Source organism: Seriola aureovittata, chromosome 16 (assembly GCF_021018895.1).
Source record: "Seriola aureovittata isolate HTS-2021-v1 ecotype China chromosome 16, ASM2101889v1, whole genome shotgun sequence".
In the NCBI taxonomy this organism is placed as follows: Eukaryota; Metazoa; Chordata; class Actinopteri; order Carangiformes; family Carangidae; genus Seriola; species Seriola aureovittata.
Window position 1 is genome coordinate 7,762,955 of NC_079379.1, and position 70,787 is coordinate 7,833,741.

The following is a 70,787-nucleotide window of genomic DNA, read 5'->3' on the forward strand; positions in this document are numbered from 1 at the left end:
GCATCATAGGAAGGATTTCAGGGCAGTTTGACCTCCTCTGTCCTCTGTTTAAATTTGGTCTAAAATCAAACCTGAGAACCACAGCATGAGTCCAGGACTGACGGATCCAATGCTAACTGATGCTAATGTCCCCTGTGCTTCCATACCTGTTCAGTGAAACATCAGACAGCTCACCTGTGGCTAAAGCTAACAATCTGTAAAGGTCCAGAAGGGCTAGTAAGTAAGTAAGTAAAATGTATTCCTAACAACAGACAAAACCACAGTCACGATTCTTCACAAATATATAAAATTGCAAAGCAGTGAAATAAGACCAGAATTGCACGGAAAGGTCAAACACAGGAGATTTAAACTAACGAACTCAGTCAAGACAGTTAGCCTTTGTGTCCAGTTAGCTTAGACTTAATTTCTAAATTCGTTTAGCATAGAGCTATCAGGTTATACCTGGCAATGCTTATATTTATTAAACTGTAATCACATATCTGCTAGATGCAAGAAGCTAGCACTATCTAGTGAGCAACTGTGAGATTTAGCAGCTAAATGCTATAGTTTTGACGTAATTAAAGTAGTTCATGCTGCAAGCTATTAAGTGACAGTACAATGCTGAGGTGTTACAATAGGTTAACAAAAAAAAATATATTTTAAATTACCTTTAAATTTCAAAAAAATGTTTTTAATGCTAATCAGCCTGTGGTTACTGTTGGTTAGCTTTGGTTAGAGTTGTATGTTATGATGGAGCTACGTTAGCAGTTTTCAGGCATTGTGCTAAGTTGGATGTTTTAATAGCTTCTATAACATCAAGTAGTTGCAAACAGCTAGCATAATGTGGATTATGCTTCTAGTCTTTCTGCTAAGCTAGTCTAAACTCAACCTGGTATGAAATACTGTATGCAAGCTAGCACAATATGAGGTAGCTACAAAAGGCTGGGAAAATGTGAGATATGCTAATTAATTGCAACTGTTGCTATCTTTCAAAATAAACAAATTCCAACTGAAAACATATTGATTAACTATTTAAAGATACAGATGTTATTTTTGTCTGAAAATGCTGATCATGTTTAGCTTTCCTAATGAATTATATTTAATTCAATAAGATAAACTAGCTACCATAACTTTGACTAGCTGTGAACACATGTAACCTGGCCTCTTCCAGGCACACTAGCTAGCTGTTGCCATCTGATTCCAGCGTTTGTGCTAAGATGGAAGCACTGGATGTAGAATTAGCTTGTTGGCTAACATTAGCCTAAGATGCCCATTATTGATAATGGCCGTGCACTCATCTTTTCTTGTTCTTATGAACATGGAGTCAATGGAGCTTTACACATGAATAAATAATATTTTAATATGATTTAAGGGTTAAATCAGTAAGCTGTGATATATTTGTTTATTTTATATGGTATGCATGGTTTTAGGGGAATTGTAAATTTACCTAAATTGTACTTATTTTTTTAATTAGGGCTTTCTAAATTAATGTGTTGAACAGGTGTGGGGTTTCAGATTAAATGACTTCATACAATTTTATATATAATATTTTTATATTATTCTTTTAAAATGTTTATGTCTCAGTTTTTCTCTTTTTTTCATTTTTACTTTTTCTTTTCTGGCTTTTTTGTACCTTTTGTTTTTTCTCCTCCATTGTCTTTTTCTTTCACACATTTTCTTTCTCCTCTGGTTCTTCATTCTCTGTTTGTTGTATTGTGTTGAGAGGAAAAGCTCCAGTAGTCTCCAGATGGCTTTTGGTGGTTTTTACAGACAGGATGTTCACACACACACACACACACACACACACACACACACACACACACACACACACACACACACACCACACACACACCACACACACACACACATCCCTATGGCATGTGTGTGTGTGTTTTATTGTGATTTATGTTAAAAGTGTGTGTGAACCTTCAGTTTAGTGTCTTCATGTCTGAACCTGAAGGATTTTAATCAGAGGTTTTATCTGATGAATGGCTGTTTTTTTTTCTGCATCTGTTTCCCACGATACATTTTAACTTGTGCATTTAGTCTTTTCATGTCTTCACCACACAGAGTTCATTGACCTTCATCTGTAGGTTAACTGGAGGCACTGCTGTCCTCTGATTGGCTGGTTTCTCTGGGTTGATTGTCTGAGGCCTGAAGCTTTGTGTTAATGAAGCAGCTGTAAATGATGGACGGAGTATAACTGCTACAGGAGCAGGAGAGCCCTGGTTCTTCCTCTGCACTGACCCTGAAGTGTTTGGTGTTGTGCTCTTTTCATATGATGATCAGTTTGTTGTCAGTGATAAAGATCCTGAGCTTTTGGCTCACTGTTTTCTTCTTTTGGGAAAAGGTTTCATTGAACCTAACAGCAGTCTCCTTGAAGCTGTTTGAAGGTCTCAGTAAATGTAAAGACGTGTTTGTGTTATCTGTGCATAAAGCAAAGAGTTAATAAAGTTTATTGAAGAAAAAAGGAGGACAGACATGGGGGGGGCATCGGTTAAGGCTGTAATCTGGTGTGAGACCTGGATTAAAACAGATTAAACCAGCAGCCACTTTCTCAAACAGGTCAGGGGTTTGTTCAGATTAAACACAGACTGAGTGTTTCATTAGAGTCTGGATTAAACCAGATCCTGGATCAGGTCTGGAGGAGGCATGTGGGTGTTTTGGCATGAACCAGGACTGTGATTATGGGAGATTTGGGGCTTTATCTCAGTGAGTCAGCGGCAATTTAGAGATGTACAGAGGAGACAAGAGTCTCCACATGGTCACTGCTCATTTAGTTAATAAACAAGAATCTGGCTCAGTTTGAGACACAGTTTTGTTTCAGAGACTCAGTGAAGGAATAAAAGTACAAAGTGTATGAATAAGATTTAGTGAGTCTCCTGTTTATTTTACTGACAAGAACATGTTGTATTAACAATAATCACAGATCATCTCTGAGCCGCTCTTATCACACACACACACACACACACACACACACAAACTGTGTCTGTGCATCAGATGTTTTATGTTTTTAAGATAAATGTGCTACAGGAAAAGTTTAAAGCAGCAGGAAATGGTAAGACTGTGTGCGTGTGTGTGTCTCTCTCTGTCTGTCTTCAGATCAGTCAAGTGAAGTCCCCCTCAGTATATAACAGTATATAAACATGTAATATCTGGGGGTCAGGTATCAGATCTGTAGTTGTCCAATGATCATTTTCATTATTAATTGATGTCCCAGTTATTCCTTTTGATTTATTGAGTAATTGTTTTGTTTATAAGATGATGATGATGATCAAATTTCTACCAACAGTTCAAACCTGAGACATTCGGTTTATTGTCAGCAGATCTTCACGTCAGAATCTGAACAGTTAATATTAAGATTTGTGTTTGAGCAACTGAAGATAATTTAGGTAATTTAATGTAATAGATTACAGTTTGTTAGAGTTATATTAGTTTGTATCAGAGCAGATGTGAAGTTGCAGCTGTGAACGCAGCTCAGTCAGACCTGAGGTTAGTTCAGAATAAAAGCAGGAGGCGACAGTTTAATGAACCTTGAGCTCGGTCAGTCGACGCTTCTCTGATTCACATTAAAATTTCTGATGGTGGATTTCCTCCATCAAATGTCTCCGTTCACACTAACAGACGGCATGCTGGGAAGCCACTGGCTATGCTAATGCTAGTCAGAGGGATGCTAATGGTTGTTGTTATGGACAAAGTATCCAGCTGTGACAACACAGCTGCAGCTGTAGGTGGAGGAGGGAAACATTTACAACTGAGAACTGCTGCTGTTAACGGACTTGTACTGAAATAAAGTTTCATTCAAACGTGACATTCAACAAGCTGAAGCTTCAGGTGTCTGTATGGAGGTTTCCCACAAAGCTGTGGTCACTGACTGGTCCCAGTACTCCCAGTTCTCCCCTTAGTCACTAACTCATGAAAAGTCACTCACGTTTCCTCAGACTGATCATTGAAATGTCCATATTTGGTTGTCGCTGACATCACTGATGATGTCACATGAGGCCTATTTCCCTGTGAACTCTATTGTAGAGCAGTAGAGACTCAAAATAGAAACCAGACTCTATTGTTTAACATCCAGCTGTGATGCAGGAAACAAAAGGGGGGGGGGGGGGGGGGTTGCTGAACAGAACCTGCAGGGTCCGTGGTGTTGGTCTGCTGCAGCAGGACGATACCTGTCTGAGGAAAACACACCTGAGAGGGTCATACATCAGATTCAGATCAGGACCAGAGCCCGCACCGGTGAAACAAACTGACCAGGCGTGTCCACAGTTAGATCTGAATGGTCCTGGTCTCTCCTCTCAACCCCAACAGTTAGAGAGGTCAAAGGTCGTACACAGCTCGGACCTCACTGAGCAGCGACAGCATCGTTTACTGAAACCTCAGCCCCCTCTGTTTCATTACTTCCTCTCTTATTGGTTGTTTCAGATTTAGTATTGACTCTGAATGAATCTGTTCTGGCCTGGCCTCTTCATGACCTGAACCAGGTCTTTTTCCTGATGTGGGTCCAGAGATCTGGTTTCTGGTCACATGTGGTTAATAACATTTTAAATAAAATAACATGATGTAATTCGCTGTGCTGCAGTAACTCTCTCTCTCTCTCTCTCTTTCTCTCTTTCTCTCTCTCTCTCTCTCTCTCTCTCCCTCTCTCTCTCTGTATGTCTCTTTCCCGCTCTTTGTCTCTCTCAGCTCATGTTTGGCAAACTGGAATCTTGGCAGAAAACCAGAACAACCCCCACCACCCCCCACACCCCACCCACCCACCCCCTTTCCCCCTCACCTCCCTCCTCCTCCTCACTCTCTCTCCCCCCCTCCTACTCTCTCTGTCACACCTCCCTCCTCTCTCCCTCTCTCCTCCCCTTTTCTCTCTGTTCATTCAGAGCTCAGTTGATCAGGACATCACATCTCTGTCCTCTCTCTCTCTTTGTCCCAGTCTATGTCTCTGTCTCTCTATCACTCTCTCTCTCTGTGTATTTGAATCATGTCCAGTCTCAGTTTCCTCTCTGTTTATCTGAGTGGAGCCTCAGTGATCCTGCTGCTGACTGGTGAGTCTCAAACAGTGTGTGTGTGTGTGTGTGTGTGTTTGACATCTTCTTCATGTGATCAGTGCGTGTGTTGCAGCTGTTTAACTTCCTGTTCTCTCAGTGTTTGTGTGTGTGTGTGTGTGTGTGTGTGTGTGTGTGTGTGTGTGTGTGTGTGTGTGTGTGTGTGTGTGTGTGTGTGTGTGTGTGTGTGTGTGTGTGTGTGTGTGTGTGTGTGTGTGTGTGAATTTAACAGTTAGTCGTTATGGACACACATGTACCCTGCAGATCTGCACCAAGAAACATTTTTATTTCAAAGTGACAGAAAGAGACAAAGTAAAAGAGAAGAAGAAGAAACCATGCAGATCAGGAGACTCAGCTGTTGTGTAGTAAACTGTGAGTAAAGACGTGTTGTGCTGAACATGTTCTTCAGTTGTGTTGTTGAACAATTATTTTTTAGAAAAAAATTTTAAATGAAATCTTCTACTAATAACAAGCAACTGTTTGTGGCTGCAGATGTCCTACAGTCATGGACAGATATGAGGCAATGCCCCCCCCCCTCTACACAGGAGAAAGACCCCCAGATGTTTGTGGTGGTGTTGTATCCATTTGTGGTGGGGGTGTGACTGTTTGTGGTGGTTTGATTGACTTTCTAAAACGCTTCAGATACTGAAGGGGGGGGTTACAAGGGGGCTCTGCTACCTTGGTCACTGATCCCATTGAGTTCCGTTCAGTTATTTTATAGGTCTGTGATTTCTTAATAACCTAATGATATCAACTGGTAATAAGAAAATAGACATTATATTGATACTCAATACACAGCAGGTCAGCTGAACATTTCTGTCACAGTAATTCAACATACAGAAAAAAGTTTCCAATAATAAATGTATAATCAATTAACACTGACCTAGGTTTAAGTTGATCTTTTCTGTTAGAGAAATTATTTCTTCCCACATTGTTGTTTTCAGGAAACGTACAAATACAAAATTTATGAATGTAAATTTATTTATGTTTGACTGAAAAACAGGTTTGTTAGTGTCAGAATCAGCTCAGTTTGGACGGATGGTTTCAACAAACATGGCTTATCCTTCAGGTTCTGGTGAGAGTCCAGGTCCATGAAGAAACCATCAGACCGAAACACTCAGACTGGACTTTATGTCCTGAAGACAGATCCTCCAGTCTGTTACAGAGGTAGAGCTGGGTGTCACCAGCATAACGGTGAAACCAGACATTATGTTTTGACCTCACAGGAGAATGTTATCGTTCAACAGTAGAAAAATAGTTCACACTTTTTACAAAGTCATCTATCGGGAATGTGTTTGTACATGTCTCTGATTGGCCAACGCAGCACCTTGCCTGATGACGTGTTGTGCTGCTGAATTTTTAAAACTTCGTCCTGTGGTCTATATTTTTGTATTTAGCTCTCAGGTCCTGGGCCTTTTGGCAGGAAACACTGGTGCTTTAGCTTTTATTTTATTGTGTTGGAAATGTCCTGATCTTGTTCCTGCATGTAGAAAAATCAAACACACTTTGAGAAGATCGACACAACAATAAGAGTTGAGACCGTTATCTGTGAATACCTCAGCTTTATAGGAAACTCAGACAAAACGCTGACAGCTGCTGTTTAGTTTTGTGTTTTTATCCTTCTCTTAACTGTCACTACTTAGTCAGAGGAAGTCGAGGAGATGCTGTTCACTATACAAATACATGTATGTAAAACAGCCTCATACTTAATTTATTCATCATTTTTCTGTTCCTGATACAAACAGAAACAGTTGGTGTAGCTGCAGCTTTCAGGCTAGGTCGACATGAAGTCTTCTCATTGGTCAATGGGTTGTCCTCCTGCTGCCTTTATCCTCTCTCTGATTGGCTCTCCTCTTCTGAAGGTTCATTCACGCTCCCGGGGCTCAGTCATACATCAGCAATGAAACTAAACCAATGCTGACAGGATCTGTGGGAAATTACGGTCCCTGAACTCTACACTGCTTCAAATTTAGTGCATCTATAATTTCACTGTGTGTGTGTGTGTGTGTGTGTGTGTGTGTGTGTGTGTGTGTGTGTGTGTGTGTGTGTGTGTGTGTGTGTGTGTGTGTGTGTGTGTGTGTGTGTGTGTGTGTGTGTGTGTGTGTGTGTGTGTGTGTGTGTGTGTGTGTGTGTGTGTTGAACAGCTGGTTTTTGTAAAGTTTGCCTGGATCATGTGACTTTGCCAACAAACGGCCCCACACTGTCACTGACCCCCCCACTGCTTTCATTTTCTTAACTCCCCTTTACTCTCGTCTTCTTCTTTCCCTCCCTTCCTTTCCTCTTCTCCTCTCCTTCATTACTTTTTCTTTCCTTTATTCTATCTTGTCTGTCCTACCTCTATCTCCTTTTGCTTCCTTTCCTTTCTTTTTCTTCTTCTACCTCCAGAGAAGGAATTACCACAGTCCCGCCCACACAGTTTGATTGACAGGTGATCTCTGTGTGTGTGATTGTGTGTGTGTCACCTGGTTTTCATTTCCTCCTCTGATGTGATTGACATGCTGTTAGTGATGACACACTTCCTATTTGGTAACAATTAACTGCCCACCCCCTCAGTTCCCATCAGCCCTGTGTGTGTGTGTGTGTGTGTGTGTGTGTGTGTGTGTGTGTGTGTGTGTGTGTATATGTGTGTGTGTGTGTATGTGTGTGTATATTTGCTTGTGTGTGTGAGGTGTTAAAGGGTCAGTTCGATGTTGTACAGTTAAATTAATGTACACTACCAGAAACAGATTTTACAACAACACCCAAAGACTCATGCCAACATATATTTATTTGTGTGCGTGTGTGTGTGTGTGTGTGTGTGTGTGTGTGTGTGTGTGTGTGTGTGGTGTGTGTGTGTGTGTGTGTGTGTGTGTGTGTGTGTGTAAACAGGAAACAAAAGAAGCAGCAGCAGGAAGTTGTTTGCACCTGCAGATTATCATCTGGATTTATACTCTGTGTGTGAGTTAAATGTAAAACCAGATAAGGTGTGTGTGAAAAGTTGTCATGTAGAATCATGTTACACACATCATGTGAACGTGTTTAGTTTTAATGACTTCTCTTAAAGAGTCGACTGAGGGGGAAACAAACTGAAGTGACAAACACAATCTGCTCATGTAACAGGGACAGTTCACAGACCAGGTTCACGTACATTTCCCCTTTAAGCCTCATTTATACTGCACCGTCCATTTACTGGCAGACGCTCCAGAGAGATGATGATGAAGAGTGTCCCAGAGCCCCCATCCCCCTTGTCAGGCTAAAGGTGGCGGACAGAGAAGATAAACGTGAGCTTAGCGGCGTCAGTGCTGATGTGTTTACTCAGACTCTGTTTTCTCTGCTGGACTCTGACATGAAAGCTGAGAAACTTGACTGAAAACACACATGAGCTCTGCAGAGAAGCAGTAATTTAATCACATCCACACATCCAGACTGTGTGTACCTGCGGCCCCACCTCATCTCAGCACCAGGAAACATTCCTCCATCAAAGCTCTTCCCCTGTGCCTGAGACACACAGCATCAGCTTCTTCTTCTTCCCTCCATTATTTCACCCAGAACCCAATTTAAACGTTTAAACCCCGGTGAACATGAACCAGTCCCTGTGTTCTTACTGCATCAAAACGAAACAGTGGGATTTATGTGTCTGCTCCTCCACTGTTCAGCAGGTCAGGTGATTTACTTCCTGCAGGATTCCTGCAAAACAAACCAGCGTTTACATTCTTGTGGACTCTCTGTCATGTTAATACATGATGAGTCTACGTGCTTGTCTCTGAACTCCATGTTTTCTACATCAGGACGTTGAAAAAACAGCTTCCTGTTCCACTTAATCTGAGTCCAGCAGCTGAGGACAGTCAGGACGGACAGTTTTCCATCGATCAAAGATTCCCACTGTCACACAATCTCACTTCATTATTACTTTAATCCCATTTGGTCATTCTGTCAAACATCTGTTGCTTCTATAAAGAAGTTATTAAAAAACTGAAACTATGATGGACATTTATTAAACCAAAGATCAAGAGATTAACAGAAAAAAGAAGCAACAGATTAAAGGATGAAGTCATTAGTTACAGTTTAGTTTCCTTCTTTAAGGACTGTACAGTTCCAACACATGGGAAGCTGCACCTGCTGATGAAGATCATATGAAATGATGGAAAGCTCCAGAAGGCAGGGGATCTTGTGGTGAGATTGTTTTAACTGCTGTTCTCAAAGTGAAGAATGAACTTCAAAATAAAAGTGTTACAGAGACTTTAACTGTGGCCATGAGGTCCAGACTATTTTTCACAGAATCCTCAACAAGACATTTGAAGATCATGTAAAAATTTAAAGCATCTGTGATTTATGGAGGGGTAGTGTCACGTATGGGGGGGGGGGGGGGGGGGGGTACCCTGCCTGATAATACAGTCAAATTAATCACAGTGTAAAGGGAGGATGATGATCAGAGTAAGAACAGTGTCAGAGGGGAGTCAGGGAGGATGACGCTTGGAGTCGTTTGGTTTTAATCAACTTGAGTGTCAGTCTGAGCAGGAACTCACTGAGGACGGGACACACACTAAAACAAACTGAAACACACTGAAACAAACTGAAACACACTGAAACACACTAAAACAAACTGAAACACACTTACACACACTAAAACAAACTGAAACACACTTACACACACTAAAACAAACTGAAACACACTGAAACAAACTGAAACACACTTACACACACTAAAACAAACTGAAACACACTGAAACACACTAAAACAAACTGAAACACACTAAAACAAACTGAAACACACTGAAACAAACTGAAACACACTTACACACACTTACACACACACAGATGATGGATGCTGAAGGAGGAGGAAGGATATTTTCAGAGATCAGTTTCCCAGCAGTGTGTGTGTGTGTGTGTGTGTGTGTGTGTGTGTGTGTGTGTGTGTGTGTGTGTGTGTGTGTGTGTGTGTGTGTGTGTGTGTGTGTGTGTGTGAGAGAGAAGGTTTTTCTCATCAGTCTCTGAAGACGCCAGATGTGCCCGTTGTTAACATACTGTAATCTAATTTATGTCCAGCGTGTGTGCTGACAGTCAGACTGGACCTTGTATTTATTAATAACAGAGTCAGAGTTACTGTCGTTCTGCAGCTCAGGGACACTCAGCTGTTTATTGTAAATGTCTCTGTGGTGGTTTTGCGTGTCCTTGTTGTCTCTTTGGGGTCTCTGCCACCACTGGCTCTGTCCCTGACTAGTGTAATATTTAAGTTGTGGCATGTGTGTGACAGCCTCTGAGGTAAACCACAGTACACTTCAGTTGTGGACGTTTAACAGAACCTGTGATATGAGAGCAAATCAGTCTGATACTTCATCCTCAGGTCCTTCAAACACTGACGCCACCTGACGGTCACTGAAGTCACTTGAACTCATCTGACGGCCATGTGAGAGTCACAGAGGTGTCAGCTGATGTGGTGATGTGGTTCAGCTAATTGGCTGTGATTAATCAGACAGAAACTGTTTTTGCCGAGTTAAATCATGATGTGGCTGCTGGTGGAGAGTATCTAACTACATTTACTCAGGTACTCTACCTCAGTGTTTCCATTTTCTACTGCTTTTAACTCCACATTTTAGAGGCAAATATCGTACTTTTCGCTGCACTACATTTACATGGCAGATGTAATGTAGTTACTAGTTACTTTTCATATGAAGATTTTACAAATAAACATGTAATAAGTTGATCATACAACACATTATTTTTGACCTATAAAACATCACGACAAAGAAAAATGTTCAGCGTGACTTGAATGTCTCGTTTTGTCCAAAACCCAAAGAAATTCAGTTTATTGCTGTATTAAACTGAAAAGTCTCAGTAACGTCTGTGAGAATTGTATTTCTGTTTGAAACTTGACTTTTGGAAAACTGACTTAATTAATTATTACCATTTATTTATCTATCACTTGATCAATTTTGCTTTGAATTAAAATCTGTGTCTGTAAAGTAATGAGTAACCACAGCTGTTGACAAATGTAGTACATGTGAAGGAACAGTGTGTTTTCAGTGGGACTGGGTTTGTACCGTACTGTCCATTGTATGGGAGCAGCTAGTTTTAACCTCAACAACAATGAAGGGAAAACATGCAGAGAATCTGCTCTGAGGCCAGAACACTCCCAGACACCCACCAGCACACTCCTTTAAACACTCCTCACTGTCTGTATTGAAGGCAGATGGTGGCTGATGGAAAACTGACTTTCATGCAGAGGTGGAAAAACCCAAAATAAACTGAATACGAATCAGTGAACAGAAAGGTCCAACAATTGGGAAAAATCTAAGTTAGGATCAGTTTCCTCCCAAGACTCAGTAACATGTTGGATAACAAGCAACAAAAGAGTATCTCTATGTGTCAAGTACAGGTCCAGGACATGTTAGCCTAGCTTAGCACAAAGACTGGGAGCACTGGGAAACTGTTAGCCTAGCTTAGCACAAAGACTGGAAGCAGAGGGAAACTGTTAGCCTAGCTTAGCACAAAGCCTGGAAACCTTGCTCCGTTCAAAGAGAAAAGAAATGCGACTTTCTGTGATGTGACACAGAGATGATGGTTGGCTGTGTGAGTGTGTGTCCGCTGTATTGTTATGTACTGTACTTTCTGTTGTATGAACAGCAGTGTGTTGTGTTTTCAGTGTCTCAGGCTCAGGACTACGACTTCACACCAGCTCCAGATTACGACACCGACTACAACGCCACCTTCGATTACAGTTTCTACAGTAAGTCACATGTTAGCTCAGAAACCACAGACCTTTGACACAGATAAAAAATAATAATAATGGTATATATCATACCATCAGTATCATACCATATATAAATAAGAGTATTTTCTTTTTTTTGTCTTTTCAAACAAACACCACGAAAAATATATTTAATCTTGTTTTGTTAACTTTGTATGCTTTTAAACATTATGAATATATTAGATTGTTTTTCCTTACTCTTGCAGATTTAAAGATTTCACGCAAATAAAATATAATTTTTAAACATGAAACCACTGAATAAACAGTTTTTTAAAAATTGTTTCACTTGACGGATTTTTACAGGTGAGGTAAATCCTCAGGTGTAAAGGTTTCACAGGTGTTGCTGTTGATCTGTTACAGGTAACACCAGCAGTGAGGATCTGGAGAAGTTCAGTGAGCGATTCATCGACCAGGGTGAGGAGGAGGACACAGGAGGATGGCGGGAGGAAGAGGGAGTAACTGTTACCACGGCTACCACCCGAGTAACCACCGGGAGGGGCGATGTCGATGTTCATAATGCTACATCACTTCCTGTTACTCTGGTAAGAACAACCAATCTACTGAACAACCTGAGCTGTAGATACCTGACATAGTGAGATACAGTCACACCAGAGGTAAACCAGGTTTAATTAAACCTCAGTCAGACCAGAGTTTATTGTTCAGAGATCCTTGAGTCTCGCTGGGGTTAATATTCAAACAAAATACATAAAATCAGCAATGTTTGTATTCACACTTCATACAGTAAACAAGGTTTATGTTCAACCTCATATAAACTAAGGTTAAATTTCAGTTAAACCAGGATTGAGGTAAACCTGAGTTAAACCTGATTTACACCTCAGATAAACCAGGTCATAAACCAGAGGTCATACTATTATATCATGACGTCATCACTACTGAGAGCTGCAGAAATCCATGTCTCCACAGAGCTATGACTCAGCCTGGCTACAGAGCCGAACAGAAACCTGAGGTCGTTCTTATTTTCTTCTCTCAGTGATGAAGATTAGGAGGTTCTGCTGTAACTGAGGCTTTTTAATATGATAGCAGACCGTTTTTCTAGACCAGGCCAACTTCTTCTACTGGTGGAACACCACTTCCTTTCAAGCTTTCACATGAATCACATGAAACATGACACAAGAGTCAGAACCAGTCTGAGACCTGGACCTGAAGGACCTGAAGGACCTGATGATCTAAAGATGAAAGATGATTCTGGCTCATATTTGTTACAGCGATTATTTTAAAAACTGCTGATTCAACACGTTACAGCTGAGAGCAGATGGTTTCTATTAACACTGTGTGTGTGTGTGTGTGTGTGTGTGTGTGTGTGTGTGTGTGGTGTGTGTGTGTGTGTGTGTCCATCTGCTTTCTATAAATGTGAAGTTGATCTCTGCCAGCATCAACAAACACTCTCTTAATATCTTTAAATCAAACAGTTTCAACTGAAGTGTGTTGTAATACAGTATGTGAGAAAAGTCAAACCCGCGGTGGAAAATGAAAGCAATGCTCATGTGTGATTATTTATTTTATCATGTATTTTTATTTCTTACAGAGCAGAGCTGCTACACACATCAACACACATCAGATCATCAGAATCTGAATGAAAACAAATAGTTTGGCTCTAAAATGTAAAAGTGTGGATACACAGACTTCACACATGTTTAAACATGTTACTGTTGTAAATCAGCCACAGGACGAAGGACAGAGAGAAGCAGTTTGTGATTTAAAGTCTGTGTGGTTTAGTGGTTTAGTCGTCTGAGGACGGTTGTGATGTTTCCGAGGACGAGACATGTTGACCACAGATAAATGAGTGTCAGTGTTCAGTTACTCACAGAAGAAAAGTAAATCACACATTGTTCTTCTGCAGAGGAGGAATCAGAGTTCACGAGCCGAGAGAGCAGAGTCTTCTCTTTGTTTCAACTTCAGGACCTGTGAGGACAGTTTGTCCTCTGCACCTTCAGATCCCTGTTGTTGTTTCTGACACTTTTACAGTTTCAGGTCGACCCTGCGACGTCTGTAAGCTGGTCACGTCTTTATTGCCCTGGGTTTTGCCTCTCAGGCTACAGACGGTTGGTCTGTTCTGTGTTTATGCAGCTGATCAGGACTGGAAATGATTTTCAGTTAAAGACAAACATTTTACATATATTTTTACTCTTAGTTAACATTTCAAAGACAAAACTGAAGTGCGAAGTGACAGATGCAAATACTTTTAGTGTCCTGATCCTGGTAAGTGGTACTGAACCACTTTGTGATGAGGTTCCATTTATAAAGGATTCATAACAGTTTTTCTAACGGGTAATCAATCATTTACTGATGCTTTATAAGTCAGATACAAGACATTAATAAGAACAATGTTTTTCTCTCCAGTGGACTGACCCACTGATTTTCTGTAAAACAGCTGCAGAACATCTGTAACAAACTGATTATTAACATGTCCACCTGCAGAACTGATGGTTTATTTGAAACCCTGAGTTCTTGTTAATGTTTTACCAACAGGTCTGACTGAATTATTACTGAACAGAAATCAATTATTAAAACATCAGATTTAACCAGGACACAGTGATGCAGCAGAGTGTGTATCAACACAACAACAGAAACATCTTCATTTAAAATGGGTTGTTCTCTACAGTTGAACCAGTTTATGTTCCACACACAGAACAACAGTGACTCAGACTCTGTGTATAAGTTCATAATAAATAGTTCTATAATAATAAATCTGCACCTGTAAATGTTTGGTCCAGATGTTCTGCAGCTGGTCAGTCCACTGGACCGTCAGTAAAACATCGGTGTCAGTGTCTCTTCGGAAATGATGATGTGTTTTCTGTCTGCAGGAAATCAGGACGCTCGTCTGGACTCTGATGATCCTGATCAGTCTGAACCTGCAGCAGCTACAACACACACTATGAGAGCAGACACACACTCAGCAGGTCAGACACACACGTGACGGGCAAGTCCTGATGGTGGCAATTAATTATGATTAATTGTTATTATGGGATATCACAGATAAAATTCGATCCTTACGTGAGCAAGAGCACTTAGTTACTTTCCAGCTGTGTTGATGTTGAATTGTTGTGTAGATGTAGTTTGTTGTTTGTCCGACAGGGGGCGCTGTAGCGTCACTTATCTGATGCGTTGATGTTTGTGTGTTGATTTACGAAACACACACACACACACACACACACACACACACACACACACGTGTCACATGTATCAGGCTGAGGTGTGCGTGTCTTTAGTGAAGCTGCCACAGAAACACAAACTGTGCGTGTCAGCGGCCTGGAGCCGCAGGGTTTAAGACGTCAGCTGTTTGATCACATCGTCCTCTTCGCTTCTCATTCCTCATCTCTATCTGATAAAAACATTAAAACACCTGACGATTAAATATAATGTATAATATCTATAAACGACCATGTCTAGGTTTCAGATGCTGAGACCTGAGCTCAGTGTGAAACTGATCAACATAAGTTTGTTCACTATGAGACGTAAATTTATTCAGTTTGACACATTCAAAGGTCGAAACTTAAACCGAAACACGCAGAGAGAGTTCAGACGCCACATGATGATTATCCTGAATCAAACCTGCAGCTGCTGACATTTACCACAGAAACCATCGATAAAAACTGACTCAGTCTGTTCTGCTGAAAACTTAAAGATGATGAAACATATTGTTCCTCAGTAAAATCATGTATCATGATTTGTGTCAGAAACTGAACTTTAATGGTTCATTTATCAACATTAGAATGAAGCTGATTCACAGTGAAAAATAAAAACAAAGAGATAAATACATAAACTCACTTTAATACGATCAACAGTGTTTTAGTTTAATGAGTAAATTCACAAATATAAAACACTGTTTTCTTCCCACGATGGAAAAGACTGAGTTTATTTGCACAAGTTAAAATATACAAATATATTGAAATATACTGTAATATGTACAAATATAATTCGTGCACTTCACACTGTTGCTGCTCTGACTGTGTTTGTTTCTGCCTGTTGTCCAGATGTTGTTGGGTGTGTCTGATCCAGCAGAAACCAGCGAGGGTCACCTGATCCAAGGTGGGAGGGGTCGTAGCCTCCTCTGTGACCTTTGACCTCAGCAGAAAAGGACTCCTCCTGGACATACCTGTCTGTCACCTCAGCATGGGACCAGGTGGAACTCGGCCAATCACAAACCTTTATCAGCACCTCAGTTCTTCTAAATGTAAAAACTTTTTCACATATCAACGGGATGTTTTTCACAGTTTATCACTTTATTATTTGAACAATGGAGAAACAGAACAGATGCAAAATATTACTATTATTTTACATGGTGGGTCATCTATGTGAGTATGGGAGCTTATTGATGACAAAACTGTTGACTGAGAGCGAAGTAAAACCCGACCTGAGGGCTGCCGAGCACAGCCAGAACGAACAAGGATCATTAGACCAGATCCAGAATGTGTTCGACTTGAACAGAGAGAAAACAAACACCAGCAGCACGATGAGCAGCAATGTAACAATAATCATAATAATCAAATGTATATAAATCATTTAAAGTCATGTTTCCACCTCCTGCACCAACAATGAAACATTATGTTTTAGCTTCTTGAGCGACAGATCGACGTACGACGCTCCAAGCTGTTTCGTGTCTGTCAATCATTTCTTAAAAACTGTCATTTAACAGCAGAAATCAGATTTTCCTAAAATAAGCTCAACTTCGGTTTCCTCTCACCTGGAAAACACCTGACACACGCTCGGGTCCATTCAGGTCCTGGACACTCACTGACACACGGACCCCAGACCCACAGCAGAAACCCTCAGATGAACCGGTTAGCATCAGTTTAGAGAGTTATTCATCTGCAGGATTAACACTCTGATTAAATTCACAGCTCTGACTTTAAAATATCCGTTTCTCTCTTTGTTCTGATTTCTTGTTTCTTGTTTAGTTTTGTCATGAATGAGTCTCCGTACTTTAGGTGCTGTAACTGAGGAGGAAAATCATCTTCTGTTGTGTCAGTTTTTTAGTTTCATCTTCTCCGACTCATTAAGCTGTTTTCTCTCCACAAACATTTTCACATCAGTTTCACTGTGAATCATTGAGCAGCACTTTGGAAAAAAGCAGCACTTATCAGTTTATTTTATCATGTTTTTATTTGTTATAAATTGTTCTGAGTAAACGTGTACAAATAAGAATAAAGTCAAATATTTACATGAACCTTTGCTATGACAAACCAGTTTAGCTCATATTTTAAATTTTAAACCGTAAACTGAACTATTTGCTGCTCGGCCCTGTCAAATTAAAAGTCCTGAGAAATATTACTGCTTTTATCCTGAAAAACCTTTTGACTGTTTGTGTTACTGGAGTTTATTATTCAAATATTTGAATGTTGGAAACTGAACAAAAGCAGGAAGAAAATAAAAGTGTTGTTTCCGGAGCAGAAATGGAAAATATAAAAGTTTAAGTGTTTATAATGTTACAGTAAATAATGGAAATATATTTTCTTTTCATCAAAACACAAACGAGTAGAAAACAAAAACATTTAATGAATTTCAGAACAATCTAGAACAGATTTATACTTGCTTTATTGTTTAATATTTGCTTGTTTGCGTTTTTCAATAAAATGAATAAAAACATATGAACAGTGTCTTTCTGCTCTGCACACACACACACACACAAACACACACACACACACACACACACACACACAACACACACACACACACACACACACACACACACACACACACACATGGTGAACACAATGAACCAAAAACATGCTTTTGAAAATACTTGAAATAAATAAACATGACAAACAAATTCTTTAATAATAAATAATAATAGAGATTTTATTTATATAGCACTTTTCATAATACACAAAGACACTTTACATGAGTAAAAATGAATCCAGAAACATACAGAAAATATACAACACACAACATTTTGGACCAGACTGAAGCTCATTTACAATAAATACATAAATGTTGGTCATTTGAAAAAGGACTAAATGTGTTTATTTCTATATTTTTAGTAAATGTTTCTGCATTTATTCTGTTATGAAGGACTGTTATTTAAAGGACTGTTAAACATTTAGTCAGGATTATTAGAAATGATGAGTTGATCAACAGAAATCTACAGATCATCTGTTATTGATAATGTAATGGATATAAAGATTTGTAGAATCAGTTTGGACTCTGGGAACTGGCTGATTAAACTGGAGCTGCAGCTCCACTGACGTACTTTAAAGGTCGTATCTGCCTCAGTCCTGAGCTGTAACCGACCTGAACTCTTTATATTTCCATGTATAAATCAGATGTTAGCGTAAATCTGAGCCCTCGGTGTCTGCAGGGAGCCCACAGGCTTCACATGTGGTAGGTTTATTTCTGGTGTTTGGCGTGTGACGACGGTTTGATCGTGATCAGAGGTGTCTGTTAACGAGGAATGAGTCCGTCAGTGTCACAAACTCACAGCGAGAGTCGATAAAAAACCGAGAGGACGAGGTGACGGATGCCTGAGGCTGCACAGTTATTTCAGTCCAGGAGGAATCTGCACGACAGGGTGACCAAGAGCCTCCAAACCACTGATGTTTATACTGTGTTCACTGTTTTATCATCTGAATCAGTCAGGACGTGTCAGTAAAATATGTTGTAAAGTTCCTCCCAGCATGTTTAAAACTCTGTAAAAATCCTCTGCTATGATTAATATTTTGTTTAACATGGTTTTCACACATAAAAAACTGGGGCTGGAAGTAAACTTACTTCCTTATTGGCCTGGACCAGACCTTGTGCCCCACCCACCACTTGCTCCAAGTGTACAGGTGAAAGAGCATCAAGAGGAGGAAACATCAGAGAGACTCAGTCAGACCCAGATGAGGAGTCTGTTGAGACCAGAACCAGAGACTAGCAGATGTATCAGAACAGTTAGTGTAGTTAGCATCTTTTATCTGTTTATGTTGTTTGTTAGCTTGTAACTGGCAGCGGCTGACACAGTGTTAGTGGTTGTGCTGATGGAAACTCATTCTCTGTACTGACAAGGTTTATTTAGCCCCGCCCCTCATCCCCACAAGTTGACAGGATTGGTTCCTGAGGTTTGTGACATATGAAGCTGTCTGAGTCTGTATTTATGAGACTGTCATTGGTTCACTGCAGTTCAAGGTGTAAATTTTCAGTGATGGTGCTGACTGATTATTTCACTCATGATACGTCTTGTATTATATAAAAACATCATATGGATGTTAACAAGATCAGGACAGATCAGGATGTTTCATAGTGTAAAACCTTCACTTCTCTGTGCTGGACACACTGTAAAACACTCTAAACATGTCTATGATGTTTCTGTTCAGTTAATTGATCTGATAGCAGCTGATAAATTGGCTGAATGATCAGTTATTATCATACACACTGTTTAAACTGGATCTCATTTAGCTTCACACAAATAAAGCTGCTTAACAGTCAAATCCCTGCTGGTGCCCCCTTCAGGCTGCAGTGTTTATTACACACACACAAACACACACACACACACACACACACACACACACACACACACACACACACACACACACACACCTACCTGCAAGATGAAAGGTGTGTCTAATGAAAGCACTGTGTGTTGTATTTGGTCTCATTCTGTGACCTTCAGTATAACTCTGCTGTCAGCTGATAACACAACACATCAACACAACTCTGTGTTACACAGTTAATGAACACACACACACACACACACACACATACAGGTCAGGTCAGTGGTTCAATCCCTGGCTCCTCCGGGCCGCATGTAGAAATGTCCTTGGGCAAGATACTGAATCTCACATTGCCCCTGAAGGCTCAGTGAATGACTGTGCATAAAGGTGTGCTGTATGAATGTGTGAGTGAACGGGTGAATGTGGCAAGTATTGTAAAGCGCTTTGAGTGGTCAGTGAGACTAGAAAAGCACTATATACACACACATACACACACACACACACACACACACACACACAAACTGAAACAGTTTCACAGCAGTTTCTTCACTGACGGACTTTCTGTGACGATAAAAACATGACGACAAACAGCAGCAGGAGTTACTCACACACACACATGCAAGTGAAATGAAAGTGATTATTAAAATTGAGCAGGGCTGAATCTCTATCATTAGCTTAGATGGTTTAAGGTTTAATACTGATGTTAACCTGATTTAATCCTTGTCTAAACTTGATTTAATCCCAGTTTAATCCTGGTTTAAACCTGTGTTTTCTGTTGATTAAAATGAACCAGCTGCTGCAGAAATAAAAACATGTAAGAAAATAGAAATGATGTTACACAAACATGTTATTTTGGATAAACACAGATAGAACATATACAAATATCTGTGTATCTTTCAGTTAACTGTGTGATTCTAGTCATAAATGTAATTATTAATTTAAAAGCACTAAAATAAGTAATAACTGCACAGTTTCTTTTTTTCATCTGTGTTTAATGCATAATTCAAATGTATTTAATTAATGTGTAAATCTTTTTAAATTTCACTGATTCATTAACGATGATAAAACAGGTGTGACCACGCCACATCAGTGATGTCACAGGTTTTTTCAGTTGATTAGGAACATGAGGGCAGGCTGTGACTATCTTCCAGCTCCGACACATTAATGTTAAACTTTCTAATCTCTAACTTTCAGATGGAGCCTCATTTTTCTTCTGAAGGTCACTGATATTTCCAGACGGAGGAGGTAGAGGTCGTCCACTGTCTTCTTCTCTGGTTTTCCTGAATAAACAGTGTGTTGTGTGACGTCGGCTTCAGCCTCGACTGTCGACTGCAAATTCATCTTCAGCTGCTGTTTATTCAGAGAGAAGTGAACCGCGCGTTTACACTGTGAATAAAGAGTCAGAGATTTAAAAACTTTTTACCCGCAGGAACTAAAAAAGTGAAGGTTGTTTCACTGACCAGGAAGCAGCTACAGAAACAAACAGCTGGAAACACCACAATAGAAAATACATTGACCTCATCCAGATGTTTAGTGGAGTAAAAGTTAAAAAAGTCAAATGTACGTAAAATACCAAGAGTAAAAGTACTCTTCATGCAGAACGCGCCTTTCAGAATAAAACACATTATATTACTGTTTTATAATTATCATTGTGTTCATCACTTTAATGTTGCAGCTGCTTTAGTGTTTATTATTCGATTGATATAGAGAAGTCAAACTCTGAATGCAGGAGTATTTCTACTGTCACTTACATTTTCCGAGCATTTCACAAACACACATCAGTGGCTGACAGAGATGAGAGGGGAGTTTCTCTAGATGTTTTGTGTGTTTGGAGATCCGAGGTTTTGGTTGGTCAGGGAAGCTTCGCTGCAGCAGTTTGACATTTAGCTGTTAATGAGAGCTGAGATGAAACAGCAACGAGGGAGTGGAGCTGCGGGTCGCCTCACGATGCAAATCAGACAGAGAAAAGGGCAAAACAGTTTCCTCCTGCGTCATCATTAAACACAGACCTGAGGTCAGCCGCTTCAGACCTGCTGCTGCCTCCGGGCATGATGGGAGATTCATCAACAAACAACATTCAAATGAAACAGAGAGAATGAATCCTCAGAGCTCCTGACCTGTGACCTGGGACAGAAAGCAGCCGGAGTCTGAAGCTGTTAATGAATGTGTGTTTAAAGTTACACAGGTAACAGGTCTCATGAGGATCCTACAGAGACACTGTGGTTATTAAAGCTTCAGTGTCAGTGTGAAGCTGTTTCCATTAACACTGATTCAACATGGAGCCGCTCGGATCATCAGTCACTGATTTTCTGTTTAAGATTCAACTCAAAACACAAAGACTCACATCAGCAAATTAAACTGATTTCAGTGACATCACAGCAACATGACACAAATATTTATAATTATGTTTATATATATTAATATATTTATCAGGTTCAACTTTGGTGAAGTGTCACAGTAAGACGACTCAAAACAACCACAAAGTGAGTGTCTGCTCCTCTGATCTGATCAGTGCAGATTTAATTGATCATCTTCTGATCAGTCATAAAGAATCAATAAGTAACGAGTCATGATCGTTAAAACCAAAACATCTCCACATGATGAACAGAGTCTCTGAGGTTCTGACCTTCAGCAGTGAGCCACAGTCTGACCTTTGACCTCTGGACAACAACACTCAGGTCTGCAGGGTGTTTGCATGTAAACATCAGTATCGTCCTGTTCCATATTCACCACACGGGCGCATCATCAATCCTCGGACGACACGTCCACACGGTTTCATCTGACGTACTGAATACATGAATAAAATGTGAGCGAGCGGGTGTCAGCGGAGACATCACACAGGAGGAGGAGGCACTATAAATACAGGAGGAGGACGGAGGAGTGAGGAGCAGGGAGACGAAGAGCTCAACGGAGAGAACATCACCAAAATTCAAGCCAAGACAGAAGAAGAAGAAGCAGCTGGAAAAAATAAAGACGTGGACTGTAGAGCTGAAATTAGACACCAGAGAAGAAGAAAAGAAGAAACTGAACATTTCAATAATATTCCTGCAGGATCATAAATTATTTCTGTTGCATTAAATCGTGAGTTCACGCCTGTCCAACAGAACTTCTTTCACTTCTTAATGTTTTTAATCGTTTTAAAATCTGTTATGTGATGTAATTTTCTGTGCTTACATTTTTTAGGTTTTTGGTGATGGAGAGTGTGAGAGCCGTGGTCTACCTGTCCGTCTGTCTGTCCGTGCTGACGTCACTCTGTCAGGGTCAAAGGTCGGCCGACAACCCACTGCCGTCTACACTGGACGAGCAGGTCCTAGGACTCACAACCAGAGAGCTGGTGAGTCACGTGACCTGGTTCTTCTCAGAGCGACAGAACAACTGTTTAACCGAAGAGTCTCATTCATTTAGTGGTGAGATGATGAATTTACAGCCAATTAAAGTAGTAAAAAATCATACAGGATCATTACATTATAGTGGAACAAGTGTAATCATGTGACTAACTAAGAGGATAAACTAGAGTTAATTAAAGTTGGTAAATGTAACATTAACATGATTAAATATGATTTTGATTAAGGTCAAATTATGTGAGATAAAGAATTAATACTGTGGTCAAATCAATATAGGGTGTAGGAGATTATCAATTATAATTAAGATAAAATGATAAATTGTAATAGAAATGTTAAAGAGGTCAATGATGTTGAAGTTGGTAAATGATGGTAAAAATGGAAATGTTATCAAATTAAAAGTAAATAATGAATACAATGATAAATGTATAGCCAATCAAGTAAAAATAATGCATGTGGTAAAGCTTCATTAATTCACATCAATGAAAAGAATTTTTGTAAAATTGAGGCAGAAAGAAAATTTAAATGATAATCAATTAAATGAACAAAAGAAGACAAAGATTAATTAAGGTGGAAACATGTTATTAAATGTTTAATAACAGTAAATATTTAATAGATAACACCCAGTTGCAACATAATTGAGTTAGAATAAAGTTTATTAGTTTTGTAATAATTTAATTTAGCTGCATTTTCTTTGAAAATCTATATCAAAGGGGGGCAACAGCCTTTCAAAATAAAGTATCTGGCCCCATGACAAAAGCTGAAGGTTTCACTTTTACAGTCTGCAATAAAGTATTTTAATGATTTTTCATGAATGTACTTTAGTGACAGTATAACACAAGGCTTGTATAATAACAATTTAATGATTTATAAATCACAAATAAACAATATGATCACTGAACAGGAACAGACAGAGGACAGAAGACAGAGGACAGAAAGTCCTTCACAATAAAAACAAGTTTATTTACTCTGTTTTTGTTTGGGAAAATATATTATTAAAAGATGTTACTGTGTATCAGTGTGTGTCATTGTGCATCATTGTGTGTCTCTGCGTGTCCAGGCCGAGGCTCTGCAGGGTTTCCTGGATGAAGCTGACAGCAGGGTCGGTCTCTCTGTGGAGAAGAAAGCCAGCGTCATCCCGCGGGTGAGAACATGACTGACAGCTGTCAATCAAACAGTCAGTTCACCTGTGATCTCACCTGTTGGTGGTCATGTCCAAAACCGCTGTCAGAAACCTGTGGGTGACGTCACAGGGGTCATATCCATCTTTATTTACAGTTGATGGTTTCTAATCTGACAGAGCTGTTCCAGTGAAACTGGCAGACAGCAAAATTCAATTCAAATAGCTTTATTGGAGTAAAATTAAATATTAGGTATTACATATGCATATTAAATCTCTCTCTCTTTCTCTCTCACTCTCAGTGTGACGTTGGTGAACGATGTGCGATGAAACATGGACCTCGAATTGGTCGACTGTGCGACTGTCTGAGGGGAACAGCCTGTAACACCTTCTTTCTGCGTTGCTACTGAACACACACACACACACACACACACACACACACACACACACACACACACACACACACACACACACACACACACAACTGTCTCACCTGGCTGTCTCGGTGCATGTTTCTGTCTTTGTTTTACAGTTCCAGTGTCTGTCCCTCAGATTCATGTATTTTTTTTAAATAAAGTTTGTTCATAAAGCTGCACGTCTCCAGTGACCTCATCATTTACATCATCACTACCCTGGGTTCAGTCTGTCAGGTGAGTCTTCTGCTGTGTCAAGTCCAGCGGTCACTTCAACACGTGTGACAGGAAGAAAAGACCAAGGACCAAGTGTGCACCTGCTGGACCAGGATCCACAGACCCAGTTTATGTTCTGTGGGTGACGTCCAACTTAAACCAAAACCGGTCAGAAAGGAGAGTTTTCATCAATAACCAGAGATTCTATTGTTCTTTTGTTCTATTGATCTATAAACCTGTTGTACAAACTACATACTGGACCTTGGCTGAGCAGTTTGAAGTCGGTCTATAATGTGAGCAGTGTCTGAAGTAGTTCACCTTATGGTCCAGCAGAGGGCGCTTTTAAAATTCACTGTCCTACAGCTGCACTATTGATCCACTAAGTGTGGACGTGTTCTTGGTTCTTCACTGTCGGTGAAATGATCGATAAAGATTCGTGTTCAAATTAATCCAATCCATCAGTGTCAACTTGTTCTCAGATCTTCAGGGTCCAGTCGAGGAAAATCCAATGAGCTTCTCTCAAAACAGGAACATCTGGAAACATTCAGCTGGTTTTTATTCATGGTCAGAGACCTTTATTGTCCCACAGCTGAGCCTCTTCTTAACATTTATGTACTACAAGAGAAATGACTCATTAACTGTCGATCACAGTAACAAAAGTTAAATACACAAGTTTCAACACAATGATTCCTTCAAACAGTCCCAATAGTCATCATTTACCTTTAATAAAAAGCTCAACATTGTAATATTCTGTCTATTTTCATCAAGAGATTTAAGTCATTTAAAGGAATTTTTGAAGTCAACATTTTCATATGATCATTCCTCCTGCTCAGTCTGGACCGGACAGAACCTTAAGTTTAACTGAAGCTCGTCATGTGGGAACCTGAGTTTTAAAAAACTGTGAAACTGCCATTTAACACAATAAGACATTCAAATGTCTGTGTTGAAAATGAATGAACGTGTGAATCGTGGATCTCAGAGTCCCTGAATGCTCCAAGGTGATGGTGGTGAATATTGAGCTTCCTGTTTGATGTGGAGTCTTCAGGGTTTGTAGTGACTGGACCTAAACATGTCAACCTGTCGGACAGCAGCCAGGTGAACTCACATGTCTCAGTCCAGTGATCATCAGACCTCAGGAACAGCTGATCCTCTACCTGTCAATCAAATGGGCTGAAATCAGGAGAGAAGAAGAAAAATAGAAACACCTGGAAACACTTTGCAGCTTGTAAACTGAACCAGACCGGAGGAGACCAGCTGATCAGGAGAAACCCTCCCTCTGCTGTGAGAACAAAACAAAGAGAAACACATATGAACGGACCAGTGAGGACTGGAGGAGGCAAGTGTGATACCTGCTCACTGATGATGACCTCACTCACATTTTACTTTGAGGATTTTCTGGAAATTCATTCAAAATTTGCTGGAAACTCGACTCGTCTCAACTCTGGCACCTCATCAGTCTCTCAGGAGGAGTTTCCTGTAACAACTCTGGTCTAAAAATATCTTCCACAGAGTGGAGACAGACGTTAACACACACTAACACCAGATTTCCCCAATCAATCATCCCCGATTGATCAGTCCTCCCAATTAGACCCACACTTAGTCTGATTGGCCCTGAGGCCCCATCACCTGACAGGCGACAGAAACTCTGCTAAAAAAAGACACGACAGCAGCTTCTCATCAACCTTTATTAAACACTGGCGCTGACGACAGCAGCTGCAGAGGCGACAGTTCAGTTCCCTGAACCACAACCTGTAGATTTCATGAACGCTACATGTTAATCTCCATCACTGTGACTTAACAGGAACCAACAGGACGGTGTTTCTTCAGACTGTGGCTGTGGTGAACTCTGCGGCCTCTAGAGGACGTTAACGGTCTGATGTTTCTTGTTGCAAATACAGACCAACACTGAATAGATCTGTCCTGTTGTCACTAATACCTGATCCACTATTTGAGTCACTACTCCACCGACATCAGAAGTCTGGTTAGCAGTTAGCAGTTAGCAGCTTGATTTGCTGGTCAGTTGGTTGCATAGACTATATATAAAGATGGATGTAGCCTCCGTGACGTCGCCCACAGATATCTGAAGAGCAGTTTTGAAGCTCAGAGTGGGCTGCTCCATGGTCATCATCTTGGCAATGCCTGACTCTGCCCTTAACTCCCAGCTAATCCAAAAATGGGCAAAGAGGTGGAACTGAGACTCACCCAACTGTCACTCAAAGACGCCATGCCCTCAATTATACATAACTTTAAGCGTTAATAAAACGTTAACAGGTGAGTTTTATAAAATTTCTCCCTCCGTACAATTATCATGAAGGAAATAAACCATGGAGACCAAAACCGTTTTTCAGCCCTGGAGGTTAATGGTTGGTTTTTGATGTGAAGTTGCCTTGTTGTTTTTTCTGTAACAGTATTTTAATGTATTTAATTTGCTGCTCTCTGCAGAGTTCAAATGGCCGACCTCCAGCTGTGCTCGGAGCGATCGTCCAATCAGAGACAAGCTGTGCCTGTTCCACAGAACCTTTAATTCCTCTACCATCAGACAGACAGAGATTATAGACAACTATCACAGAGACAGCATGGCATTTAGCTCAGAGCGTCCAGCCGACAGAGATAAGACATTAATTACAGCAGCTAACACACAAACACACACACACACACACACACACACACACAACACACACACACACACACACACACACACACGCACACACACACATTATTAATACAGCAAGTGTGTGCTCTGACAGAACAAATCAGATGTTTTCATTGATGACACATTAAATATTCAACGTCATTTAATTATTCAAACATATTTTGTGTGAATGTTGAACTTTATTTAATTTCCTGGCTGGTTCTGATCCTCCAGTCGTCTCCTCAGTTTCACTTTCATCAAACTGTGAGGACTCATCAACACACACTTATGATAAAACCAAGTGAATCTTTCATCACAAACACTGCAGCTGAACGGTTTCTCCCATGTGAAGTCTTGTGTGTTTGTAGGTTCACACCATGAAAAACATTTCATCCAAACGGAGCAGTACAGTTAGTTACAAACGTACAGTTTCTCTCCTCTTTTCCCACAAACTGACCAACTATACGGTTTCTCTCCTGTGTGGATGTTCATGTGTCCTTAGATTTTAGTTAAATCGTTCACCACACTCAGAGCAGTGAAATGGTTTCTGACCAGTATAACATTCATTATTTTTAATGTGACTGAGGTTTCTCTGACTGAGACTACTAACTTCAGTCTCTGGTTTATAAGAGTTTGAAGTCTTGTCATCAGAAGTTGGTTTTAAATGTCTATTTGGATCTGGGTTCCTGCCTGGTCCTGGTCCTCCACAGTCCTCTCCTCCCACTAAGTCTCTGTTCTCCTCAGTCTGACTCTGATGAAGCTGTGAGGACTGAGGTTTCTCTCCATCATCATCATCATCTTCACTCTTCACAGGGACAGGAGTGAATGTGAACTTGGTGATATCAGCCTCCTCCAGTCCTTGAAGCTGCTCTCCCTCCTGACTGGTCCAGAGTTCCTCCTGTTCCTCTTTAATGTGAGGGGGCTCTGGGTCCTCCTGGTCCTCCTGGTCCAGACTGGAGCTCCACTCCTGCTGCTCCTCTTTATTCAGCGGCTGGACGTCTGCAGGACAGAGTGAAACACAGACACACACACTGTGGAAAACTGATTTCATGCTAACTATGGGTGTAACAGTGTGTGTATTCATCTCTGTTCAGCACAGGAAGCTCAGCTGAGGAGCAGCTACCTTCTGTTGGACACTGTGTGAACAAAATAATTACTGTGGATTTAGCTGAATACAGTCTATTTAAGTCATTTTCACTGTATACTAGATGTCAAATGTTTCATGGTTACATCTTTTCAAGTTTTTAAATTACTTTTTTAATTATCTAATTTTATTAGTTATTATCAGAGTAATTCTTTCAACTTTCACACTGAAGGTAAAGCTGTTAGAAAGGGTGACTTTTTGTTTGTAGTCTGGCGGGGGCAGGGAGGAGGGGCTGCTGCTGCTGCTGCTGCTGCTGCTGCTGCTGCTGCTGCCGCCGTCTGACGGAGCAGGAGGAGCGGCTGGAGGAGGAGGAGGACACGGCTGGAGACAGACCGCAGCTCGGATCACAGCTGTGTGAACATGTCTAAAGTCCAGATGCTGAGAGCTCTGGTGAAGCAGCGACTGACCGCGGCTGCTGAAGAGATCTTTGTTCTGTTTGAAAGAACCATAGCGGAGTACGAGGAGGAGATCGACCGCCACCGCAGCCTGCAGGAGCTTCAGGTGAAGCCGGAGATCAACACCGCAGGTTTGGAGAAGTTTTTCCGCTTGACACTGATCCACTGATCTCAGTGAAGACCAGTGATGTGACAGCGCTGCTCTCTGACTAAGTTTAACGAGCTGCGGCCGTTAAACAGGTAGTCTGAACCGAGGCTAGCAGTTAGCCTCTGTTAGCCTCCTGCAACGGCGTCGAAACACTGCTGAGACCGGATGTTCAATATTTATAACCTTCAAAATAAGAGCCCATAACTATACTGCGTGATATTTGCATTTTTAAAAGTGTTTCTGATATTTGTCACCCGTCATTCTCATTATACACAGTCCCTCTATTTGAATATTTTCTCTTTTGCTTATCTGTATGAGTTTAGGACTCAAACCAGAGTCATACAGTTGTAAAGGATCTCTGCCATCAGCAGATCCTTCAGGGCAGCGTCACTGTAGACAAGAGTGTGTGAAGTTTTGCAGAAGGTATCATTGAGTTTTACATAAATGGCTACATATCTGTGAGTCTCACCTTTCACCTTTAGATGTCAACAAATTTATTGTAAGTAAAGAAGAGGTTCTCCGTGAGCAGCAAGTGTGTAGCTCCCATTTACCAATAGTTAGCATCAGTTTTCTATAGTGTGTGTGTTTGTGTTTCACTCTGTCCTGCAGACGTCCAGCAGCTGTTGGTGTGTAAAGAAGAGCAGCAGGAGTGGAGCTCCAGTCTGGACCAGGAGGACCCAGAGCCCCCTCACATTAAAGAGGAACAGGAGGACTGGACCAGTCAGGAGGGAGAGCAGCTTCAAGGACCGGAGGAGGCTGATATCACCAAGTTCACATTCACTCCTGTTCCTGTGAAGAGTGAAGACCATGGAGGGGACTGTGGAGAATTAGAACCAACCAGGAACTTTGACCCAGATTGTCATTTAGGACCAGTCAGGGATGAAAAGGCTTCAGATTCTATTGAACCTGCAGCAAAAGTCAGTGTTGATTGGAAGAAAACCAGGAGAAGTCAGTCAGGTTTAAACACTGTGAAAAATAATGAACGTTATACTGGAGAGAAATTTCACTGCTCAGAGTGTGGTAAAGGATTTAGTCAAAACTCAAATTTGAAGACACACATGAGAATTCACACAGGAGAGAAACCGTTTAGTTGTTCAGTGTGTGGTAAAAGATTTATACAAAAGGTGCATCTGACTTACCACATGGCTCGTCACACAGGGGAGAAACTGTTCAGCTGCCGTGTTTGTGACAAAAGATTCAACTGGCTTTATCAGCTCAAAAACCACAAGTGTGTTGCTGAGTCCTCACAGCTTCGGGCAGAGCCTCCAACCAGCAGCTCAACTGAACACATGGAAACTGAAGCTGATGGAGAGGACTGTGACAGACCAGGACCAGACAGGAACTCAGATCCAGACAGACATTTACAGCCGGATACTGTTGTCAAGGCTTCAAATCGTCCTGCACCTGAAACTGTAGTCGCTAAAAGTGATAATGGATTAAATAATGGCAAGAAACCATTTACTTGCTCTGAGTACGGTAAAACGTTTGGCCGCAAGACACATCTACGGGAACACCTTAGCTGTCACACAGGAGAGAAACCGTTCAGCTGTTCAGTTTGCCAGAAATGTTATTCCTGGAGACGACAGTTACAGAGACACATGAGAACCCACACAGGAGAGAAAAGACTGAGCTGCAGTGTTTGTGACAAAATGTTCAGTTGGCCTTATCAGCTCAAACTCCATCAGTGCGTTGGCGAGTCCTCACAGCTTCATCAAACACAGCCTCAGTCCGCTGTGAACTCCCCAAAGACTAATGAAGTCCCTGTGAGTGATACGGGACGCAACACAAAGAAACAGTTTCCCTGCTCTCGCTGTGGTAAAGTATTTGGCTACAAAGACTCTCTGCTGAGACACATCAGGTGTCACACAGGGGAGAAACCATTTAGTTGTCCAATTTGTGGTAGACAATTTAGAGAAAGAGGAAATATGGGACAACATATGGTCATTCACACAGGGGAGAAACGGTTCAGTTGCAGTGTATGTGACCAAAGATTCAGTTGGCGTAAGCAGCTCAAAAAACACAAGTGTGATGGTGAGAGCAGCAGCAGCAATAAATCAACCTAATTGAATGGCGTATGCATGATTGTGTCCACATCTGGCCCCTGGCCTCTTAAACCCCACTGCTGTGTCCTCAGAAGCTGCACCTCAGGCTCAGCCCAAACCAGCTGTGTCCTGTAGACTACTCCTAAATGCCACTAGAGGTCATTGTAATTGGGGTTTAACTCAAATCCGCTGCACACCTGGATCAGTATTTAACAGACGTCAGAACGTTCTAAAGAGCAATTTAGCAATATAAATGTTTTCAGTTGAGTGTGAATAATAAGACTCATTTACAAGGGTCTCCCTTCTATTGACAGAGAAGTGTAAACGTCACCTTTAACAGAGGCCCTTCTTTTCTTTTACAAGTCTCTTATAAAACCATACTGTCATATGTAAAGTGAAAGGATTAGTGGTTGCTTTATTTTTCTCCTGTTCATACTCGCTATTAATAGATCCCTTCTGAATGGACTTCTGCTTTAATGACGAGGGACAAAAATCCAAAATATCCAAAATCCAGATTTTTTTCATTTAAGTTGTTGTTCTGTGCACTTATGTGGTGCTTTTTTTTTTTTTAAACTTATTTAATTTGTGAGAAATCTTTAAATGAAAATGAAAAATATCCTAACCCTCCTGCAAACTGTCTTACTTACTGCTATAGTTATTTAAAGGAGCCATTTCTAAGTTTTTCAATTGCTACATAGCTAACGTTAGCATTAACAGCTGTTTACTTACGAGTCTTACCAAGAGCTTCGTTGTGTTTACAATACCAGAGGTTATAATGCGTCCTCCTAGCAGCTACTTGTGACTCGACATCATAAAGTGTCCCGATCAGGTCGGGGCTAGCTAGTTAGCATGTTCACTTCATCAGAAGAAAATAGATGATAGTTAACATTGATGTTGCTTTCCCTGATGATGATACAGGCTTAACCTCCTCTCCTAACACCTCTAACACCCTAACATGTCCACCTAGCACTTACTATGCACTTTCAGTGAACTTCTTTACCTGATCTCCTTCACTTATGAAATAGATGTAGTACTTGTACTTACACCAAAGTCTCCTACTGCACTGAAGCTTTAGTGATGTCCCTCACTTGTAAGCTTTTTTGGATGAAAGCATCTGACAAATGAGAAAATGATCATTTATTATTCTCGAGGTGCTGCCAAATCTGTTCAAAACATAACAACAGGTACACTCACAGCCAAAACGCACTCGTCACTCTTTCCACTGTTCCCCTTTAAAAACACCATCAACAGGCAGCTTCACAATATGGTCTTCCCTAATGTTTTTAGTGTGTCTTTTCTTTATTGTTTGTGTTCATTGTTTATTTATTTAGCAAAAGACACAATTACCATTATAATAAAAAGAAGAGTGTTTCTTTATTGTATGTATTTACATGTTTTTGCCATTTTAAGAGTTTGTTGCAAGTGGTTATTTGGCATTTACTTTTACTTTTTGTGTCTATTTCTAGTCATTTTTTGTCTGGTAATACTTGTTTTATATCTTTATGTTTCTTTGAGGTCATTTGATGGACTTTCCAGTAACAAATATTTGTTTTTTTCCAACCAGTAACACACTTTTCTCTACACTGAGTTCACTTTTTCTTTACTATGGAAGTCCATATCTGCCACTGTGGTGAAAAAAAAGATCCTGTAAATCATTATAATGAGAAACTTTCTTGATTAATGAGAAAACTTAGGCCAATCGTCACAAAGTCATGTGCGCTAATTAGCTTTATGTAACTGCTATCAGCATGCACGGTGGTGAAGCGCTGATGCGGACCGTAGACTGGACGTCTCATTTCAGTTCGGCCTTCACGGCCTATGACAGCCACAAAGGGCCACACCTTCATTGACAGCGTCCTCCAAAAGACGCAGCCCCTGAATGGGGACACAGATTTTTTGTCCCTGTAAGAACTCCATGTACAACACAGTAAAAACTCTGACATGCTTTAGATGGAGCCTGTTCAATGTTCAATATGTCGAGCCAAGCGGCCAGCAGTTTGTTTCTTGCACAATGTGTCAGAACAACAAACGTGGAAACGAGCCAAACACAAAGCTGTCACTAACACTAACAGTTGTTAATTCATTTCCACTGCTGTAAAATCATCATCATGATCACTATTATCAGACTACTTTTTCCTTTTTCCCAGTAGCAGAGGAGCAGAACTCACAAAAACGTTTATGTTTTTTGGAAAAAAAAAAAAAAAAAAAACTTTTCAAAGGAAATTGCAACATGGAGTCTCTGATATTGAGAAAGCAATAACTAATAAACAGAAATAAAGAGTTAGTAATTGCTCTATATGTTGCTGGGACTAGTGGAAGCATGAGAGTTAACATTAAAGGGCCGTTGCACTGAAGAAGGAATGATCAACACCTGAATGTAAAAGTCATTAAACTGACCGTCCAGTGAATTCTATTCCTCATGGAAACATCTGCAGTTGTGTTCACATCGTCTGTATTTGTTACCCATCTGTATATAGATAAGTTCTTTACCTGCAGTAGAAGAAAAAATCCTGTGAGCCAGATGTTTCTAAGCGCACCACTTGACCAGCAGCTGTATCTGTCACCACAGTGTCGTCTGCACACTGGATAATGTCTCTGGATCACCTGTGTTAACAGGCTCCTGAGACAATGTTAGCTCACGTACAGTAAACCCAAACATTTCCAGGTCTTTGCTGTACACCAGATGGATTCAGAGTTTGATGAGCTCGATGAGGCCACAGTGAGTGGAAACACAAGAGATGAGGAGGCAGGGGTCAAGGCTGTTCTCAGGACAGACTGATGGACAGATATCAGCAGAAACTGTGGTCTGGAGGCCATGAGCAGGTTCAGGTGAAGTTCCTGAGACTGAGGACTCGGGGTGGAGCAGTGGACTAATGAGCAGTTTGTTTACAGAGGGTTTTGCTCACAAAGTGATTCAAAAAATATTGACACTAGTCAGGAGAAGCTTCAGTGTGCTAACAAGAGCAGGGATCATCTGATGGACATGGTCCAGTGTTGGAAGCTCTTTCCACTGATGTTCAGGAGCAGAGGAGACACAGATTTATGTTTCTTTGTTTTTGTTTTTATTCAGAATAAACTCTTTTGGTATGTGCAGATCGGATGAACTGCAGCTTCTGTGGTTTGAGGTGAAGAGTCTTTGGTCTGGCAGCTGCTGATGGAGTTTGAAGGCAGTTAAATTTCTATGCTGAGCAGAGACATGAGACTTGGAGGGAGATGCAAAGCAACAATAATACTGTGAGGCCGTGGTCCAGTTAACCAGGACAAAATAGGTGCAGTGGAAACACCGGGACAACTTCTCAGGTGTATCCTGCTGGATCTAAGCTCAGGCAGAGTTTTATCATTGTGTCAGCAGGATAAAGGGACAGCAGCAGAAAAACATTTCACATGGGAGGCTTTAACATGCTGACAGGAGGGAGACACCAAGCAAAGATTAGGGTTACATCGGTCAAACTAGGTCTGCAGGTGCAGTGGAGACAGTGGAGACATTTTCTTGAACACTAAAGAACATTGAGGACAGGAAATCGTAGCGAGCCATTTCAACACACTTCTTGTGGTGGTGTCATCTCAGAGATCTGGCCAGAAGACATGTGGTGAAACTGGTGGTGGACACGAGCACTGGAAGAAGCCTTGAGGTTGAAGAGGCGAGTGTTACGGTTTGAGAGGAGTTCGATGAGGCAGTGAGGAGCTTCTAGATTCATTAGAGGATGGTGACAAGGAGGCAGCGCTTTGTTCTGACTATTCAGACTGACACGTGTATCAGGAGCACAACTGAGGAGTGTTAGGTGGGGCTTTTTCCACACCTGGAGCGCCTGACCTCGACTGCAGAATTTTTGGGTGGAGGAAGGAAACTTTTAAAACAGATAATCTGTAGAGGATGGCGCGGGAAAGGCTTTTCAAACAGCAAATATGATAATTAAACATTCCTGATGCAAACGACCTCTTGTGATGAGGTACTGTCCTTCATCGTTTGTATGTAGCAACCACCTGCCGACAGTAACCACCTGAAACACCCTAGCAGCTGAAAGGTGACTTCTGCATCGTCCACATGTGCAGGATAGCATTAAGAGTTCAGTGAATTAGATGAATTCACAACCAGAACCACAAATCCTCTTAGGGAGGAGGTTGGGATGTGATGGAGTTCAGGTGTGCACAGCATCGGACTGATACCACAGGGATTGTGTTCTCCTCCTGACCTTTCACTAACCTTAACCACTAACCTTAACCTCATACCTTGACCATTAACCATTACTTTCTGAATATTATTACTAATGATCTATTTTGATGTGTATAATGACTTGTTGGTCAAATGCTACTGATAAAGATGCAATATTTAATTTTTTCTCAAGTTTTTTCCAGGGCCAGCAGACCCTGAAGAAGGTGCACCAGAGGGCAGTGATGAGGTGTCTCTCCTAGTCCCAGGTATCAATAAGCTGCCACCACTCAAGGTCATCATCATCTTCATCGTCATTCAGCTCTGTAGGATTTCACCTAAGTCTGCTGTAAAATCAAGTCTTGCATTCTTTTGCAAGAACATGCGGCATATCGTTGTGCAATGTGCCTGCTCACAATGCCGACGAGGCCAGGTAGTTGTGTCTGTGTCTAATAAACATTAAATAATCTTTGTGTTTTATTTTATTTTATGTAAGAGAAACTGCACAGTGTCACAAGTGAAACCATCCAGTCGATGTGAATTTTGCTCTCATACAAAAAAAGGACTAAATTCAGTCCAGTTTGCACAAATGCAACTGAGGCCACAAGTAAAGCAAAGTTTACAAGTGGAAACTGCGTTGTGCATGTCATTTTACATCTTCCTCTGTACAAAGGTCACGTGTTCAAAAGGTTGCAAAAAGAAGTCCGATTGTATTGAAGTCTATGGGAAAATGACCCTACTTGTCACTTGACTTGTTACCTCAGTAAACGTTTTCATTATGTGTTTATGGTCTGAATCACTAGTTTGAAGTTTTCTTCAATACAACATGATGTTAATTTTTTCAAATTATTGTCCTATTTAAAACAATATAGACGTTAAAGCAGAGTGGTTTTAGGGCGTGGCTACCGTGTGATTGACACTCAGGGGGACCTGCCTATTTATCCCGATAGAGGCCAGAGCGATGTGTCGGACGTTTAACTTGTCATTGTGTTTTCAATTCATCAGAGTTAGCTCTTACATGTTGTTTGCCTGAAAATGTCTTGTTCGGTGTTCAGTTGTTCTAAAAGACACTCAGAGGAGTCGGCGGTTCAATTTGTAAGTACATTTTGTTTTAAGCCTCTTATTTCTTTGCTTGCCAAAATTAGCATCCCTGTTAATATCAAGTTCAGGTGAAGATGCACATTGCTAACCAAGCCAGCTAGTGCTAGCGTTAGCTGATAATTTAGTGATTGCTATCTATGCTAACGGTACCTGGGCCCGCTGGGCAGGTAACCTGTGTCAACCTGGGTTAGCTCGTGGAGGTGTTCAGTCAAAGCCCAATAAAAAGGTCAATTTAATAGATGTTAATCTAACGGTTTTTGGTTTGTGTTTCTCGCATAATGTGACCCAGTTTAAGTGATCTGCATTAGTGTAATGTGCAGCGTTAATGTTAGTTAATACATTGTCCATCAAGACGTCGTGATAGTTCAAGTTAAGGTAACGTGACGTATACAAAATGTGTGGAAAAATATTTGTCATATAGAAGATTGTTCATTTAATACTCAAACCAGTCCTCAACTGAGGTAGAAATTCATGCACATATCCTGACAGCTGATGGATATTTGTGATAAACTGTGATCCACCACATCTTTACTCAAGTGTTTGTCTTTTGTCATTTGAAAGGTTTGTGAAAACCGGGTGATCTGCGCCAACAGGAGGAGGACCGTATGTATGGAGCAGCCCATTTATATTAAATAACAATAGAATAGAAACTAATACTCAGTTTGGTGTCATTGTGCAGGTTCACGTCATGATGGTTCTCAGCTCTCGGTGATGCTCTTTATTCTGAAACAGAATCATACCTACAGATGTTTTGACTCCTGTCATCAATAATGAAATGAACTACAGCTGAAAACTAGCCGACTAACACTGAACCAAACTTAATATGAACAAACACGAGACACACGTCCACTGCTCTGCTCTTTAACAGCACGTCCAGACACGATAGTTCACTGTAAAAATGTTATCATTAAGTGACTGTAACTTACCGACATTGACAACCCGCTGTCACTGTTAACAGTAAGTTCAGTAACGTCACCTTAGCTTTGCAGAACTAATTTTAAAACATGTTATAACATGTTTTTCCCTTGGTCTATCTATGGTTTTAATACAAGCAGTTACACCACACAGTTAGCTTACACACAGTAACTTCTGCTAATATTACAAGGTTTCTTCTCATATATGTGATATTTACCAAATATGGACATGTATGCAATTAGCTACAAAGATTTTTTTTAATACTAAGCTATAAAGTTTACGTTGAATTATGAATGATAACTGTGTTAGCAGCATCTTCATATCGTGCATCCAGAAGGCTGTTGCGGTCAGGTAGCCGGTGTAGGTGGGAATGCATAGTGTCTCTGTTCTCGGGTCAGATCAGATCAGATCCACCCATGGATGTATTATAAATTATAAGTTAGAAAGAAATGATTAGAAATTATAAGTTCTTATAATACATCAATGGATCCACCCCTCACTCCTACCCAGCTCCACCCTCTCCTCAAAATATGGTTTCTTCCGGTTTCAAAAACCAGAATGGCGACGGCCAAAACTCAAACTCCTGGCTTCAAAACGGCAGTTCACAAACCAATGGGTGACGTCACAGTGGGTTGCCACTTGGTTGCCACTTGGTTGCCACTTGCTGTCAACACGGTACGAACCTGTAATTTAGTGGGCTTTTATTTTGAAATGTGACCCGGAAGTTATCATCCTACCCTTGTCATATTTCACAGTGAGAGCAGCGGAGACAGAAACCACTTATACTCGCATTTAGTCAACAGTAGAAAGCAACAGTTTGCCTTTACTAATTCTGAAATGTCCAGACTCCAGAGTCTGAAGGTCTTCGTCAACCAGCGGCTGACCGCGGCTGTGGAGGAGATCTTCGGACACTTTGAGAAAACAATAACCGAGTATGAAGAGGAGATCACCCGCCGCCATCGCGAGATGCTGGATGTGGTTCAGACACCTGAGATAAAGCAGAGAGGTTCGTTTTCTTTCCCCCGCTGGAAACATGTTTGTTGCTCTGCAGATGACCCAGGGAGTCAGTGACAAGCTAATGCTAAGCTAACGTTAGCTAGACCGTCCACATACAGCTGTTAGCAGCTGTTAGCTCCTGCTAAAGACCAGCAGCTTAATTTCGAACAACAGGCCTCAGACAGTGTCAACAATCCAACATGAGACCTGACGATCAGTCAAGAAACTACTGACACAATGAAACTGGTTAATTAACTCAATCTAATTAACTCTGCGTAATTATCAGATGATCTGAGGTTTGTTACTGAACATTACTAAGCAGCAGATAATTGTCCGGATGACTAAAGAATGAGGAAGGACAGGTCTCGTCTCTGTACCCATGAGGGTAAAATCCATGATCAGTGCAGATAAACTGCAGCTCTAACAGCCAGACTCAACAACAAGCCTCTACGGTAACATAAGTTCAAACAGCAGCGGTCCTGTCTGACCGTCAGTCATCACTTCAGTCTGAGACAGGAACCAGTCACTGTTTTTTACTGATAGAACCAGAAAAACTCACTTCATTTCTTTTATGATTCAGAGCTGAACTGAATGTTTTCCTTGAACTTCAAATTAAAGGGTTTCTTGTTGAGTTTTCCTCACCAACACACAGTGCGTTAATCCCTAAAGTTGAACATAGTGAACATGTTTCTCATTAATAGTATTAATGTATTGATAATTATTGATATTGATCAATATGAAAACAAATATTGTGATAATATTTTGGCCCCATGGAGTGCCACTTTTGTTTCAGTGTCACATGTTGTATGTTGTTTTGACAGGTGGAATCACATAACAGGAAGTTGCATGTCACTTGACTCTGGAGTTAACGTGTGTTGTTTCTGTGTGACACATGGAAACAATGTCACTGTTTTTCTGTCTACGTCACACTTATAGCTAAAACCACAACATTATAGATGAGCAGGACAATGTGAACGCTACACTTTTCAGGTTGCTAAGATAGTGGAGCTAACTGTATTACTAATGCCATTTAGTATGCATTGGTTTATATGCAAAGTTTGCTTCATCCCAAAGGGCCTGATATCAAAATGTTACTTTATTTGTTTGTGTATTTATCTAATGTGATGTAAAATGGATCATGTGGCCAATGGACTGACATATTAGCTGCTCGAACAAGAGTCATTTAAAACAGCAGCATCAAGAACCGACAGTGACAAACCATCAGCCACTTTACTATACTGGTTGAGTTTTAGCTGGTTTAACAGTGTTTGTGCATCCCCGGGACACCTGTCCCACCTGAGCAGGTGTAATCATGTAGATGAGGTCTGTATGTTATCTTCTATAAAACCAGTAAAACTGCAGTCTGCTGTGGGGAGACTGGGGGAACCTGTTTCATGTTTATTCGATGGACATTAAAGAGAGCTTCCCCACATTACAAAAACATATTTTCTCTGTTGATATCCTGCCACTGGTTTAGTAATTTGTGTTTAACTATTTGTATTTATGTCAGATTTATTCCCTAAAATCACAAATAGTAAATTTCCTGGAAGGCTTTGTGATGTGTATAACACGAGACATTTCTTTCATGGACAAAGACATAAAAGTCAGTTTAATAACGCAGTATTTGCAGCATTTTAACATGTGTTTTTCTTTGGTGAAAGCACATTATTAATCTTACTGACACCTCACTAGTTCGGCTTAAGATAAACTCATGGTTTTCAAGAATGTGTCTGTATTTCCCTCTGTCCTGCAGACGTCCAGCAGCTGCTGGTGAGGAGAGAGGAGCTTCCCCCTAAGCAGCGGGAGTGGAGCTCCAGTCTGGACCAGGAGGACCCGGAGCCCCCACACATTAAAGAGGAACAGGAGGAACTCTGGACCAGTCAGGAGGCGTCCAACGTCATTGGGTTCCCGTTTTCTCCTGTTCCTGTGAAGAGTGAAGATGACAAAGAGCTTCAGTCTTCACAGCTTCATCAAAACCAAAGTGAACCTCCAGCCTGCAGCTCAAGTGGACAGATGGACACAGAAGCTAATGGAGAGGACTGTGGAGGACCAGGACCAGCCAGGAACTTAGATGCACATAGTTTTTTACAACCACTCAGTGATGACAAGGTTTCAAACTCCTCTGAACCTGAGACTGAAATCAGTGACGATGACTGTAAGGAGACAGGGGGACCTCAGCCAGGTTTAATCTCCGGGTACAACAATGTCCCTGTGAGTGATGTCACGTGTAATGCTGGAAAAAAGTCATTTATCTGCTGTGAATGTGGGAGAAAATTTGGTCGCAAGGACAGTCTGCGGCGACACATGAGGTATCACACAGGAGAGAAACCATACAGTTGTTCAGTTTGTGGTAAAAGATTTTCCCAAAGGCCAAACTTAATTCGTCACATGAGATGTCACTCGGGAGAAAAACCTTTCAGTTGCTCTTTCTGTGACACGAGCTTTGCTGTGCGCAGCGCTTTGGTAAACCACATGAGAATCCACACTGGGGAGAAACCATTTAGTTGCTTATATTGTGAGAAAAGCTTTACACAAAAGGGAGGGCTGAAAAAACACATGACTGTCCACACAGGAGAGAAACCATACAGTTGCCCAGTGTGTGATAAAAGTTTTTCTCAAAAGGCAAATCTGACGTACCACTTCTCAGTGCACACGGGACAGAAACAGTTCAGCTGCAGCGTCTGTGACAAAAGATTCACTTGGCAGTCGCAGGTCAAGAGCCACAAGTGTGTGGGTGAGAGCAGCAGCAGTAACTGAAGCTGCAGAGCTGCTGGTTCACTGGAGGAAACTCTCTGCTGTCAACTTCTCACTTCACGCCACAGACAGTTCAGGTAGCTGTGGCACCAACAACATGGACTGTTCTGGAACATGGTCTCAGTGGAAATACTTATGATTTCTGCTGACACATGACAATACTATAGGACGTTTATAGTACTGTCTTTGGACACAAAGGGTACATCCCAGTTCCCTTGATTGAACCCTCATTTCACTCACTTGCATCCTTTCCTTGTATAGACCGTCCCACCAAAGACAGGAGGAGAGAGGAAGCAAGTGAATAATTATTTAATAATATTCATGAATGACTCTCTGTACCGTTTTGGCAGAACTAAGTTTCTGATCTGTTGTACCAATAAAGCTTATTTGAATTTTGATTTGAAAACGAAACGAGACACCATCATCTGAAGCTTGATCAGTTTCTGATGAGGACCGCACAGCTGGATCACAGCTGTCAGTCAGCTTAACTTGTGAGTGTTGGAGTTTTATATTTGTATATGGACGTTACCACCACCAGCTCAGCTGCGTTTTTTAAGTCTCTTTGTTTGAATATGTTTAAACTAACAGACAAACATCTGCACATTTTTAAAAACCTGTATTCTGTATTTGAACTGAGCTCACTAGTGTAAAATGATTTACCAGCCCAAAGAGTAAATAATCTAAATGTGTCTGACATCAACAGAAACTTTAAAACAGATTCACTGTTTGAAGTCGACTGTGAATCTGAAAACAGATTTCAGTCGGTTCAGTTCACTTACATATAAAACTGCAGTAATGTTGTGATGTCCTATGACATTGGTCCAATCACTAACTGATTTCTGTGAAGGATGTTCTTGTGTTTGCTCGATCACGTCTCCTCTGAGCACCGGAACTTTCTTTGAGATGGAACCAGAACCAGATCAAGTTCAGAACATTTAAACGAGGGAACTGATTTGTCTCCGGTGACTTTGGTATTTACAGACAATAAATGATCTTTGAGGAACTAGTTTTGACTCTGTTTTCTTCTTTAATTTGGTCTGTTATGTTTAGCAGTTTGAAAATTAATATTCAAGCTAAAAGTGACTAAATCAGCTTGATGATCTCAAGTCTGTAATTCATGTTAGACAGTAAACGTGCTAAAACTTAGTCCATTACAAGTGGGCTGCACATGATAAATTTATACTGTGAGAATTATTTGGGGGTTAAAGGTCAAAGTTGGCCCCTCCTCCCCAGTTCACAGAGAGAGAGAGAGAGAGAGCAGCGGTGGTCGAACGAGCTAGAGACTGAATGAAGAGAGGGAGCGTTAACAAGAACAAAACAGTGAACCAGAGAAACAAAAATTTTCAGATACAATTTTAACAGCCGAGCTGCCCAGACGTGGAAGTATATGGGCCAGACTCGGGCCGAGGACCCAGGCATATTTTGGGCCAGAAGTTAACTTTGCTAACTGAGTAATGACAGTAATTTTCGTAAAACTGTCCCACTGCCATTAAATTTGCATCATATGCATGAGGGGCAAAATAACAGCACCTGCTCCTTAGTAGCAACACCTGCTGTTAGGACATGGCATGTACGTACCAGTGAAGCTTATTACCAACTAGAAAATTCCAGGGAAATTTTGAGTGCCACGGGGGCTACTGGCTACTAATGAGAGAGCTGGGTGACTCAGAAAAAAGGTGCAATTTTGTAGAAAAAAGGTGGGTTTCTAAAGAAAATTCCAATGCATTTCTAATGCATTATTTATTCCCAGTTTTTTGGGAATAACTTTGGGAAAAATTGGAATTTTAACACCAAAAGTCATAGCACCCCTTGCGGGATCAAGACGCACGTTTTGATGTATATATTACCGGGGTTTTCTCAAAGCTGCGGGACAAGTTACGCGCCAAAATTTGGCGGAAGAATAATAAACCCGAAACAGAATATTAATAGATGCCTTGGAGCTGAGCACCCGTGGCACTAATAATGCAGGGTTGGAGCACCACGACTACATGCACTTATGTAGCCATGGTGACCAAACAATAATCGACATGGTACACTAATGCAAAGCTAATCAATAGGCTGCCTCATGCAAACTGTTTTCCAGATCACAGGTCTGATCTGCCTCCTCGGATGTGCAAGATAAGGGCAGTTGTTTTACAGACAGACAATCTAGAAAAAGGAGTATTCTGCTGATTATAATTTCTGACAAATGAATGATGATGATTTATTTTTAATGTTTATTTTTTGTTTGTATGAAATCTTGATTTGACTCAAAAACTGCAACATATCTTTGATTTATTGTTATTTTGATTCCAGGCACCTCTTTCCATCGTTTAAAAAAAAAAGAAACTGGCAAAAGCTTAAAAAGCAACAACCAAGCGACATTCTCTAAAAGAAAGAACTTGTTACAGTTCCAAAGTTATTTAAAATAATTAAGCAAGAAATAGAATAGTGACAGCTGCTCTGTTGTTTGTGGCCAAACATGATAACAATATATATTAGAAATAAAACTCAATTTGGAGTAATAAAGATGCCAGGATCTCAGCAGTTACCAAATCTAGTTACAAATTTGCTAATATCCCATGAGAATTGGAGGCATCCAGAAGAAGTCATCAATTACAAATCAGCTAGAATTAAAGAAAAAAAAGGGAGAAATTTGGCAATACTGCGTTTTGACCATACATAACTGGTCAAATAAACTGGACAACAAAGAGAAGTATGTAGATTTTACAGCTTTCAGCATGTGTTGTGTTTGTTAATTTAATTTAGTCAATACAGCAAAAAAATCTTCTTTGAGTGATCTTTTCTTTTTTTCCCCATTGCTTAATTTACCAATTATGACACCACATGAGGAGTCAAACTTATTGAGAATTCAAGCAGGGGCTAATTATTTTCTGTAAAAATAAGTGGTATTGTACCTCTTAAAATTGGTAAAATTTGAAGGATGGAGGCACAAATGGCTCAACAAAAATGAACTTATTTGCCAACAGGTTGAAGCACATAGCAAGCAAGGAACCAATCAAGAGACAGGAAGCAGGAGAAGAAAAGAACAGACTACTGTCAGACACATACACAGAAATAATCAGAACACTATTTTGTTGCCATGTCAATGTTTGAACAGGAAGGATTTCCCTGTAGTTCCAAAGGCCAAACGCATGGTGCCGGTGGATGGATGGGTAGTTGGACAATCACATGAGTAACATTACAGTAATTTCTACCTGATTCAATTAAATTAAAAAAATTAAAAAAATTAAAATAACACATGGATCTTCTCGCCACATTGCCAGATTATGTTTCTTCACAATAGAGAAAATATTGTGTTGAAGCCTGAATTTTAGAACTGGTGTTTTTGGCAATGTGCTCAGCTGTACATGAATGGCGCTCTGCGTTCTAAGTAGTTTGGCACATACTCAGCACCAAGGGTGTAGGTTTGCATATGGATGCACATGTCGCATATGGATGCACATGTCGCATATGGATGCACATGTTGCATATGGATGCACATGTCGCATATGGATGCACATGTCGCAATTTGGAGTGAAGTCATATTTGATCTTTCCAAATGTGTCCTCCAAGAGGCTACTACTCAATGACAACTTATTTAGGCATGCTAGCATTTGATTTACTGAAAGGGCGGGGGCTATCTTAAGGCTCACATCATGTGGGAATATCACAGTGGTACCTAACTTCACCAGAAAAATGTCAACTGATGTTATTTAACCAAGTTAGCTAACGTAAACTAGCAAGATGGCCTTGGCTTCTGTCTTCTATGGGCTAGCAGTCAAGTCAATTGTCAAAAGTAAACATAAAATGGTGGATATGTCAAACTATGAGTTGAATTTCTGTAGAGAAAAGCCATGAAAATGTCAACATGAATTCTATGACTGTTTTTATGTCTTACTATACTATGACATTTTTATGTCCTACTATACTATGACTTTTTATACCTTACTGTAATATAATGTTTTTATGCTTTATTATACTATGTCATTTTGATGCCATACTATGATATGATGTTTTTTGACGTTTTATGCCTTACTTTACTATGACGTTTTTTGATATTTTTTTCCATGATTCCATTATTACGTTTTTGACGTTTTTATGCCTTGCTATACCATGACGTTTTGTGCCTTACTATATACTATGATGTTTTCATGCTTTGCTATAGTAGGAGCTTGTGATGGGGCAGCATGGTGATACAATGGTTAGGACTGCTCCCCAAAACTGGGACGGTCTTCGGTTCAAACCCTGTTTTGGGGCTTTACTATCCTATTTCTTTTTTGATATTTTTATGCCATACATTATTGTGCAATTTTTTTTGCATTTTTATGCCTTACTATACTATGATGTTTTCATGACATTTTATCATAAAAGGATGGTTCATAATATTTCACTGATAAATATACTATGATATATTTTATGCCTTGCTATACCATGAGTTTGTCATATGGCAGCATGCTCGTACAACGCTTAATACTATTGCCTCACGCTGAGAAGGTCAACGGTTCAAACCCTGGTTTTGGGCTTTACTATCCCGTGACATTTCTATGCCATACAATCTGATGACGTTTTTTTGGCATTTTCATACTTACTATAATATGATGTTTTATGCCTTACCATACGTTTTTATGAACTTCTATGCCTTTATATACTATGATGTTTTTATGAGATTTTATGCCATACTGTAGTATGACATTTTTATGCCTTACTATACTGTGACTTTTTTTTAAATTAAATGCCACTCTTCTCGCCATACTATATGTAGATTATTTTTGGTATTTTTATGCCTTAGTATACTATGATGTTTTGTGCCTTACAATATTATGACGTCTTTTGACATTTTTATGCCTTGCTATACTGTGACGTTTTTTGAAATTTTCACTCCGTACTATAAGATGGAAATTTTTGGCATTTTTGTGCCTGACTATACCATGACGTTTTAACCCTTACTATACTATAATGTTTTTTGACATTTTTGTACCTTAGTATACTATGAATATTTTTAGCATTTTTATGCCTTATTATAGTATGACGTTTTTTTAAATTTTATGCCATACTATACTATGATTTTTTTTTACATTTTAACGCCATATTATACAATGAAGTTTTTTGGCATTTTAATGCCTTAATATACTATGACATTTTATTTCTTAATATACCATAATTCTTCTGATATTTTTTTGCCTTGCTATGCTATGGCGTTTTATACCTGACCATACTATGATGTTATTTGACATTTTTATATCTTAGTATGATATGACGTTTCTTTACATTTTCATGCCAGACTATATGATGAGGTTTTTATGAAATATTATGCCATCCTATACTATGAGGTTTCTGAGATTTTCACGCGATATTATACGATGAAGTTTTTTGGCATTTTTATGCCTTACTATACTATGACGTTTTTGGGGAATTTTCACGCAATACTATACAATGACGTTTTTTTGGCATTTTTATGCCTTATTATACTATGACGTTTTTTGCCATTTTTATGCTCTACTAGAATATGACTTTTTTTGGCATTTTTATGCCTTACTATACTGTGACGTTTTGTGCCTGACTATACTATGACGTTTTTTTGGCCTTTTTTATGCCTTACTATACTATGATGTGCTATGATATTTCAAGGAGTAGTATACTGATATTTCATATATCTTGCTATACAATGACTTTGCAATGCAGCAGCATCGGGGTGCGATGGCTAGGACTGTTCCCTCACACTGAGAAGGTCAAGGGTTCAAACCCTGGTTTCAGACTTTATAATCCTGTGATGTTTTTTGATAGTTTCACGCTACAGTACGCGATTAAGTTTTTTGGCATTTTTATATGCCTTACTATACTTTGACGTTTTATGCCTTACAATACTATGACGTTTTATGATATTTCACGGAGTAGTATACTGATATTTTATATATCTTGCTATACAATGAGTTTGTGATCCAGCAGCATGGTGGTACGATGGTTAGTACTATAGCCTCACACTGAGAAGGGCAAGGGTTCAAACCCTGTTTTTAGGCTTTTATATGCTGTGACATTTTTGCGCCATCCTAAACTATGATGTTTTTTGACATTTTTATGCCTTACTATACAATGATGTTTTCATGACATTCTATGCCTAATGGACAATAACCTTTTATGATATATCATGGATTAGTATGCTAAGATATTGTTAATATCTTGCTATACCATTAAACTGTGATGCAGCAGCATCGTGGTACAATGGTTAGGATTGTTGCTTCACAATGAGAAGGTCATGGGTTCAAACCCTAGTTTGGGGCTTTACTCTCTTATGATGCTTTTTGATATTTTCACACCACAGTATACGATGAATTGTTTTTACATTTTTATGCCTTACTATACTATAATATTTTATGCCTCACAATATTATGATTTTTTATGATATGTCACGGAGTAGTATACTGATATTTTATATACCTTTCTATACAAGGCGTTCATAATGCAGCAGCATGGTGGTAGAATGGTTAGGACTGTTCCCTCACACTGAGAAGGGCAAGGGTTCAAACCCTGGTTTCAGGCTTTTATATACTGTGACATTTTTGCGCCATCCTATACTATGATGATTTTTGATATTTTATATGTCTTACTATACAATTATGTTTTCATGACATTTTATGCCTAATGGACAATCTTTTGTGATATATCATGGATTAGTATGCTAAAATATCCTTAATATGATGCTATACCATGAGCTTGTGATGCAGAAGTATTGTTGTACAATGGTCAGGACTGCTGCCTCACACTGGCAAGGTCATGGGTTCAATCCCTGGTTTGGGGCTTTACTGTCCTATGGTCCTTTTTGATATATTTTTTGCCTTACTATACTATGATGTTTTTTGCCATTTTTATACCTTATGATACTGTGATGTTTTTTAGCGTTTAATGCCTTACCATACTGTGACGTTTTTATGACCTTTCATGCCTTTATATACTATTATGTTTTTGTGACATTTTATGCCATACAATACTATGACGTTTTTTTGACATTTTTATGCTCTACTATAATATGACTTTTTTTGGCATTTTTTTGCCTTACTATACTGTGACGTTTTGTGCCTGACTATACTATGACGTTTTTTGCCATTTTTATGCCTTATTATACTATGACGTTTTTTGAAATTTTATGCCATACTATACTATGACGTTTTTTGCCATTTTCACGCAATAGTACACAATGAAGTTTTTTGGCATTTTTATGCCTTGCTATACTGTGACGTTTTTTGAAATTTTCACTCCATACTATAAGATGGAGATTTTTGGCATTTTTGTACCTTACTATACTATGACGTTTTTTAGCATTTTTATGCCTTACTATACTATGACGTTCTATGATATTTCAAGGAGTAGTATACTGATATTTGGGGTTCCAAGGGTTCAAACCCTGGTTTCAGACTTTATAATCCTGTGATGTTTTTTGATAGTTTCACGCTACAGTACGCGATTAAGTTTTTTGGCATTTTTATATGCCTTACTATACTTTGACGTTTTATGCCTTACAATACTATGACGTTCTATGATATTTCACGGAGTAGTATACTGATATTTTATATATCTTGCTATACAATGAGTTTGTGATCCAGCAGCATGGTGGTACGATGGTTAGGACTATAGCCTCATACTGAGAAGGGCAAGGGTTCAAGCCCTGTTTTTAGGCTTTTATATGCTGTGACATTTTTGCGCCATCCTAAACTATGATGTTTTTTGACATTTTTATGCCTTACTATACAATGATGTTTTCATGACATTCTATGCCTAATGGACAATAACCTTTTATGATATATCATGGATTAGTATGCTAAGATATTGTTAATATCTTGCTATACCATTAAATTGTGATGCAGCAGCATCGTGGTACAATGGTTAGGATTGTTGCTTCACAATGAGAAGGTCATGGGTTCAAACCCTAGTTTGGGGCTTTACTCTCTTATGATGCTTTTTGATATTTTCACACCACAGTATACGATGAATTGTTTTTCCATTTTTATGCCTTACTATACTATAATATTTTATGCCTCACAATATTATGATTTTTTATGATATGTCACGGAGTAGTATACTGATATTTTATATACCTTTCTATACAAGGCGTTCATAATGCAGCAGCATGGTGGTAGAATGGTTAGGACTATTCCCTTACACTGAGAAGGGCAAGGGTTCTAACCCTGGTTTCAGGCTTTTATATACTGTGACATTTTTGCGCCATCCTATACTATGATGATTTTTGATATTTATATGTCTTACTATACAATGATGTTTTCATGACATTTTATGCCTAATGGACAATCTTTTGTGATATATCATGGATTAGTATGCTAAAATATCCTTAATATCATGCTATACCATGAGCTTGTGATGCAGAAGTATTGTTGTACAATGGTCAGGACTGCTGCCTCATACTGGCAAGGTCATGGGTTCAATCCCTGGTTTGGGGCTTTACTGTCCTATGGTCCTTTTTGATATATTTTTTGCCTTACTATACTATGATGTTTTTTGCCATTTTTATACCTTATGATACTGTGATGTTTTTTAGCGTTTAATGCCTTACCATACTGTGACGTTTTTATGACCTTTCATGCCTTTATATACTATTATGTTTTTGTGACATTTTATGCCATACAATACTATGACGTTTTTTTGACATTTTTATGCCATACTATACTATGATGTTTTTTGCCATTTTTATGACTTAATATACTATGACATTTTTTTAAATTTTATGCCATACAATACTATGACGTTTTTTTGACATTTTTATGCTCTACTATAATATGACTTTTTTTGACATTTTTTTGCCATTTTTATGCCTTACTATACTGTGACGTTTTGTGCCTGACTATACTATGACGTTTTTTTGACATTTTTTTGCCATTTTTATGCCTTATTATACTATGACGTTTTTTTGACATTTTTATGCTCTACTATAATATGACTTTTTTTGGCATTTTTTTGCCTTACTATACTGTGACGTTTTGTGCCTGACTATACTATGACGTTTTTTGCCATTTTTATGCCTTATTATACTATGACGTTTTTTGCCATTTTTATGCCATACTATACTATGACGTTTTTTGCCATTTTCACGCAATAGTACACAATGAAGTTTTTTGGCATTTTTATGCCTTGCTATACTGTGACGTTTTTTGAAATTTTCACTCCATACTATAAGATGGAGATTTTTGGCATTTTTGTACCTTACTATACTATGACGTTTTTTAGCATTTTTATGCCTTACTATACTATGACGTTCTATGATATTTCAAGGAGTAGTATACTGATATTTGGGGTTCCAAGGGTTCAAACCCTGGTTTCAGACTTTATAATCCTGTGATGTTTTTTGATAGTTTCACGCTACAGTACGCGATTAAGTTTTTTGGCATTTTTATATGCCTTACTATACTTTGACGTTTTATGCCTTACAATACTATGACGTTTTATGATATTTCACGGAGTAGTATACTGATATTTTATATATCTTGCTATACAATGAGTTAGTGATCCAGCAGCATGGTGGTACGATGGTTAGGACTATAGCCTCATACTGAGAAGGGCAAGGGTTCAAGCCCTGTTTTTAGGCTTTTATATGCTGTGACATTTTTGCGCCATCCTAAACTATGATGTTTTTTGATATTTATATGTCTTACTATACAATGATGTTTTCATGACATTTTATGCCTAATGGACAATCTTTTGTGATATATCATGGATTAGTATGCTAAAATATCCTTAATACCTTGCTATACTATGAGCTTGTGATATAGAAGTATTGTGGTACAATGGTCAGGACTACTGCCTAACACTGACAAGGTCATGGGTTCAATCCCTGTTTTGGGGCTTTACTGTCCTATGATGCTTTTTGGCATTTTTATGCCTTACTATACTGTGACGTTTTATGCCATACTATACTATGATGTTTTTTGCCATTTTTATGACTTAATATACTATGACATTTTTTTTAATTTTATGCCATACTATACTATGACGTTTTTTGACATTTTCACGCAATAGTACACAATGAAGTTTTTTGGCATTTTTATGCCTTACTATACTGTGACGTTTTATGCCATACTATACTATGATGTTTTTTGCCATTTTTATGACTTAATATACTATGACATTTTTTTAAATTTTATGCCATACTATACTATGACGTTTTTTTGCCATTTTTATGCTCTACTATAATATGACTTTTTTTGGCTTTTTTTTTGCCTTACTATACTGTGACGTTTTGTGCCTGACTATACTATGACGTTTTTGTAATTTTTATGCCTTAGTATACTATGACATTTTTTTAAATTTTATGCCATACTATACTATGACGTTTTTTGCCATTTTTATGCTCTACTATAATATGACTTTTTTTGGCATTTTTTTGCCTTACTATACTGTGACGTTTTGTGCCTGACTATACTATGACGTTTTTTTTGTCATTTTTATGCCTTAGTATACTATGATGTTCTATGATATTTCAAGGAGTAGTATACTGATATTTCATATATCTTGCTATACAATGACTTTGCAATGCAGCAGCAGCATCGTGGTGCGATGGTTAGGATTGTTGCTTCACAATGAGAAGGTCATGGGTTCAAACCCTAGTTTGGGGCTTTACTCTCTTATGATGCTTTATGATATATTCACACCACAGTATACGATGAATTGTTTTTACATTTTTATGCTTTACTATACTATAATATTTTATGCCTCACAATACTATGATTTTTTATGATATGTCACGGAGTAGTATACTGATATTTTATATACCTTTCTATACAAGGCGTTCATAATGCAGCAGCATGGTGGTAGAATGGTTAGGACTATTCCCTCACACTGAGAAGGGCAAGGGTTCAAACCCTGGTTTCAGGCTTTTATATACTGTGACATTTTTGCGCCATCCTATACTGTGATGTTTTTTGATATTTATATGTCTTACTATACAATTATGTTTTCATGACATTTTATGCCTAATGGACAATCTTTTGTGATATATCATGGATTAGTATGCTAAAATATCCTTAATATCATGCTATACCATGAGCTTGTGATGCAGAAGTATTGTTGTACAATGGTCAGGACTGCTGCCTCATACTGGCAAGGTCATGGGTTCAATCCCTGGTTTGGGGCTTTACTGTCCTATGGTCCTTTTTGATATATTTTTTGCCTTACTATACTATGATGTTTTTTGCCATTTTTATACCTTATGATACTGTGATGTTTTTTGGCGTTTAATGCCTTACCATGCTGTGACGTTTTTATGACCTTTCATGCCTTTATATACTATTATGTTTTTGTGACATTTTATGCCATACTATACAATGACATTTTTTGACATATTCAAGTCACGCTATATGATTATGTTTTTTGACATTTTTTTGCATTACTATACTTTGATTTTTTCATGACATTTTATGCCTGATGGACAATCTTTTGTGATATCTCATGGATTAGTATACTAAAATATCCTCAATACCTTGCTATACTATGAGCTTGTGATGTAGAAGTATTGTGGTACAATGGTCAGGACTACTGCCTAACACTGACAAGGTCATGGGTTCAATCCCCGTTTTGGGGCTTTACTGTCCTATGATGCTTTTTGGCATTTTAATGCCTTACTATACTGTGACGTTTTGTGCCTGACTATACTATGACGTTTTTTGCCATTTTTATGCCTTATTATACTATGATTTTGAAATTTTATGCCATACAATACTATGACTTTTTTTGGCATTTTTATGCCTTACTATACTGTGACGTTTTGTGCCTGACTATACTATGACGTTTTTTGCCATTTTTATGCCTTATTATACTTTGATGTTTTTTTTTAATTTTATGCCATACAATACTATGACGTTTTTTGACATTTTTATGCTCTACTAGAATATGACTTTTTTTGGCATTTTTATGCCTTACTATACTGTGACGTTTTGTGCCTGACTATACTATGACGTTTTTTTGTCATTTTTATGCCTTATTATACTATGACGTTTTTTTGAAATTTTATGCCATACTATACTATGACGTTTTTTGCCATTTTTATGACTTATTATACTATGATGTTTTTTTGAAATTTTATGCCATACTATGACGTTTTTCCATCCATACCTTCAACTATATCAGCAAATCAAAAAAGAAAAGTAAAGAAAATGTCCAAAAAAGGACAGAGGGACCCCTGAGGGTTAATAAATCCCATGAACCGCTATTTAAATTACCACTATTATGTTTTTTTCGGTGCTAAATTTAACATTACTGGGGAGGAGAGCAACGCGACTAGAAGTGACAGCGAGAGAGGGCTAGTAGCTTCTCCTCTTCTCTGTCACAGCGGAGACCGTCACAACTTCATTCACTCTTTTAACAAAACAAAAAAAAAGCAACGAAGGAAGCAGTAAATGGACTTACATATTTAAGACCTAACTAAATGTAATTTAAGACCTAACATGCGGCTAATGTAAAGCTAGCAGAGCTTGGAGAGTTGGTTATCTGGTTGCTAGGCGCACGCAGGCACGCACACAGGTCAGGAGCTGCCGTTGCCATGGCAATGTGAAAATCTGCCCAGAATTTGGCTTCTACATGGCTTCAAACAAATGCAAATTATGAGAAAACTGTTACTTCTTTTCAAAAACTGAAAACACAGTGACAGACACTGAAGCCAGAAGTTTCTACAGTCTCTATTTTATTCAGATATTCCTTAAAATGAGTGAGTAAGCTCAGTGCGAAGACAGAGTGAGATTCTTTTGAAAAAAAAAGACGATTACATTAGGTGTCAATGAGAGTGAGACAGGTATTGCTGCCGGACTCGGCACCCCCGTTTAAATTTTGTGCAGACCCTGCCTGTCAAAGTTACATTTTATGAATCCCAACAACTATGTCTACATTTTCAGAAAGAATTATTTGTCTCCTTTTTACGGTTTGGCCGCGAGCTCGAGTTAAAAATAAAAATAAAGGTTATTTTTTACTGCTTCACGCACTCTAGCCAACTGACGCTTTCACTCTAACTTTGAAGAAAACGTGATTTGCACTCCTCCTTTGAGTGCTCACAGTTTGAAAAGTTTACATGTTATGTAAAAACAGTTCCTGTCTTTTTGAGAGAGCAGAAGTTTTCCTCCGTTTTATAGTTTGAATCACATTTCTACGTGCAGGTATGAGAGAGCTGGGTGACTCAGAAAAAAGGTGCAATTTTGTAGAAAAAAGGTGGGTTTCTAAAGAAAATTCCAATGCATTTCTAATGCATTATTTATTCCCAGTTTTTTGGGAATAACTTTGGGAAAAATTGGAATTTTAACACCAAAAGTCATAGCACCCCTTGCGGGATCAAGACGCACGTTTTGATGTATATATTACCAGGGTTTTCTCAAAGCTGCGGGACAAGTTACGCGCCGAAATTTGGCGGAAGAATAATAAACCCGAAACAGAGAGCCCCGAGGCACTCCTCTCAGCTATTCTAGCTGATTAATTGAATAAATTATAATTCACTCCCACGCTTCTTTGTCCGCATTTCGTTTTTGCTGAACATGTTTTCGTTTGCCGTCTTAATCTGATTATATCCTTATTTTTTCCACAGTTTAATTTTCAAATATCAAGTCAAAAAAAAAATCTCAAATGTGGAGAGTCATCGATAACATTGTTAGAGATTCCTCAGATGTGTAAGAAGGACTAGACTGATCCCGATCTCTCTGAATATAAAGGCAGAATGGTTGTGTTATTGTTGAGTAAAGATTGAGGACAGTTATTTCCTGATCAATTAATCATGTGGTCAATGAAAGCTGTTCAAAGCGTACTGAGTGGAATTTGTGGTACTGGATTATATAAAGAAAACTGACTCGACTGTGTTTTGATATTCATTTTACTTACAACTAGGAAACTTGAAAGTACCTCAAATGATTATCAAAAAAGTTTCTGATTCGTCTCCTGTTGATCGACTATGGATCAACTGACTTAGTACAGATGTGTGTGTTAGTAGTGTGGTAGTGATGTTGGCATGGTACTCAGCTACAAAAAGGGAGCAGGCCTCACAGTGATGCAGGTGTTTAAGGCTGCGAGAAGTCACTGAACATGTCCAGCAGGGGGCACCACAGCACAGGTGTGGTACATATACAGGACTGTCTGTACATTTGGTGCCTCTGAACAGACCAATCTGTCCATTATATTTTATAACAATTGTGATAATTTTATATTTAATTTTGGATTTATTCAACTTCTGGTCTTTTTCTTCCTTATTCTGGTTTTAATAATGTTATAGAATATAAACTGGTTATTAATTCCCCTGTTGGTTTGTAACATCTGTTTCTGTTCATGTATTCGGTCTCGGTCCGTTGTGTACTGCGCTGCAGGTCATCTGCACATCAAGTGTTTCTCAGAACCAGTCGGCTGAATTTAGTGGATCTGCAGTTATAGTGAGGCAAATCAAGAGAAAAAAACTTCCACAGAAGAACTGTACATTTATTCAAAACAGTGACTGGACAAATAAAGATGAAAACACTCCAGGTTTAAAAACATTTCTACCCAATTCATTTTAAATATTTTGGTACAATTTACCTTTAGAATCGATAATAAAATCAGTTCAAAACTTAATGTAAAGAGTAAATAGCATCATCACAACTCAAACAATCTGTGGCTGTGTCTGCTTCTCAGCTGTATCATTTTCCCCGTGTGATGTGTTGTGTGGTTTCTCAGATTTCCTTTTACCACACTCGGAGCAGGAAACTGATTTCTTGCCCGTGTTACATCTGGCACCACCGACAGGGAGAGTTCATTGTATTTTAGATTAAAGCAGACTGAGGTTCCCTGGTCTCATACCAATCATCATCACTGTCTTCAGTCTCAGGTTCAGAAGAGTCTGAAGTCCTGTCATCAGTATCTGATTGTAAATATTGATCTGAATCTTCTGTCTCCATGTGTTCAGGCGAGCTGCTGGCTGGAGGCTCTGCCTCTCTCTCCTCAGTCGGACTCAGCTGTGAGGACTTACTAACACACCTGTGGTTCCTGACCCGATAAAGCCATTTAAAACTTCTGTCACAAATGCTGCACCTGATTGGCGTGTTACCTCTGTGGGTGGCAAAGTGTTTGGTCATACTTCTTTTTTGTTTAAATCTTTTACTACAAACTGAACAGCTGAACGGTTTCTCTCCTGTGTGAATTCTCACGTGTGTCTTCATACTTGTCTCGGAGGTAAATCTTTTACCACACTCAGAACAGCTAAATGGTTTCTTTTCAGTGTTACACCCCTTATCTTTAGAGTTTAAACCTGACTGAGGTTCTTTTTTCTTCTTCCACTCATTACCACTGTCTTCATTATCAGAAGAGTCTGAGGTCCTGTCATCAGAACCTGTTTGTAAATGTCTTTCTGGATCCGAGTACCTGTCTGATTCTGGTCCTCCACAGCTGTGAAGCTGTGAGGACTGAGGTTCATCATCATCATCATCATCTTCACTCTTCACAGGGACAAGAGTGAATGTGAACTTGGTGATATCAGCCTCCTCCAGTCCTTGAAGCTGCTCTCCCTCCTGATTGGTCCAGAGTTCCTCCTGTTCCTCTTTGATGTGAGGGGGCTCTGGGTCCTCCTGGTCCTCCTGGTCCTCCTGGTCCTCCTGGTCCTCCCGGTCCTCCTGGTCCAGACTGGAGCTCCACTCCTGCTGCTCAGGGGGAAGCTCCTCTGTCCTCACAAACACTGAAATACAAACATTACAGATAACTAGTTTTATATTAGCACTGAAACAAAAATGGACTTTACAGGGTCTTAGAGGTTATACAGCAGTCAGGGCATGGCAGCAGCCCCCTGCTCTCAGAGGGGTCTGTGGAGTCTCCGATGTGGATCATCAGGGCCATTAGGACCATTAGGGCCATTAAGGCCATGGTCTTATCTCCAGGAAGCTTTGATCTATCTTTAAATGTAAACACTGGTCCAGGTTTGGTGTTTTGGTCTGAGCAGCAAATGTCCTTTCAAATGTCCTAATTTACTGCTGTGAGAGAGGAGCTTGCGTTAAAAGTATTTCGGGGGTTGCCTGGTATGCATCACCCCTCAGATGTGTCTGTGTCTGTCTTGTTTTCAGATATTTCCTCCACCTGGGAACAGAGTCTGATCTCTCTCTCTCTCTCTCTCTCTGTATATACTGTATATATATATATATATATATATATATACCAACAGTTCAGCTGATATTTAAAAACAGACTGTTTGCTTGTAAAATTAAACATATTATCATCAAACTTTACCAAATCAACTGAAACATTCAGCTGTAAACTGAGTGTGAACAGGTGGAATAACTCACCTGGTCTGTGCAACAAAACCTGAGGGCTGAAAACAGTGTCCAGTAGTTTCTGCTGCCGCTGGTTCTCCTGTTCTGAACGACATAGTTCCTCCTCGTACTCCGCTATGGTTCTTTCAAACAGAACAAAGATCTCTTCAGCAGCTGCACTTAGTCTCTGCTTCACCAGAGCTCTCAGCATATAGACTTCAGACATGTTCACACAACCACACACACTTTTCCTCCACACACACTCTGTCACTATCACACTACTGCGCTCTTATCACACACTCACTCTGAAGATGCGTCGGGTGTGTTCGCGCGTTTCTTCTTCTTCTTCTTCATGTTTAACGGCGGTCGGCATCCAGCTTATAGGTGCATTACCACCACCTGTGGATGAGACCACAGACAATCTGACACCGCACATCCTAAACACTTCATGCCTCATGCTTTACACACTAGCACTACTATAAAATCCCCATCTGTCTGTTTATCCATCATACCCTATAAAAATCCACAGTGCCCTGAGCTGTGCTCACCCATAAAGAAATGTAATGTATAACATACTGTATGTGTCCCTATGTCAAGAGTGATGTCACTGTTAAGGGGATATATTATTATTATATACATCCTCTTGATATATGAAGATATAAATTTATAACATATATTAAATACCCATAGTGAAATGTATACATGCAAGTTTATCAAACAACACACATATACAAATTCTATATGTTAATATATGTTTTTCTTATTAATTTAATTAATTTTAAACATGTCTATCTTCACATTCTGGAGCAGTGGTCTCTGACTTTTGGACTTTTGGTATTGGTGTACTTTTATTTTGAAGCTTGGCACATCTGTCCTGGAAGCTGCTGTCTTGACTGTGGTGGTCCGTCTGTAGTTTGGAGGGAAATAATCAAACAGTGGAAACAGTTGATATATGAAATACAAAATAAAGCAGGAGTGGTTAGAAATAACCAACAAGAAGAGTGATTAATTAAGAATTGTACACAGCAACATGAATAGTTCTTTTTATAATGTTTTATAAATCTTTTTATAATTTTAAACATCCAACTGGTCAGTAATGAGTGTTAAAAAGACATGGAGGACACCTGAAGAAGAAAGGACAGTAGTTACAGGTCTACAGAGACCATGGAGGGTGGAGACATGGTGGAGGAGAGAAAATGGATCTTTAGGCTTTGAAAGCAGCTGGACTACAGGATTGTAGTGAACTATTAAAACCAGAGGGGGCAGCAGAACAACGTAAACGACCCCAGCTGGCGTAAGACCCCAAAGAAGAAAATGAGCAAGATGGCGGCTGAACGGGATCCCCGTGTGAGCACAGCCCCGCGCTCCTCTCTCAGTGCCTCTGATGAACAACCCGGGAGAGCCGCCAGAGCCTGTGTGTGTGTGGATAAATCTGTCTGACCGGACCGTCTCTCTCAATGAGCTCATCTCCCGGTTTCCTACAGAGCTACTGGAGTTAGCTTAGCATGTTAGCTGGAAGCAGCCCGGCGGGGACGGAGCGCAGCAGCAGCACAGCTGGTCAGAGTGAGTGTGTGGTGGAGAGCAGGGTTTGTTAGTGACGGGGGGAAAGTGTGTGTGGTTGTGTGAACATGTCTGAAGTCCACATGCTGAGAGCTGTGGTGAAGCAGAGACTGACTGCGGGCGGAGCGGCGGGAGAGCGGCCGTACTCTGCGCTTTACGGTAACAGCGCCGCCGGAAGCTGCTGACTGCGGTCATCAACACTGAGGAGCCACACGTCCTCGTAACATCACCGCTGTTGAACCATAATAAAATGTTTTTGATGCTGCCAATCTCTAATGAAGGGTGACACTGTAATAGATAATACAACTTCACGGTAAATATGGGAGACAAACTCCTCTGTGAACGAAGCCAGAGAGGATCCTGACAGATACTAGACCTGAGGCTGGTGTTGGCACATGAGAGTAATACAAACAAAGCAGATAATGTGTGATATATTTTTATATAAAGTCTATGGTGATAATAAGCTCATAACACAGATGCACCCTGGTGACCTACAGGTTAAGGCACCAACCATGACCCAATCCAGGTCAACCCCCAGGTCCCATCATCTCTAAACACAACACCCCAGCAGAAATATGTTATATAACAACTATTTATTGATTAAGCTCCTTTTATTACATTGAAGAACTTGTGACTGAGACGTGTTCTGAGACGAACATGGTACAGTTGAAAAATAAACTTATAATCAACCATTTTAGCATATTTGTATAAAGGCCATATTTAGCTGATATATCATTCCAGATGATTACACATCTCAGGCTTTACGTGACATAAAACTGTACCATCACTTATCTGATTTACATACAGTTATTACTCACTTTTTTGGTCTTTTACTGACATGCATTAATAATAGATAAAACTATTAATATCAGTCATGGAAATCTTAATCAAACTCATCTTCACAGCTGATGTGGTGTGATGTGAAAATAGTTATCCACAGTGTGTGTGTCTGTGTTTCACTCTGTCCTGCAGACGTCCAGCAGCTGAGTAAAGAGGAGCAGCAGGAGTGGAGCTCCAGTCTGGACCAGGAGGACCAGGAGGACCCAGAGCCCCCACACATTAAAGAGGAACAGGAGGAACTCTGGACCAGTCAGGAGGGAGAGCAGCTTCAAGGACTGGAGGAGGCTGATATCACCAAGTTCACATTCACTCCTGTCCCTGTGAAGAGTGAAGATGATGATGATGATGATGATGATGATGAAGAGAAAGCTCAGTCCTCACAGCTTCATCAGAGTCAGACTGAGGAGAATAGAGAGGCAGAGCCTCCAGCCAGCAGCTCAACTGAACACATGGAGACAGAAGCTGATGGAGAGGACGGTGGAGGACCAGGACCAGACAGGAACTCAGATCCAGACAGACATTTACAACCTGTTAGTGAAGACAAAACTTCAGACTCTTCTGAGACTGATGTCAGTGACAATGATTGGACCAAGACCAGAGGACCTCAGTCTGGTTTAAACTCTATGAAGAATATTGTACATAATACTGACAAGGGATCATATATTTGCTCAGAGTGTGGTAAAACATTTGGCCTAAAGACAAATCTGAAAAGACACATGAAATGTCACACAGGAGAAAAACCATTCAGCTGCTCATTCTGTGATAAAAGTTTCAATCGGAGAGAACACTTGATTGCTCACATGAGGTGTCATTCAGGAGAAAAACCTTTCAGCTGTTCTGTTTGTAACACAAGTTTTAGTCATGGCTGGTCTTTGGATAAGCACATGAGAGTCCACACCGGAGAGAAACCATTTTGTTGTTCATTTTGCAGTAAAAGCTTCAGGCAGCGCTCAGACTTGGTGGCACATTTTAGAATTCACACAGGAGAAAAACCTTTTTCCTGCTCAGAGTGTAACACCAGCTTCACTCAGCGTCACACTTTGGTTCAGCACATGAGGATCCATACTGGGGTGAAACCTTTTGTTTGCTCAGTTTGCGGAAAGAGATTCTCACGAAAGGGACATCTAACAAGACACATGACGGCTCACACTGGGGAGAAACCATTCAACTGCGGTGTTTGTGACAAAGGATTCACATGGCAGTCACAGTTTAAAAGACATGAGTGTAGTGGAGAGAGCAGCAGCAGTAAATGAAGCTGTGGAGCGACAGTTTAATGTTTCTTACTGCCCATCTTTTGATTGACATGAGTGTTGAAGGGTTAGAGCAAGAACAACATGAACGTATAAGAATGTGTAACATAATAAATGGTCCCCGAGAAATTAGTTTTGGTTTCCTGTTCGTTCGATCAGACCTAATCATAAACACCAAAGACATTGGTGTGCCGAATTATATGTCACTGTTCTGTACCTCACTAACTTCAACAAACAAGACAAACTGGTTTCTAAAAATCATAATAATCCAATAATTCTTTTCCAAACACTTGACAACCTTGTAAATCCAGCTCCAAACACTTTTATCACTTCATTATCAAAATGTGAAGAGTTCACTGCAAATTTTCGACACAAGACTAAAAAAGATCAGGTTGGACCTAAATGTGCACGAGCCTGTCTTTGGACACTTCTCCTCTACCTCAGACTGCTGTGAATGATCTTGCTGCTGTTGACAAGAGAAATACTTAAGAAAGAAATAATGCCACTAAAACCCTCCACCTGCTCACTTATCTCCATCCCCACAGTCTTTGTAAGGCTGTGTTTGATTCTTTAGAGGATGAAATCCTGACTTGTACTTTCTCCTAGGAACTGGAAACTGCTGTTGTGAAACTTCCTGAAGAAAAGGAACCCTGATAAAACCTTGATTTCAAATTTTTCCTTCTTAAATAAAATTGCTCAGAAATTAGTATTTAAACAGCTAAATGTTTACCTACATCTCAGATGTGTATTTGACAAGTTATGATCTGGCTTTTGTCCTCACCACAGCACCGAGAGGGTGCTGGTTAAAGTACTGAATGAGCTGAGACTGATTAAACTCATTAAACTATCAGTATTGGTACTTTTAGACTTAAATGCATTTGATACAGTCGATCATGATGTCCTTATTAACAGATAACAGAACTGTGCTGGCCTCTCAGTTTTAGACTGTTTAGACTAGTTTTAGACTTTTCTGTCTCCATCGGTCTGTTGGTCTGTCTCGGCGAACGCTAGCATAACGTGGGGTTCCTCAAGGCTCGGTTCTGGGACCGTGTGGTTCAGTCTCTGGATGATGCCACTGGAAAGATCATCAGAGAACATGGCATTAATTTTCATGGCTATTGTGACGATACATAGCTGTACAATTTGTTATCACCTAATGACATCAGCCCTATTGATAAACTAATTCAATGCATTGATCATGTCAACTCTGGGATGGTAAAGTATGGTTAGAGAATCACTTCCAGCGCTATTTCCTCTTAGCCTTCCAAATAAATGCTGAACTTCTGAGCATTACAGTAAGTTCTGTATCTGAAAAATCAGAACTAAAAAAAAATAGAAATGTATAAATGGAAAAAAAAAAAAATAAATTGATACATTAAGGTAATTTAATCCACTGGATTGTTGAGGCCAGTATTAATATTGAAGAATTTAGCCCTTGTAAACATGCAAACATATCATTAAAAAATATTTTATGAGGATACCAAATTGTTTAAAAGAATTATAATGTATTATGTGAGCAGGATGTTTTACATTTGTGAAATTAACTTGTCATTGCTCTGTAATGAGTATGAGAAAAAGAAAACTGCAATATGATGATTAACTGGAATAAGTGTGAACAATAAAAACAGGATTTTATAAGAAAGACAGATCACTGATGAACAATGTGACGGAATTGACTGCACCAGCAACATTTTTTAAAGTCTTTTATTTAGCATGTAATAATAACAACAAGGCTAGATAAACAATCTGCTTTGTGTATATAATAATGCCACAACAAAAGACATCTATAATAATTGTAATGTTTTAAACGTCCGTTTAGATCTTGGACTTTTATTTAGAAAGTCAGCAATCAAATATCACCGGAAACGTTTACCGTCACAGCTGGTACCTTTACACAGGTACTGTATAACATCTGGTGAGTATAAAGAGCCGTCAGAGCATCTGTGTGTGTGAGTAAAGATCTGACCGGACTGTTTCTCTCAGCTCATCTCCCGGTTTCCTACAGAGCTACTGGAGTTAGCTTAGCATGTTAGCTGGAAGCAGCCTGACGGAGCGCAGCAGCAGCACAGCTGGTCAGAGTGAGTGTGTGGTGGAGAGCACAGATGTTAGTGACGGAGTGTGTGTGGTTGTGTGAACATGTCTGAAGTCTACAAGCTGAGAGCTCTGGTGAAGCAGAGACTAAGTGCAGCTGCTGAAGAGATCTTTGTTCTGTGTGAAAGAACCATAGCGGAGTACGAGGAGGAACTATGTCGTTCAGAACAGGAGAACCAGCGGCAGCAGAAACTACTGGACACTGTTTTCAGCCCTCAGGTTCTGTTGCACAGACCAGGTTAGTTCTCCTCATATTCCCCACCTGTTCACAATCAGTTTATAATCTACCCCATATTTTGAACTTAATTGTTTGATAATGTAGGATAGAACTGGACCAGCTTCAGGTTCTTGAAGAAGTTGCACCAGTTCTTACAGCTTACCATCAGTCAGGTGACCTAATCACTCACGTGATGGGTGGAGGTGGGCAGTAAAGACTCAGTCCTGCTCAACTATGAGAAACAGTGTGTGTGTTTCAGTGAGTTTCTTCTATAGTTTCTCACACGTTTGGACCTCACTTCACACGCTTCTGCTGAATAAAACTTTCAGTAACAGTTTTCATTTGTGTGTATCTGTGTTTCACTCTGTCCTGCAGACGTCCAGCAACTGTTGATGAGTAAAGAGGAGCAGCAGGAGTGGAGCTCCAGTCTGGACCAGGAGGACCAGGAGGACCAGGAGGACCCAGAGCCCCCTCACATTAAGGAGGACCAGGAGGACCAGGAGAACCAGGAGGACCAGGAGAACCAGGAGGACCAGGAGGACCAGGAGAACCAGGAGGACCAGGAGGACCAGGAGAACCAGGAGGACCAGGAGAACCAGGAGGACCCAGAGTGCCCTCACATTAAAGAGGAACAGGAGGAACTCTGGACCAGTCAGGAGGGAGAGCAGCTTCAAGGACTGGAGGAGGCTGATATCACCAAGTTCACATTCGCTCCTGTCCCTGTGAAGTGTGAAGATGATGATGATGATGAAGAGAAAGCTCAGTCCTCACAGCTTCACAGCTGTGGAGGACCAGAATCAGACAGGTACTCAGATCCACACAGTCATCTTCAACCAGATACAGAAGACAAGGCCCCAGATTCCTCTGAGCCTGACACTGATGACAGCGATGACTGGAGGGAGCCTCAGTCAGGTTTAAAAGTTGTTAAAATAAATCCATGTGGGAAAAGAGACTCTGTCAGTAAGGTGGTCTGGTATAGTAGCAGCAAACCGTATAGTTGCTTCAAATGTGGTAAAGAGTTTGGCCACGAGAGGTCTGTACAGAGACACATGATGTCTCATGAGGACCAAAAGCCTTTAGCCTGTCCTGTTTGTAAAAAACATTTTAGATGCAGTTCAGAGATTGAGAAACACATGAGAATCCATACTGGAGAGAAGCCATTCAGTTGCCCAGTTTGTGGAAACAGATTTTCTAGGAGGGAAAGTGTAATTCGTCACATGAGATGTCACACAGGAGAAAAACCTTTCAGCTGCTCGTTTTGTCTGAAGCGTTTTAGATGTAATCAGTACATTGTGACACACATGAGATCCCACACAGGGGAGAAACCGTTTGACTGCTCATCCTGTGACAAAAGTTTTTGTTCCAAATCAAAGTTGACACAACACATTAGAGTTCATACTGGAGAGAAACCGTACACCTGCTCAGATCCTTTTAGTCAAAGCAACTCTGACAGGACACATGATAGTCCACACAGGAAGGAAACTGTTCAGTTGTAACGTTTGCAGTAAAGGTTTTGCTGTTGACAGCAGTAAATGAAGCTGCAGAGTTGCTGGATGAGCTGAATTGTTCAAGATAAACAGAAATGAGACGCATCAAATCGTTCCTTGTTCAGGAGAAACCATGTAGGTGGCTGCTGGTCGATCTATCAAGTTTCTCAGAGACGGAAATCAGCCCTAGCTGCCCTGAATATTTCAGTGACGTAGTAATGAAGTAAAGAAGAGCTCGACAGGTGTCAAACTCTTTTTTCTTTCAGCCTACTGGGGAAAGTCCATATTGGTAAATATCATTTTAAGGTTTAATGTATTAATTTATTTTGTTTTGGGATATTTGCATAATATACCTTGGGTAACTCACCTGACTGTGTTATTTTTCTGTTCACATAAAACCTGTGGTGATCATTTTCTGCATTAAAATGTTTCCACTACAAAATGTCAGAAAAACTATATAATCAAGAGTCCTACATTACAGTTAGTCAGATTATGAAGCCTCATTAATAACTTTAAGTCATTAAGACTTGTTAAGAGTAAGACTGGTTCATCTCTGGTGAAATATATTTGATGTTTTTTCCTGTGGATGAGACAGATTTTCATGTCACTTTTTGTTTGTTGTTTTTTTGTTTTTTCCTGCATCACATTGTGTGAATCATTCTGTCAGGTATGAGACTTTAATATCAGCTCTTAATTGTCACAAAGCCGTGACTGCTTTGAACTTTCTTCAACCTACATTTGCTAATCTGACACAAAGTTCTGTGATTATTTTATTATAATTATAATAAATATGTTTTCATACTGGAGACACAGTGACATTAAACATTTTGTCTGGTCTTTTTTTTTTTTACAATCATTTCAGTAAACAACATCACAGCTTCAGTTTTTATTCATTAAAACTAATTAAAACAGCCACCAACCAAACAAGCTTTTACTGTGTATATTAAAGTGCAGATTCTGCTGACATCTGGACCAAAACAACATTCTGTAAACGACTGTCATAATAAAATCCACAGACATGTCCTGGTGCTATTAAAATCTTAACACAAAGACACCGAATCAAACAGAACTAATAATGAATTCTCTGACTTACATCTTATCTCTGCATCCCGCCAGACGAGTCAGACGAGTCAACTCTGGAGCTGCAGTGACTGTTGCTGACCACTGGAGGTCAGGAGGTCAACACTTTTCAGTCCAGCTGTTTCCTGACCTGCAGCTTTTAGGCTCCTTGTATGAAAATCTACTTTTGTATAAGATAATAAATTCCCTCTCATAAAAGACAGGGGAAAATAGTCAGTTTTAAGCTCTGGTTTGTTTTATACAACCGTTGCTGTCCTGACATCACAGTGTTTGGGTCACAGGCTGCAGCCGAGCGCTCAAACTACAAACGACTTTAAAACACACAGCAAATTACTATCAAGGTTTCCACAGAATCGTTTAGAGTATGGAAATGAGCACATGATCATTTCCACTTGATAATAAGTAATAAGCTAATAAAAGTGATATTTTATGGAGTCGATCTCCATTCACATCACGAGCTCACAATGACACTGAGCCAGAACTACAGAAGTAAGAAACATTAATATTTGGTATCAACAATAATATTTTATATGTTGGGTTTTTATTCTTCTCACTGGGGCATGTTGTGTGCGTCACATCTTAACAAGAATATACAGATGGAACAAATAACACACTTATTGTTTTGAGCTTCAGCCACAGTTTTGAATAGATGCTGTGACTTTTTAAAACCACCCGATGTGTTTGAAGCCCTGAAGCTGATTCTTATAGTAATGATGATGTTTGTTTCTTACTAGAATCTGTGGTTACAAAGTGCAGGACACAAACGGAAAACACAGGCCGAAGAACTTAAAGTAACTTTACTGACAGTGGACTTCAACAGCCGCCCGTACCTGCAGGTCCTTCCACACAACCCACTTCAACCCCGACTCCTTCAAATTCTTTGGCTGTCGAGTGTTTGTCTGTTTTCACCCAGAAGACGCAACATCTACATTTAAAAAAGCATTTTATTCAGACTGAATGGTTGATCAATCTTTGTTTTGTTTTTAATATTTCCAGTAATAATAAGTGGTTTATTGTTGTTGGTTACTATTTTAATTACCTGCTATGTAGACGGAGACTTGATGCAGAGATGCATGAGCTCTTTAGGGAAAAAATAAATGATAGATCAAATAAATAAATAAAGAGTCAAATCTTAGCTTTTAAGTTTCTGACAATAAAAATAAAACCAGCCTAAAATTCTGTTGAAATTCTATTTTACCATTTTTATTTGATGTTAGTGACAAGTGCTTTAATTAACTCTGAATATGAATATTCAAAGAAAAACATACAAATCTTCAGTTTAGAATTTGACTTTATTAAAATATGAATATCATGTTACATTTCAGAGGCGCTTCTGGCTACAGCTAAGACTTGAACAGTTTTTTAAGCTGATTTCCAAGTGAAACAAAATTATACAGAATAATGTTCTAGGAACTATGTGGTGCCAGACCGCCCCAGTCTGTTTGACAGCCACGTATTTCAAAACAAAAGAATATCAAATTATACAAAATTCAGCCTGTTCATTTATATACAGTATAACACAAAAAAAGGCCTGAGAGGCATTAAGGAGAAATATCTAATTATTCATGTTGTACATTCCTCCCAGGTCAGGGTACTAATCCAGTTTTTCAAGTTCAGGAAAGACTCACTGAAGATCATATCTGTAGATGGCGTAGTGTTTGATTGTGGTTACAAACAAGATAAAGTAAGTCACAGAGGTAGATAGGAAGGTTATTAAGTTTCATGTTTCAAGTTTCAAGTTTTAGTTTTATCGTCATCTGCAGAGGACCCACCATGAATCATATCAATCTTCCTCTGTGTTTTTAGTTCGGTTGATTAAGTTACAGAGGAAAACATAATACATTTTCTGGATGTAAAACCTTTTCTGACAAATAAAAAAAAAAAAATAGTAATTTGGGTTTGTTTTTCAGCCGTAATCAAAAGCAAAATCTTGGTCTTCTTTATCCAGAAAAGTAATTAGTAAGAATCTCAGTGTTAACTTTTGTTGTTGGTTTCATGCTCCAGTACATCACTAAAGCTCTACAACTTCACTCTCATGTTTCTGAACCACTGAATGAATCTTGTGGCACGAACGCCTCACATGATTCATTTCTGCTGTGTGAAGTCGTGTGCGCTGTTTCGGATTTCTGATTTGAGGAATTACCTGTTTTTTTCCCCTAGTATTGATTTTCATGTGAGGACTCACCAACACACTTATGGTATTTAAGTTCTGTATACCAAGCAAAGCCTTTGTCACAGACAATGCAACAGTACCGTTTATCAACAGTGTGGACAGCCATGTGATTGCGCATACTTGTCTTATGTGCATATTTTTTACCACAAACTGGGCAACTGAATGGTTTCTCTCCTGTATGAGTTCTCATGTGCATCTTCAGGTGGGAATCATAAGAAAACTTTTGATAACAAACAGGACAAACAAATGGTGTCACTTCCACATGACATTCCCTATGGGTCTTCATTTGGCACATGTAGCGAAATCTTTTACCACAATCAGGGCAGCTGTACGGATTCTTAGTGTAACATCTCATGCCCTTTTCAGAGACGTCATTGTTTTTTAAATTTGCCTGTGGTTTCCTGCTCTCTTTCCAAAAATCACTGTCCACACTGTCATCACTCTCCGGCTCCAGGGACCCTGACGCCTTCACATCAGAGCGGCTAAAACGGTTCTCAACAGAACCTAATCCCATGTCTCCTTCAGCAATTTCATTATGTGTTAACGAGTCTGACGGACATCGACTCTTTCTGGTTCTCGTCCTGGTGTCTTTCCAAAAATCACTGTCGTCAGTGTCAGGTTCAGAAGGGTCTGAAGTCTTGTCACCAGTATCTGGTTGCCAAGCTGGATCTGAGTTCCTGTCTGGTCCTGGTCCTCCACCGTCCTCTCCATCAGCTTCTGTCTCCATGTGTTCAGTTGAGCTGCTGGCTGGAGGCTCTGCCTCTCTGTTCTCCTCAGTCTGACTCTGATGAAGCTGTGAGGCCTGAGGTTTCTCTTCTTCTTCATCATCATCATCTTCACACTTCACAGGGACAGGAGTGAATGTGAACTTGGTGATATCAGCCTCCTCCGGTCCTTGAACCTCATCCTGCTTCTCTTTAATATGTGGGGGGTGTGAGTTCTCACATGTTATATCACTGTGAGAGATTTCTTCATGTTTCAGAGAGTTTAAACATAACAGAGGTTTCCTGCTCTCTTTCCAAAAATCCCTGTCATCATTCTGATGGTTAAAAGACGGGTCAGGTTTGTATTCCATTTCTCTTTCAAACACTTCATCTTTTACACAGTTTGAATCTGACCAACGTTGCATGGTCTCTTTCCAAAAATGACTATCTTTAGTCTGAGGGTCAGAAGAGTCTGAAGTCTTGTCATCAGATCCTGGTTGTAAATGTCTGTCTGGATCTGAGTTCCTGTCTGGTCCTGGTCCTCCACCGTCCTCTCCATCAGCTCCTGTCTCCATGTGTTCAGCTGAGCATCTGGCTGGAGGCTCTGCCTCTCTGTTCTCCTCAGTCTGACTCTGTGAGGACTCGCCACCACACCCATGGTTATTGAGCTCATCATGGCTGGTTGATTCTCTGTCACTGCAGCCGTGATGTTCCTCCTTTGCATGGACTTCCATGTGTCTTGTCAGATTTCTTCTCCATGCAAATTCTTTACCACAAATTTCACAATTAAATTGTGTTTGTCTAGTATGGATCCTCATGTGCTGAACTAATGACTCTCTGTCACTAAATTCAGTGTTACAAACTGAACAGTGGAGAGACTCCACTGTGTGACACACCATGTGTAATGTTAAACTTGCACGCTTGGCAAATCCTTCACCACACACTGAGCAACTAAACAGTTTCTCTCCTGTGTGAATTTTCATGTGTTCCTGTCGTTGGCGCTTTCGCTCAAATCCTTGACCACAATGAGAGCAGCTGTAGTTGAAGTTGCAGTTGGCAGTATTCTGCTCCTTCGTTGGCCTTTTAGAAAGCTCTGTGGAGCCCACACAGACATGGCTAATGAGTTCGAACTCCGAGGTAAAGCTTTTCTCACAAATTATGCATGTGAGTAGATTCTCTCCTGTGTGGACAGATATGTGTTTTGTCAGATATCCTCCTGTTTTAAATCCTTTCCCACAAAAGCAGCAACTAAATTGTTTTTCTCCTACATGACACATCAGGTGTGTCTGTAGCCTGTGACTGCCCTCTGATTTTTGATGAGAATGAGAAGAGCTGAATGGTTTCATGTCAATATTAAATCTTTCCTCACTCACAGAAACGTCTTCATCTTTTAAACCCGACTCTCGTTGATTGTTCTGTTTGCACGAATCACTGTCAACACGTTCATCATCCTTGGGTTCAGTTTTAATGTTGTCATCAGAGCAGTTAACGGTTTCCTTTCCGGTATTATTTCCATCATTTGCAGTGACTTTTTTTATCCTCTGATAAGTGATACCCGACTGATGCTGCCTGGTATCTTTCCAGAAATCAATGTCAACAGCTGGGACTGGTTTTAAAGGTGTACCTGGAGCTAGGTTCTTGGCCGGTTCTGATCCTCCACAGTTCCCTCCAGTAAAGCCTGTTTTGATTTGCTGTGATTTTTGAGAACACCTGTGTTTTTTGATCTGAAAGTGCCAAAAGAACCTTCTGCCACAGTCAGTGCATTCGAACGGTTTCACCTCTGAGTGGACTGCCATGTGTTGCATCATAATTCCCCTTTGTGTGAATTTCTTTCCACAGATTGAGCAACTGTATGGTCTCTCTCCCGTATGGCTTCTCATGTGTATCTTCATCTGGGATTTAAACTTTTGCTGTAAACCACAAACTGTGCATGTAAGTAGCTTCTTGTCCTTATGCGTTCTCTTGTGGGTCATCAGAAGGGATTTGTTAGGAAATGTTTCATCACATTCAGAGCAGCTCATTGGTTTGTTCACACACTTATGGATCTTGAGCGACGTCGCTCGCCTGAATTTTCTGTTGCAAACACTGCAACTGTATGGTTTTACCCTTGCGTGAATCAACATGTGGTATTTTAAAGTGCTTCTATCTCTGAAATTTCTACTGCAAACCGAGCAATCGAATGGTTTCTCTCCTGAATGAATTTTCAAGTGGTAGTCCATACTTGCTTTTGTAGCAAACTTTTTGCCACACAAAGAGCAACTATAAGGCTTCTCTCCTGTATGAACCCTCATGTGTTTCTTCAAACGTGACCATTTCGGAAATCTAAAACCACATTTGGAACATTGAAATTTTTTGTCAGGATCCTCCCAGTCTTCATCACTGTCATCACTCTCAGGTTCAGGAGTGTTTGGCTGTGAATACAAAGCTGGATCCAAGTCTCTGTTTGATTCTGATCCTCCACAGTCCTCCTCTCCATCTTCACTTGTCTGTCCTTGAATAAAACAGAGTTTCTCTTGTGTGTGTGAGGGTTCTGGATCCTCCCGGTCCAGTCCGGAGCTCCTCTCCTGCTTCTCAGTAGGAACCCCTTCTTCAGTCATCGGCTGCTGGACGTCTG

General features: G+C 39.8%; 7 protein-coding genes and 1 pseudogene across 10 annotated transcripts in view; 6 read left to right on the forward strand and 2 right to left on the reverse strand.

The window, feature by feature from the left end:
- The first annotated feature begins 4,864 nt into the window (after positions 1 to 4,864).
- On the forward strand, positions 4,865 to 17,357 carry si:ch211-191i18.2 (uncharacterized protein LOC564095 homolog). The gene is made up of 5 exons (XM_056400362.1): positions 4,865 to 5,021; positions 11,644 to 11,727; positions 12,109 to 12,290; positions 14,574 to 14,669; positions 15,744 to 17,357. Exons 1-4 carry the CDS (start codon positions 4,958 to 4,960, stop codon positions 14,646 to 14,648), a joined length of 405 nt encoding a protein of 134 aa, XP_056256337.1. The 5' UTR covers positions 4,865 to 4,957; the 3' UTR covers positions 14,649 to 14,669; positions 15,744 to 17,357.
- A 4,695-nt stretch (positions 17,358 to 22,052) lies between these two features.
- Positions 22,053 to 24,228, forward strand: cart4 (cocaine- and amphetamine-regulated transcript 4). Its single transcript, XM_056400363.1, has 4 exons — positions 22,053 to 22,259; positions 22,362 to 22,512; positions 23,580 to 23,663; positions 23,942 to 24,228. Exons 2-4 carry the CDS (start codon positions 22,372 to 22,374, stop codon positions 24,047 to 24,049), a joined length of 333 nt encoding a protein of 110 aa, XP_056256338.1. The 5' UTR covers positions 22,053 to 22,259; positions 22,362 to 22,371; the 3' UTR covers positions 24,050 to 24,228.
- A 2,699-nt stretch (positions 24,229 to 26,927) lies between these two features.
- LOC130184363 (gastrula zinc finger protein XlCGF57.1-like) lies at positions 26,928 to 35,248 on the forward strand. Of its 2 annotated transcripts, XM_056400334.1 has the most exons (3): positions 26,928 to 28,570; positions 29,197 to 30,402; positions 34,976 to 35,248. In XM_056400334.1, exons 1-3 carry the CDS (start codon positions 28,405 to 28,407, stop codon positions 34,999 to 35,001), a joined length of 1,398 nt encoding a protein of 465 aa, XP_056256309.1. In that variant the 5' UTR covers positions 26,928 to 28,404; the 3' UTR covers positions 35,002 to 35,248. The 2 variants fall into 2 exon arrangements, with proteins under 2 accessions (XP_056256309.1, XP_056256308.1); XM_056400333.1 differs by having other exon boundaries at positions 26,929 to 28,570; positions 29,197 to 35,248.
- A 305-nt stretch (positions 35,249 to 35,553) lies between these two features.
- On the forward strand, positions 35,554 to 41,551 carry LOC130184373 (zinc finger protein 32-like). The gene is made up of 2 exons (XM_056400346.1): positions 35,554 to 37,801; positions 39,545 to 41,551. Exons 1-2 carry the CDS (start codon positions 37,633 to 37,635, stop codon positions 40,546 to 40,548), a joined length of 1,173 nt encoding a protein of 390 aa, XP_056256321.1. The 5' UTR covers positions 35,554 to 37,632; the 3' UTR covers positions 40,549 to 41,551.
- Positions 41,552 to 54,967: 13,416 nt separating this feature from the next.
- LOC130184374 (oocyte zinc finger protein XlCOF8.4-like) lies at positions 54,968 to 57,137 on the reverse strand. Its single transcript, XM_056400348.1, has 3 exons — positions 57,076 to 57,137; positions 56,805 to 56,914; positions 54,968 to 56,203 (listed from the first exon to the last, which is right to left on the reverse strand). Exons 1-3 carry the CDS (start codon positions 57,123 to 57,125, stop codon positions 55,296 to 55,298), a joined length of 1,068 nt encoding a protein of 355 aa, XP_056256323.1. The 5' UTR covers positions 57,126 to 57,137; the 3' UTR covers positions 54,968 to 55,295.
- Positions 57,138 to 58,055: 918 nt separating this feature from the next.
- On the forward strand, positions 58,056 to 60,553 carry LOC130184370 (gastrula zinc finger protein XlCGF57.1-like). Of its 3 annotated transcripts, none has more exons than XM_056400344.1 (2): positions 58,056 to 58,328; positions 59,304 to 60,553. In XM_056400344.1, exons 1-2 carry the CDS (start codon positions 58,277 to 58,279, stop codon positions 60,422 to 60,424), a joined length of 1,173 nt encoding a protein of 390 aa, XP_056256319.1. In that variant the 5' UTR covers positions 58,056 to 58,276; the 3' UTR covers positions 60,425 to 60,553. The 3 variants fall into 3 exon arrangements, with proteins under 3 accessions (XP_056256319.1, XP_056256317.1, XP_056256318.1); XM_056400342.1 differs by having other exon boundaries at positions 58,057 to 58,490; XM_056400343.1 differs by having other exon boundaries at positions 58,058 to 58,334.
- A 136-nt stretch (positions 60,554 to 60,689) lies between these two features.
- LOC130184365 (zinc finger protein 391-like) lies at positions 60,690 to 65,325 on the forward strand (annotated as a pseudogene).
- Positions 65,326 to 66,569: 1,244 nt separating this feature from the next.
- Positions 66,570 to 70,787, reverse strand: part of LOC130184339 (zinc finger protein 420-like) — a 5,857-nt gene continuing 1,639 nt past the window's right edge. Inside the window, exon 2 of the mRNA XM_056400299.1 lies at positions 66,570 to 70,787. This exon is cut by the window's right edge and continues 9 nt beyond it. Within this exon, the coding sequence (XP_056256274.1) occupies positions 67,453 to 70,787 (3,335 nt within the window). The 3' untranslated portion in view covers positions 66,570 to 67,452.

Bases quoted from the DNA above. Each gene is read 5' to 3' on its own strand.
- LOC130184374 (XM_056400348.1), bottom strand. From the start codon at position 57,125: ATGAAGAAGAAGAAGAAGAAACGCGCGAACACACCCGACGCATCTTCA. The intron at 56,915-57,075 runs GTGAGTGTGTGA...TCTGTTTGAAAG, and splicing joins ACACCCGACGCATCTTCAGA to AACCATAGCGGAGTACGAGG. The intron at 56,204-56,804 runs GTGAGTTATTCC...TTTGTATTTCAG, and splicing joins GGTTTTGTTGCACAGACCAG to TGTTTGTGAGGACAGAGGAG.
- LOC130184363 (XM_056400333.1), top strand. From the start codon at position 28,405: ATGTCTAAAGTCCAGATGCTGAGAGCTCTGGTGAAGCAGCGACTGACC. The intron at 28,571-29,196 runs GTTTGGAGAAGT...TCTGTCCTGCAG, and splicing joins GCCGGAGATCAACACCGCAG to ACGTCCAGCAGCTGTTGGTG.
- si:ch211-191i18.2 (XM_056400362.1), top strand. From the start codon at position 4,958: ATGTCCAGTCTCAGTTTCCTCTCTGTTTATCTGAGTGGAGCCTCAGTG. The intron at 11,728-12,108 runs GTAAGTCACATG...GATCTGTTACAG, and splicing joins CTTCGATTACAGTTTCTACA to GTAACACCAGCAGTGAGGAT. The intron at 12,291-14,573 runs GTAAGAACAACC...TTCTGTCTGCAG, and splicing joins CATCACTTCCTGTTACTCTG to GAAATCAGGACGCTCGTCTG.
- LOC130184373 (XM_056400346.1), top strand. From the start codon at position 37,633: ATGTCCAGACTCCAGAGTCTGAAGGTCTTCGTCAACCAGCGGCTGACC. The intron at 37,802-39,544 runs GTTCGTTTTCTT...TCTGTCCTGCAG, and splicing joins ACCTGAGATAAAGCAGAGAG to ACGTCCAGCAGCTGCTGGTG.
- LOC130184370 (XM_056400342.1), top strand. From the start codon at position 58,400: ATGTCTGAAGTCCACATGCTGAGAGCTGTGGTGAAGCAGAGACTGACT. The intron at 58,491-59,303 runs GTAACAGCGCCG...TCTGTCCTGCAG, and splicing joins GCCGTACTCTGCGCTTTACG to ACGTCCAGCAGCTGAGTAAA.
- cart4 (XM_056400363.1), top strand. From the start codon at position 22,372: ATGGAGAGTGTGAGAGCCGTGGTCTACCTGTCCGTCTGTCTGTCCGTG. The intron at 22,513-23,579 runs GTGAGTCACGTG...CTGCGTGTCCAG, and splicing joins GACTCACAACCAGAGAGCTG to GCCGAGGCTCTGCAGGGTTT. The intron at 23,664-23,941 runs GTGAGAACATGA...TCTCACTCTCAG, and splicing joins AAGCCAGCGTCATCCCGCGG to TGTGACGTTGGTGAACGATG.